The sequence below is a fragment of the Citrus sinensis genome, chromosome 1 (genome assembly GCF_022201045.2).
Source record: "Citrus sinensis cultivar Valencia sweet orange chromosome 1, DVS_A1.0, whole genome shotgun sequence".
NCBI lineage: Eukaryota > Viridiplantae > Streptophyta > Magnoliopsida > Sapindales > Rutaceae > Citrus > Citrus sinensis.
The window spans coordinates 21,357,574-21,418,140 of NC_068556.1; the positions used below are offsets into that span (position 1 = coordinate 21,357,574).

General features: G+C 34.8%; 8 protein-coding genes across 10 annotated transcripts; 5 read left to right on the forward strand and 3 right to left on the reverse strand.

Annotated features, from left to right (window-relative positions):
• Positions 1 to 7,652: 7,652 nt before the first annotated feature.
• On the forward strand, positions 7,653 to 11,425 carry LOC102625571 (hypothetical protein). Its single transcript, XM_006489313.3, has 7 exons — positions 7,653 to 8,003; positions 8,137 to 8,254; positions 8,586 to 8,674; positions 8,770 to 8,816; positions 8,941 to 9,029; positions 9,490 to 9,623; positions 10,238 to 11,425. The coding sequence occupies exons 1-7, from the start codon at positions 7,905 to 7,907 to the stop codon at positions 10,940 to 10,942; spliced, it is 1,281 nt and encodes a 426-aa protein (XP_006489376.2). The 5' UTR covers positions 7,653 to 7,904; the 3' UTR covers positions 10,943 to 11,425.
• Positions 11,426 to 12,653: 1,228 nt separating this feature from the next.
• On the reverse strand, positions 12,654 to 14,130 carry LOC102612311 (putative glucan endo-1,3-beta-glucosidase GVI). Its single transcript, XM_006489524.3, has 3 exons — positions 14,014 to 14,130; positions 13,831 to 13,906; positions 12,654 to 13,728 (listed from the first exon to the last, which is right to left on the reverse strand). Exons 1-3 carry the CDS (start codon positions 14,086 to 14,088, stop codon positions 12,752 to 12,754), a joined length of 1,128 nt encoding a protein of 375 aa, XP_006489587.3. The 5' UTR covers positions 14,089 to 14,130; the 3' UTR covers positions 12,654 to 12,751.
• Positions 14,131 to 14,723: 593 nt separating this feature from the next.
• On the reverse strand, positions 14,724 to 16,216 carry LOC102612015 (glucan endo-1,3-beta-glucosidase). The gene is made up of 2 exons (XM_025102734.2): positions 15,916 to 16,216; positions 14,724 to 15,828 (listed from the first exon to the last, which is right to left on the reverse strand). The coding sequence occupies exons 1-2, from the start codon at positions 15,980 to 15,982 to the stop codon at positions 14,870 to 14,872; spliced, it is 1,026 nt and encodes a 341-aa protein (XP_024958502.1). The 5' UTR covers positions 15,983 to 16,216; the 3' UTR covers positions 14,724 to 14,869.
• A 149-nt stretch (positions 16,217 to 16,365) lies between these two features.
• Positions 16,366 to 19,936, reverse strand: LOC102624827 (heat shock 70 kDa protein 8). Of its 2 annotated transcripts, none has more exons than XM_006489311.4 (2): positions 19,755 to 19,936; positions 16,366 to 18,247 (listed from the first exon to the last, which is right to left on the reverse strand). In XM_006489311.4, the coding sequence occupies exon 2, from the start codon at positions 18,221 to 18,223 to the stop codon at positions 16,502 to 16,504; it is 1,722 nt and encodes a 573-aa protein (XP_006489374.1). In that variant the 5' UTR covers positions 18,224 to 18,247; positions 19,755 to 19,936; the 3' UTR covers positions 16,366 to 16,501. The 2 variants fall into 2 exon arrangements, with proteins under 2 accessions (XP_006489374.1, XP_006489373.1); XM_006489310.4 differs by having other exon boundaries at positions 16,366 to 18,225; positions 19,755 to 19,935.
• Positions 19,937 to 22,311: 2,375 nt separating this feature from the next.
• Positions 22,312 to 26,687, forward strand: LOC102625302 (amine oxidase [copper-containing] alpha 3, peroxisomal-like). Of its 2 annotated transcripts, XM_006489312.4 has the most exons (6): positions 22,312 to 23,186; positions 23,391 to 23,775; positions 23,877 to 23,990; positions 24,604 to 25,142; positions 25,217 to 25,452; positions 26,241 to 26,687. In XM_006489312.4, exons 1-5 carry the CDS (start codon positions 22,375 to 22,377, stop codon positions 25,401 to 25,403), a joined length of 2,037 nt encoding a protein of 678 aa, XP_006489375.2. In that variant the 5' UTR covers positions 22,312 to 22,374; the 3' UTR covers positions 25,404 to 25,452; positions 26,241 to 26,687. The 2 variants fall into 2 exon arrangements, with proteins under 2 accessions (XP_006489375.2, XP_024958501.2); XM_025102733.2 differs by lacking the exon at positions 26,241 to 26,687 and having other exon boundaries at positions 25,217 to 25,565.
• Positions 26,688 to 36,491: 9,804 nt separating this feature from the next.
• Positions 36,492 to 37,268, forward strand: LOC107178412 (amine oxidase [copper-containing] alpha 3, peroxisomal-like). Its single transcript, XM_015533598.2, has one exon. The coding sequence runs from the start codon at positions 36,492 to 36,494 to the stop codon at positions 37,266 to 37,268; it is 777 nt and encodes a 258-aa protein (XP_015389084.2).
• Positions 37,269 to 46,761: 9,493 nt separating this feature from the next.
• On the forward strand, positions 46,762 to 51,089 carry LOC102611727 (amine oxidase [copper-containing] alpha 2, peroxisomal-like). The gene is made up of 5 exons (XM_006489522.4): positions 46,762 to 47,666; positions 49,144 to 49,528; positions 49,632 to 49,745; positions 49,905 to 50,443; positions 50,581 to 51,089. The coding sequence occupies exons 1-5, from the start codon at positions 46,894 to 46,896 to the stop codon at positions 50,750 to 50,752; spliced, it is 1,983 nt and encodes a 660-aa protein (XP_006489585.4). The 5' UTR covers positions 46,762 to 46,893; the 3' UTR covers positions 50,753 to 51,089.
• Positions 51,090 to 51,375: 286 nt separating this feature from the next.
• Positions 51,376 to 55,641, forward strand: LOC102624545 (primary amine oxidase 1). The gene is made up of 4 exons (XM_006489309.4): positions 51,376 to 52,600; positions 52,693 to 52,806; positions 54,211 to 54,752; positions 55,114 to 55,641. Exons 1-4 carry the CDS (start codon positions 51,401 to 51,403, stop codon positions 55,289 to 55,291), a joined length of 2,034 nt encoding a protein of 677 aa, XP_006489372.2. The 5' UTR covers positions 51,376 to 51,400; the 3' UTR covers positions 55,292 to 55,641.
• The last annotated feature ends 4,926 nt before the right edge of the window (positions 55,642 to 60,567 follow it).

Consider the following 60,567-nt stretch of genomic DNA (forward strand, 5'->3'; position numbering starts at 1 on the left):
TGTTATTGATGTAGATAATGCATGCTACCTAGACTTTCATAGGTAGCTAGCTTTGAAGACATTATCTTTATTATCAATTGTATTGAGATAATCAAATAAAACATAATAAAAAATTATTTATTTTTCAACTATATATATTTACACAATAAAAAAATATTATATTTATATTTATAAATATGTAAATAAATTTTATTCAACATTATGTCTAATTCGTTCATTTACATTCTTATAACAATTTAATAATAAGATTTAGGAAACACATACATTTGTTTTTAAATCTCACAACGCTTTTAAAAATAAGCTTTACCAAACGTTTAACTGATTATCTTAACAGCCGATTATTTTTACAGTGCATCTAACAATAATTATTTTAAAAACTATAACATTATCAAACTGGCGTTTAGACGAATTTTTCCCATCTTATTTGAAACTCGATGCAAATTCCATCTAGTACTAAAGTGTATTTGAAATGTCTCTTTCTCTTTCTTTCTTTGTTCTTTTTTCATTTTTTTTTCTTTTCAAATAGCCTTTTTCTATTTAAAATTTGAATAATACTAGCTTGCTCCAGTAAAATATCCCCATTTTTTTATCTCTAATGTTTACATGACAGTCATTTATTATTGAATGGTTAATTTTATAAATTGTGAAACTACTTATTATTCTATGATACTATTAATCTTCTCATTGCTTAGGATTGTAAAAATTGGGATACTACTTAAAATCAGTAACATTACTTTTAAAATTTATATTCCGATCACACAGTGATTCTGATGTTACCCAGCTGGTATTTTAGCCAATTGATTGAGAAAAGAAATGGACAAATAATTGCACGGCACGGCAGTAATCTTGACCACAGGTTTGAATGATTGTGGCCAAAAGTCATTGTAGTGGCTGCTGCGAGACATAATTCAAATGAAGCAATGAACATAACCAGTGAACAGCAAAAACCAGAAGGACAATACCGTGACGCCAAACAGGATGTGATCCGTCAGTGTGCCTGGAGTGGGGGTACCGTGTCTTCCGGAGTCAGATGTATGCCTTTAACCCGTCTCGTCTGGCTGAGAGATTACGTTACAACATTGCCGCAAACGGTTCCAAGTGCTAGCAAGCCAACAAATAGTCGAGTCCAGAATCGAGATTCTCCCCTGTTCCAAAGTTGATATGATCTAATATCTTCGTGAAGATTAATTTTATTTTTAGGGGTGGGTGGGTGGGGGTGTGTGTGTAGAGAGAGAGAGAGAGAGTGAGAGTTTTCCCAAGTGAGAATATTACTAATAGCGAAAAAAACACGTATAAAATTTTCAATACACTAAACACACAAATAAATTTCAATCCACTAACATACAAATAATATAATCTCCAATGAATTAAAATTTGTTTTTTTTTTTAGGCACGAAGTGAGAATGTCCTCATTATAGAAAAATTCTCTATATATGATTAGTGTAGTGCCTTTATTTTTTAAAATGTGAATTTTGAATATTGAAAAGATTTTTACAACGTTGTATAACGCAAAATCTGTATTTTATAGGCGTCCTCATTTCTTTTCATACAAATTCACATGGTGTAATAGTATGTTTGCATAAAAAAAAAATGAGGGCGCCACACTATCTAACTTGAAATTTAGTTGATAATTTTAAATAAGTTAATTTTAAGAATGATAAAATTGACCTCATATCCCTAATATTTCCCCATAATGTCTGTCCCATTCCCAGTAAAATTTTGAGTATATTTTGGTATACTAAGGAATCAATTAAGCATTGATCAAACTCTTTATTTTTTTGAATTTAATCTTCAAGTTGGGTCAAGGACAATAATTGCGTTATCTTTGCATTCTTAGAACAAGAGATGAATAGATTTTCTGCAGACCCACACGATCCATCATGTTCAATTTAAAATTGACCTTAGATTTTCTTCTTTGAAAACTCATAGAGTTGGCCGGTTGATATCAAAGTTTACACTTCTCCTGATGTACTTTCTAAGTTGAGTTTAGGATGACAATCCAATTATCATCCCAAATGACCACTCTTTTTTTCTTGCATACGTGGTGCATATGGCATGTTTTTAATTGTTGTGTTTCTATTTAGTTTATAAACTATGAAATAATTAAAGTGAGTGTTTAACACTCACTTTCATCAAGTTAACTAATGCAAATGTAACAATATACCCACTTGCTTAGACTTGTCGACTTGATAGTTAATATAGCTAATTTAATGATTTTTTAAAATAATAATTGTATTGTAAACCATAAGATCCTCAATTTCAAACATAACCTTGAGTCCTTGATAGTTTTACCTTTGATAGTATTCTTGATAACATTTGAAGAAAAGAAAAAAAAAATCATTCATCAGATTTGCACGGGCAAAAAGCTAATCAATTACAATGCTGGCTAAGCACACAATCATTAATTGAGCAGTGCCCGGTACAACGATTAAAGCTAAAAGGGAAGATATGATATTGAGTGCTACTTTTACTTGAATTGTTGTCACATTCGATCGTTACAAAGTTTTTTAGTTTTTATTCGAGTCCTTGCCCTTATCATTAATTTCCCATCATATTTTTCCAGTCTGCCACTTTCTAGTCCCTATGCGTGGTCACTCTCTTGCACTACTTATTTCTTTCAGTCAAAATTGTTCAGTGATTGGAATATCTTAGGTAAATTTCAATATATCTTCACTTAAAATTACAATATTCAATTTATCCTACACCATCGAGAATCGGTTCTCATAAAATTTTATTTATCGACAAAAGAAACTGAAAAAAAAATTGCTACCAATTATAAAAATTGATTAAAAAAAAACTGAATAATGGAATTATGGAGAAATTTCTTTCAAAGTAGATTATGAGTTTGATTCTTCTTACAAAAAAAATTCATTACGAGGTATTATTATTCTGAATTCAAATCCCACATGAATATTCCAATCAAATAAAGCTTAATTCTGCTTGATGATTCAAAGGAAAACATAAATATCTTAATAGTTTCCAAAGTTTCTGAATGATAACTATTTCTTTTTCTCCATTCATTCGTCGCCTAGCCGTTGGTAAACGATTAAAACAACTTAAACACCATTATAAACATACAATCAATTTGCCAACAGCAACAAGTAAAGTCAGAGCCCACCAGCTTTAGGCTTTAGCCATTGAACCAGTAACTTTTGATCACAGCGGGGCCTATTTGCAGCCACAAAGCTAAGGGGTCCCGTGAACCATGTGTAAACTGGAAATCATGAGCTATAAATGGTCAACATGTATAAGCCTACAATCGGGGGAAGACTTGATCATGAAGTTGTCATAAAGCTGCTTACTAATAATATAACGGTTCCCAAAAGATAAAAGGTCACCCACCCGCAACACGAATCCACAATTGTGTCACCAAAGTCATCATCTTGTATGGTGCTTCTTTTCCACTGGCTGCTTGACACGCAGCAGTTAGCTTTTTACAACGTTAACACGTCACTTTACTCTCTTTTTCAATTTTTGTTTTAATTTTTCTAATGGTGAAGAGAGGAAAACTGTCTGGAAGTAAATTATTTAAACATTTCGTGGAAGCTAGCTACTAGCTAGCAGTATGAACAAATAAGCACTTAGAACGTGCTTTTTGAGTTTATTTTCTTTCTCCTGTATAATGTATAGCTTCTGGTCTTCTGGTTAGTTACCAGTGGCTTGAAGTGTAATAGTGAATGATTATGAAAGTGGCGTAAGGTCAACAAACCATTGACCTATTCTTATCAGTTGATAAATACGTAGAGTGAGAACATTTTGAATTTAGTTCATATAGAACTATTTCTACATATATAATTAACGGAAGGGATTATACAAGAGCAAGGCTCGTTCCGAAATTTTGTAAGAGGAAAAAGTGATAAATTATCTCAATTTTATGAGTAAATTGAAAAAAAAAATAAGTGTCAGCTTAAAAAATAACGGTAATTAAGAACCACATCGGTTATAGTATAATTGGAAGATTATGATTGCAATATAATAATTTTTTTTAAAAAATAGGAATCATATCACCATTAATTGGTGGTGGGTAAATCATTTATTTTTTTCTCACACATGTAAAATGAGTATAAATTTTTGATAAATTACTTAATTATTCAGAAAAAAAGTTTTTTTTTTACATATTTAAAATTAGATTGAGATATTTAGTTTTTAGTTTTGTCATAAAGGAAATAGTTTATAATATTGTGATAATTTTTTTATTAAAAAAATGTTTCACATTAATGTGGATGTTATTCAAACAGATTTCTCAGTAAGCGACGTTTTTGCTGAAGGGCAATGCCATAAAACATTCCCCAAGAGACAAGAAATAAAGATTAGTGGACTACACTAGTTTTGGCCATTGAAGACCAATCAAATTCATTGAACATGCATATTTAAAGTTGAAAAGACATCAATGAGAGCAATTTGTTCCCTAAATGGTAAATCATGAGTAATAATCTCAGCACTTTTGCTACCTTTGTCGTTATTATAGTATTATTAGTGTCACGAGAAAGTTGATAACAAACTAATAAATAGAAACACATACAAATTTATCTGCGTGCGTGCGTGCGTGCGTGCGTGCGTGCGTGTTTTTCCATTCAAGAAAATACTTCAATGAAAAGAAGATGAAAATATTATGCGGCCGTAAACTTTAAGTTTGGCCTAATTTCATACTATAATAAGGATTTTCTCTTAGTTTAAAGTTTTTTAGATTAAAATATAAATTTATAATGTCGGCGTAAAAAATTTACTCATAAACTCGAATTCAAATCAAGAAAAGATCTCTAACTCTTCGTACAAATAAGATCGTTTATTATTTTATATAAAATCCATACACAAAAATAGCCAAAATAACCTACTTAAAAAAAAAAAGAAAAAAAGAAAAAAATTGGACATTTGCTAATGTCATCTACTTTAATAATTTAACAAAAAAACACCAACACCCTTTTCACATTGTTATCTAGAGATAGTAAGTACTAGAGAGAGAGAGTGTAAAATATTAGAAGCCCGATGTGAAAGCTAGCAATGAGTTTTGAAATTTAAAAAGCAATCATGATAAAAATGCTTAATAGTCATGGATGTGGTGGATGTGTGGGGCGTGCAATGGCCATGCAAACACATGCATTATGTTGAAGGAGGGAGAGGGTTTGGTGGTTTCAAAATTTGAAATCAAATTTGATCACATAAAAAAAAAAAGGGGTAAATGATCAACAAACAAATAGTAAGAAACTTTAGTACCAATTGGGCCACGTGGAGAGAGATATAAGGCAACAACATCATATCCCAAAGTCCATCCATCTTATAACTAGTTGGCAAAACATATCAAATAATATAATATACGGCTGCTTTAGAGAAAGAGAAATTAAAAAAATAAAAACTTAGGTAAAGAGGAGAATCTATCACATATTTGAATGGAGACAATTGGAAGAAATCAACCCACTAAATACCATCTTTATATTCTTATTTAAATTAGCACGATAAAGCTTACACTTAAGCTTTGGGAAGCTCAATTTACCAGCCTAAATTAAGCTTCCCTTTGGCTATTGTCAAACTATATTTAATAAAAAAAAACACAATTCGTTATAAAATTTATTTATGACCTTATTTTAATATATTTATTTACTTTATAGAGACTTACAAATATAATATCTCAATTCTCACGCACCCTTGAGCGTACGAATTTGCATAATAGTATTACTAGCTATTGGCAATGGCCAGAGAAATTAAAACTGAGCTTGTCAGATAATATTCATTTTGCGCCTTTGAATACTCTTCAAATTCTCTACGAAAGAAAAATACAATTTGCATTAATATTGCTGGGTGTATAAACAGTATTGTTTCCATTCAATGATGATTTTTAAAAATTTTATTTTAAATGGATACAATCAATTATATATGATTGATCTTTATTAAGAATTGAATGTTTTCTATTCTCATATGAATTAGAAATGATTGTTCGAATATAAATCCATATATCTCAATAAAATTGTATGCATGTAATTTTTTTTTTCTAAAAAAAAAATGAGTAGTTAATTTTATGAATCATTTGACTTTTTCTTTTTCCTCTCATTCTCTTTTGAGTTTTGACAGCTGCTGATTTCGATTTACAATTTATGGGAATCATAATATTAAAATTAATTTACACGTGGATAATGTTGGTTTGATTTGGCGAGTGCGTATGTGATAAAAGTCTCCGGCGTAACGACAGCGGAGGCGGACCATAATTTGATAATTTAGGAAAGACAAGTATCAAGGTTTTGACTCACGCAACTAAGTGCTTATGTTAATTATATATAGTTTTGCCCACAAACATATCACAAAGAGTCGGCTTCCCGTTTACTGCTTCAACATGTGTTGCATGTTTATTTATGGATTATGCTTTTTATGCATGGAGTTGCGCCAAACTAGACATGGGGAGCTATAACTATTTTTGTACCTAAGGCTAGAATAGACAATATAAACGATTGTGCTTTTGCAACCGGATTAATTCAATATAGCTCGATCTAACCTATATTTCCTCTGCCCACACATGCTCGTTGTTGACTTTATTAGGCCAATGTTCTATTTTGTCAAAATTATTATTAGGACAATGTTACAATTACTGTGAAAAAAAAAAACTATACTTATGAAACAAAATTAATAATATGTAGTAAATATAAATTTAATTTAAATAATAATTCTGACAAAATTATTAAATATATAATAGATTTTCTATCATATAAGTGAAAAATTATATTAATATAGTTTTTAAGTTACAGCAGTTAGTGTTTACCAAACACTTTAGTGCAGTAAATGTCCACCTTCAATCCCAAACGCACCTAAAAATGAGACAAAAATTTGATAAATATTGAAGCAGAAATGAAATGAGAGGGATTGAGTAGGTGGGAGACTAAAAAAAGGAGAAGTTGAATATGATACAATATTCATGTTATTTAGTAAATTACTATTTATTTACATGTCATCGAATAAAAATAATGGTGACACTGGATAGGTGTTGTGATGACGTAGCAGTATTTAACAATACCTAAGATTTTCTCTTTTCGGTTTAGACGCTATAAATACATAATTAAGTTGTTTAAGTTAAGTACAAATTAAATCTTAGTCACTCTCATCATCATTTAACCCGTTTACTTGGAAGTAGCCAAAATTATTTGCATTATTAATCTGAATGCCGAATCAAAATCATACATTCACGGGTTAATTTGATCCTTACGGCCCCATTAGTACGCAGAATATCTCTGTCAATTTTGCCATAATATCACAAAGCAAATACCAAAATCATACATGCAGTCTCTGTTCTTTTCATTAGTCTCTGTTCTTTTCATAACAAAGCCAAGACATGTACTTGTTTCGTTTCATTAAATTTTGTACGCATGCCATTGCAGCATTTTTGTGGTTTTCACTCCATTTTCCATAAAACAAACGACCCCAGTAGGACATTTTGATAATTTCCAGATCTCAATATTTTGATATTTTAAAGGAAAAAAAATAGTAGAAAGAGGGAAAATAACAATGAGGGATTTGTAAATTGTAATGAGAGAGTGTGTGTTTAAGTTGTAATCTCAGCCGACGTTTACCGTTAAGAATCGCTATGAAAAATATTTAAATATTTCTGTCAGACTGTCACCTATATAACGGCGTTATCGCCGTCAATTAGCTATATATAAATATAGGTACCCTTACCCTATTGATGCTATTAAGAGCATTAAGCCCTCAGTTGCACTCTCTTTATTCGCAAAACTGTTTGCCATTTTCAAAACGCAAATTACACACACTCTCTCTCTGTTTCTCTCTCTCATATCTCAGTTCGCAACTTGCAGCGAGTGCAAGTTTTTAATGGTTGCGTGACCAAGAAGTTTGGTATATTTGCTCTGTTCAGATTATTCTCACAATCAGTTCATCGCTTGGAGTATTATCTCTTTCTCGAAATGGGGAAGAAAGAAGTGCAAGATCAAAAAGTAAACTACGAAAGAGCTGAAGCTGTTCTCAAACTTCTCACAAAAAAATCCCCTCTTTCAGTGAAACAGGTCGGTTCTTCTTTTTGTTCTTCACTGTACAAGTACAGCCATATATATATATATACACACACACACATACAGTGCTTAAATGAAAACTGTAGTTGAATTTTCATGTTTCGTTTTTGTTTTACTTCTCGAACAGGAGAAGTTCTGCGGCAGAGGTTGTGTAGATCGGTTCTTGAGATCAAAAGGTGATAACGTGAAGAAGGCTGCGAAGCAGTTAAGGGCTTGCCTTTCTTGGAGAGAGAGCATTGGCATTGGTATGGTACCACATCCCATGTTCATCATTTGATCATTTCCTTGTTCTTGTTCTTGTTCTTTTTCTTAGTCACTATCTGTCTGCTACTGCTACTACCGAGCTACTATCTTTTTGTAACATGCATCTTCTTTTCTTTTTGTTTCTTTTGTATATACACCGAATCTTGCTTTTTTGGCTCTTTGAATTATGCGTTAAAGTGAACCCAAGTGATGATTACTATCTCACTCACTTAACATATTCAAAATAAAGATATAAAAAACTTTCCTTTCTTTTCTATTTCATTTTTCTTTTTCAGATTTCTCAGTTTAAATTAATTTGTTTTCTTGTATTAGATAATTTGACAGCAGACGAGTTCTCAGCTGAACTAGCTGAAGGGGTTGCTTATGTTGCTGGTCATGATGATGAATCCAGACCCGTTGTGGTAATTTAATTTCATTCTCTTTCTTTCAAGTTTTGTTTCTTGAAACCAATCAATTTTTAACAAAAAAAAGAGTTTTTTTTTTTTTCTCTCAACAGGTTTTCAGGATTAAGCAAGACTACCAGAAGTTCCATTCTCAAAAACTGTGAGTAAACAGACGTAACACAAAGAAACAATTTTTTGTTTGTTTGTAATTTTCCAATTTTATCCTCTGATTTCAAGAACAAAGAATCTCAGTCAGTCACTCTGTTGCTTTCTGTAACGTTCAGGTTCACTCGTTTGCTTGTTTTTACCCTTGAGGTGGCCGTTGCTACAATGTCCAAAAACGTTGAACAATTTGTTCTCCTCTTTGATGCAAGTAAGTTTTTTTTTTAATTAAAGTAATTTCTTATTTGCAAAATTTTGGGTTTCAATTGGTTCATTTGAAGTTAATTTTTGCACGCTGGTAAAGCGGAGCGGCATAGAATTTGAGGGACAAAGCTTGCAACCCTCTGTCGGAGCACCGGCAAGGTTCTGAGATACTGTTCAGACAATGTCCGGAGTGCCCTTTAAATGTCAATGTCGTTGCTTAATTACTGGCCAGGGCATGCGGGGGTATTATCGGGAATTGGAGTCTCTCTAATTATACTCGCCTAGAATTGGTCAATATCAATAGCCTGAGCCTTCCTTAAATTTTTTGATTCTCGCCCACAACCACTCAGGATTCTCCTTTTCGCTTAGACAAATTAAATAATTAACTGGGAACTAGTCAGGCTTTAAACTTGTTTAATTAAATTAAAAAGGTACTAATTTGAATTATTTTCTGCTTAATTAAACAGGCTTTTTCAGATCCGCCTCAGCTTTTATGAATTTATTGCTGACAACACTGAAAATTGTGGCCGAGTATTACCCAGGAAGGCTTTACAAAGCTTTTGTCATCGATCCACCTTCTCTTTTTGCTTATTTGTGGAAGGTAATTTCAAATTCTGTTTTTATGTAATTTCTGTACTTATTACATTTACTATTCCTTTTTTTTTATTTATTTACTTTTTAATCCTTCCCGGTTCTAATTCAATTTCGTTTTGTCGTGCATGTTGTAAAAAAGTCTGACTGTTGAACCTGCTGCACTCCGCAGGGTTTGTTACTGTTTTGGCTTGCCAACTTGTACATTTTTCTTTTCTTATCTCATCTCAGTCGCATCAGCCGTGGCACTTTTCCATATTGGTCATGTAGCTCAAGTCAAATCTTGTTAACAATTCTTTTCCCCTGGTGGGGCCTTCACTCACCTTACCCATTTCATGATTTCAAAATTATTTGACTGTTAAACTAACTTCAAAAGCTTTAGCCTATCGATTGATTGGGTCACAGATTGTTAGTGTAACGGATAATTGATCCCGTAAGTCAAAAAAATTGTAACACAATAACGAAAATTTTTGAGTGTCTTGCAAGTAACACTCGATCAGATTCCAAGCTTGTTGATATGCAAAATTGTCTTGAAGACTCAAATTAGAACTTAAGAAGATTTTTGACAGCTTTGGGACGTGAAATTACGTGGTATGGTCTGATAATGAAGGATTTTGGTTGCAGGGTGTCCGTCCATTTGTTGAGCTATCAACGGTCACGATGGTGGTATCGTCGCTAGACTTTGAGGAATCACTCGAGTTTGATGACTTTGCTGCCTACCCAAGAGCCTCATCCCTCCGATTTGACCCTTCGTCAATCAGATCAACGGCGAAGGTTGGCTCTTGCTCTTCCTCCAGATTTGCCTTCACCGTGTCCCACCACTTCGACTCGCTCAAACCGTGGTACCTCTCTTTTACAGACACGTCAGCAACAAAAGTAGGACCAACCAGCCCCTCCCCACTGGGCCCAGCCCTCATCTCTCCACTCAACGCCCGGTCCCTCTCCTTCGCATCACCCGCTGCCAGAGCGCCACGTGGAAGCATCAACGGTGGAAGTAGGGACTTCGGGCCCATGAGGAAAAGCTTGTTCCCATCCACACCGTTGCCACAGCGAAGCACAGGCAGTGAGTCAGTCAAAATAAACCATCCTCGGACCCCACGCCCCTCATTCCTCCAATCACCGGCCATGTTTTTTCGCAACAAGGACTGCCACGTCAGCATCAGGGCCGACAAGTCTCGTGAGTCGTTCATACCGTTTTTGAGGTTCTACAGGAGGCCGTACGACGAGATGATATACAGGTCAAAGATGCGGCCCCCACTCGGTGGCCTAATCTCCATCGTCTCTCCGCACATCAAGCGCCGCCACGTGTCAGTATCACAACGGTTCTGAACTCACTCCCCAAAAAAGGAAAAAATTTCAAGAAAATAGTACATAGGGCTTCTACATTAACAAAGTGTCAATGTGACACTAATTAATGCCAAAAAAAATTATTGATTGATTATTTTGTTTAATAGTTAATATTCTAAATCAAAGCGAGCCCGTGCGGGTGTGATTAAATTAACAAATACCAAGGCAAGAAGAGAGAAATTAATGAAGGAGACTGCGTGCGAGGTGGGATGTGAAAGCTCGTGCATCATGTCTAATTTTGAGCTATGTGAGGGTGGCCAAAAATTTTAATCGCTTTACTACAAAGTCTACGGTTTGGGTTTTTGAACATGGGAGCAAGGTTCATAGCGTGGTCGAAACGGCGAACATTTTGCATTGGAAAAATCATCCTGTTTCAAGAAAACCAAAGCGTTGAAAAACAAATCTATCTTTTATTTCAAAGTTTATATAATAAATATATCATTATTTATTTATTTTTTGCGAAGATTTTCAGTCTGAAACTTTGACTCTTATTGTATTCTTCTGTATGTATTTTTATATGTTGGTTGGTAGGAATATGTGTCGTGTTTTGTTGTTTGAGAAGTCAAAGTGTAACTTCTGATTCGAGCGTTTAGTTTATATATGTGTGTGTTGGGAATTGAAATATAAAAATTTGTACAAAGATACTCAAATATTTGTACGCGGGTATTAAATTTATAATTTGCATGGGGGATGGAGTTTAATTTGTCGCTTATCATGTGTCGTTAAGGCGTCAAGGTTCATTCTATGTGAGAAGTGACGTTTGAAACTCTTGTGGCTTGCGGCAGTTTCTTCTGCTTGGAATCTATTTGCTTCTTTCAGTAAATTTAGGGTTTTGTTGTTTAGCTTTCAGAGGCTGGTAACTGGTTTGGATGTGGACAAAGTGTGTGCTTTTGTACTGCCAGTTTCGCAGTTTTTGGAGTTTATTCTTTGTTGTTTCTAGGGTTCTTGTTAATTCAGAGGGACGCAAATGCAAGCTACACTACTAGGATTTTTGTCCTACTGACAATTATTCAACTTATGGATTAGTTTTATTGATCTAAGTTGATGCCTGTGACAGTACCACTGAATGAATTGAGATTTCTTTTTTCGTTTGGTATGATGGGATGGTTGCTTTTTTGGTTCTCTCAGTTGGAATTATTGTAATTCATAAATGGTCACTGTCTTCATGATGTTACACTACAAGTGTATTGTAGGCTGGCAAATCTAAGAATCTTCCGTAGTAATGTGTATTCTATCCTTTGTTTCGATCGATCGTGTTGAATCATATATAGTGCCAGCTTGAATCGCCAATCCCCTTGTCCAACCAAGATACCCAAGAAAAAAAAAATTATCAGTTTTCTACTTTTGTAATAATTGTTTAGTCCATAAATTTTAGTGATCAGCTCTCTAATTAATACTGGCTTAATATAGATTTTAAATATTTTATACTGTGTGCATATATCATTACTCAAGTATGGTTAACATTTATTCTTTTATTATTTTCAATTTCATGAACAAACTAATTAGCTACCTGAATTTTCCTGGATAAAAGGTTGAATCAAAAGATGAAAAGAGAATCTTGTTCATTTAGAGAAAGCCCCATCAATATACTCCTATTAATTAGGTTTCTCACTTGTACGATGCTGTAGTAGCCCATGATAAACCATGACAAAAAGAAAAAAAGATAGAAAATCAAGAGAATATGAATTTCGACTTCAATAATTAAGCTCCTTATTTTTATTATCATTTGTGTAAGATTTTTACTATTACTGAAGTTTACATAATTACCACTTGAGCAATTAATGATAATAATCAACGCCACAAGGGGTATACTTCCTGAAGATTAGGATAAAAGGACCCAAAATTTTGCTCAGTCCCCTCAGGCTTTTGATTCTCATTGAACAAAGCAAATATAAACGTCTCCAAATTTAGATTCGGCCTCCTCGGTGTCCCTCCTAGAGTCTGTATATGCTTCTTCAAATTACTGTTATACGTCTTTGCATTTTCAACACTCGCATGTGGCAGGTTACTTCCAGCGCTGGGCCACCCGGTTTCTGTCACGACAACCTTGACGTCCTCCTTGCCCACCGCCTTGACCATCGCCGCGATGAACGAGTCCACGATGGAGTCGAAAAGATTGAAGTAGTTCCTATCTCCATCTTGAGCCACAGGTGTTGTTGATCGAAACGATGCATAGTCTAATGTCACCTGTTGAGGGTCAGAAGCTAGGGTAAAATAAGGATACACATTGATCATCAACGGAGCTCCTTTAGAGTACACAAATTTTGATATTTCATTCAAAGTAGTAGCCACTTCAGTAGCAAATGAGCCGTTTGATGGTGGGTACGAGGAACCTAGGGCAGCAGCTGACAGCACAGTTGATACACCGACATTAGGTACATTTTCTTGTTCTAGTACTTGTTGAATGTTCTTCATGGCCGGCAGGACATATACGGCTTCGGTGCCGGGGATAATCTCGTTGCCGGCTGTGATGTACCGGAGTTTTAGGGTTCCGTTTCCGCCTTTAGTGTATGGAGTCACAAATTCTCGAACCCAATTTCGTGTGTAGTCCATGCTTCCGGCCATTTGTGCAAGGTCTTGATTTTTCACCCCTAAGCATACGCTCAAGTTTGATGTGGCCAATGCACTCAAGACTTCGGGTTCCGGATCAAATATCCTTACCGATGGGATTGCATAATTAAGATCTTTCGTCAGGAATTCGACTACGCGTGCTGGCGGTGGGAGATTGTTACCAAGTCTCCCATAATTGATGCCAACAGTGCCAGCTCCTAAAACATATATATATGATGAAATTAGTGTATCTTATTTGTTGCATTAATAAATACATATACGTATTTAATTATATAATTTATCAACTTTCTTCCTTTTACCGAATGCCATGGAATCGTGAGACAGAGCCATAGCAAGCAGCATGACCTTGATCGCCATTGTGGTCTTCATCTTGATCTTGAGTATTGTATAGCAAGAAACATAAACGCAAAACGTCAAAAAAATCAATTAAAAATATTCATGCAAATCAAGTACAAAATCCTAGAGAATGTTGTTGTACTCACATGGTATACAAGCTTGTAATTAATTTCTGTGAATAGCTTGCTTAGAGTAATGCATGTTATTATATATGCCGCCATAGATTGCTTATAAAGATGAGTTTCTGATCAAGACAGCCAAAAAAGCAGTAGACAAATCAAAGTTTCATTCCTTGAAATTTAATTACCTATGTTAAGTATTTAAATGACAGTGCACATCATATGTTCTGATTAGGGGCGACATCAATTGTGGTCCACAGCTATGTGACGTACGATCGATGAAGACTTTTTCAGGACCTCATGAGGCTGTAGTATTTAATTTGTACGATGAACAAGTTCAATTTGATTTCGACTCCAGTAAACTCAATTAGTTGAGTAATTAATTCGAAGATTGATTTTTGCTAAGTTACTTGTTCATTGATAATTTCATTAAAATATGCATTCAGAACGTTAATTGTTAAAAATCCTATAGTTACCTACATAAAGTCCGGGTCTCCGCATTTGCAGCTTTGAATTTTGACAAACGTTACGTTATTTTCAATATATCACACTCTCGGGGACAGTTAATTAGCATATGATGTGTGATCTTTTCATTCCGCTCTAGCTCTTTGCTTCAAAAATCGATATTCGCAAAATGAAGGGGTCCAATAGTTTAATATAACGATACACCACCACCCCCCCTCCCCCCAAACCAACAAGTTAAAAAAGCCAATGCGTTCAAGGGACCACTCTTAAAATGGGCTCGAAAGGAGGCCCATCTCAATTACAATATGCATAATATTACTTATGTTCATGAATGATCGCAAATGTATAATGCCAATCATCCATGTTTTTTCATTATAATTCATAATCAGAAACTACAGAAGCAACCCAAGTGACATAATCAACGCCACAATGGGTACTTTTCAGTGAAATTAGGATAAAAAGTTCCAAAATTCTTCTCTTCTTCAGGAGTTTTAAGGTCCTCATTGAACATTGCAAAAATGTAAACCTCCAAATTGATATCAGCCTTCCGGGGAGTCCTTCCGGATACAATGGCATGCTCCCTCAATTTGTTATTATAAGTCCGGGCATAATCGGTAATCGCGTACCCTATGCGGCCGTCAGTCGGCCAGCCCGTCTCCGACACAACAAGTTTGACGTCCTCCCGTTGCACCACCCTCACCATTGCCGCGACAAAGGCGTCTACCATGGCATCGAAGAGGTTGTAGTATTCTAGATGTCCATCTCTAATTGGAGTTCGAGATGTAAACAGAGCATACTCAAACGGAATGTGTACGGGGTCCTCGACTAAGGCATAGTAAGGGTACACATTAATCAATAGTGGTGACCCTAAACTATACAAACAATGTGTGATGCTACTCATAACATCAGCAACATCCGGAGCAAACTGGCCTTGGGAAGGAGGATAAGATGTGCCTAAAACATTTGCTGCAACCGCAGTTGTGACAAAAATAAAATCATAGCCAGCCTTTCTCACTGAATTGTGAAGATTCATAATGGCTGGCTCAACACAGGTTGCAAGAATACCAGGGATCACCTCGTTGCCAACACAAAGATAACGGAACCTAACGCCTTTTCGGACGTATGTGATTATGTGATCTTGAACCCATTTATCAGCAGCATCTTGGCTTGAAGCTACATAATTAATGGCCTCATTTGGTACGCCAATTGTGACTACAAGATTGGTTCCGCTCAATGCTTCTAAAATCTCAATATTAGCATCGTAGATACGGATTAGTCCAATTTTGTTGCTGAAATTCTTGGTTAGGAAATCGATAACCTGTTTCGGAGAAGGGAGATTGTCTCCCTCCCTTCCATAATTGATCCCGACATCGCCACCTGCAAAGACGTTAATGAATTTTCTCCGCTAACACTGAAATTAACATGGTGAGTGTTATTAAAAAAAAAAAAAATTATTTCACTTACTGAACACCGCAGAGAGGTGAAATACAACAATTGTTAACAGCACAAACCATATTGCGGAAGCCATCATACACGAGTAGATTGCCTATTCCAATTTCCAAATGTGCGAAAAGCAATCAAATTCCGTTGATTCTCTTAACTGGGTAAAAACTAGAATGACAAGAAATACTCAATTACTCACCAGCACTTTAAAGAGCACTTTCTAGCTACTCTGGAGACTCAAAGAGTACAACCGTTACACATATAGAATAGGAATAATTATGAAGCCTAGTTGGATTTTAGCATAAAATCCGGGCAACTATGCTCATTGAATAACGTTCCAATTTTAGCCTTGCACCACACGAGAAAAGCACGTGCAACCAATGCATAACTTTGCCAAAAGTAATACGATAGCTATTCACAACTATGTTTTCACTGACATCAGGCAAACTATGGGCACCCATAAAACCTGTGTACAAAGAACGCATCAAAACAGCCTCTATTATTTCTTTATGATGCAAACTCACAAAGTAAATTTTTCTGAAGGATACAGACTCATATGCATACAACGCTTGAAAATATTAAAAAGCAATCAAATTTCAAGACACCATTACATTTTCTTCGGCTGCACTGTCTCAAGGTCTAGAGTGGATCCATAAGCCCTGTTTAGAGCTTCAGCACACCAGCCATGTCCATCATCAACCGTTGGCAGTCTCACTTCCATTACAGGAATCACTGGATGTGGGTTGCCAGGCATAATGACCCCAACCAAAACTCTCAGCACACTCGAGGCATCAATGTCCATGCACACATTTATTTCTGGTACTCCTTTGGGAGAGGGAGGAATTCCTGTTATCTTGAAATAGCCTAGAAGATGATTCTCTTCTACCTTCTCCCCTTCACCTTCATAAACAATAATCAGCGCCTCAGACTGGTTGTCGCGAACTGTTGTGAAGACCAGATCTTTCCGTGCTGGCATCGTGGTGTTTCTAGGAATGATGGGTACAAAGTTGTTGCCATTAGCTCGTATACCAATGCCAAGTGGTGTGACTTGGATGGTTAACAGGTCCAGGTTCCCAAATGGATCGTTAATGCCTGAAGTCACTGCTCCTTCCAGAGCTGCCCCACTAACTGCTGCTTCCAATGGGTTAATACCCTCATAGAGTTCTACTTTTTTGCATGTACTCTGGACAAGATTCCTTACTTTTGGAATATATGAGCAGCCACCCACGAGTATTACATCATTCAGATCCTCTATCTCCACCTTCGCATCATGCAAGCACTGGGTTATAAGGCTCCCACATTTCTCAAATACCTTTTGGTTTACTTCCTCAAACTCCTCTCGCGTTACATTTTTTGATACTTTTAATCCATTTCCCAAGTCGACATTAATCTGAACACTCGTCTCTGATGATAGTTTATGGATTGCATCCTGGGTAGCAACCCGAAGCAACGCCATTGATTTGATCTCATTCATACCATAGCTTGAGAAAAGAGACTCTGAATTTGGCATAAGATGACGCATCATATTCTGAAGTAAATCCTCTCCTCCAATAGCACTTCCTGATAAAGCTTTAATCTGTGAAACTCCTCCAGCTGTAGCACTCACAGTGACATCACAGTACCCAGCACCCATATTGAAAATGACCGCAATCTTCTCACTTCCACTGCCCAAATTCTCATGCACACTCTGTTGCTGCTGCTGAGCATACAATAGAGCTACAGCAGTTGGTTCAGGCATAAGTCTGAGGACATGAAGGCCAGCCATAGCACATGCTCGTTCAATGCGTGTCAGTTGGAAACGACTGAATGAAACTGGAATGGTTAGAACAACATTTCTTATTGGGCGTTTCAACTGAGTTTCAGCCATGGCTCTTAGTTCCACCAAAAATATTGCCAGGACTTCTTCGGGAGTGGTGGATCTCCACGCATTGTTCACTAAGGCTGCAATAAATGGACGAACACCAATGTCCACGGTTTGGACCAAAAACGGTAAGCTTTTGCTTGCATGGACCACAGGATCGGTGTCAACTCTGCCGATTAAGCGTTTCATGTTGAAAATAGCAGCTCCAGATAACATTTCATGTTCATGGGAGAGTTGAGTGCTGACTCCACCTGCAGGAACTTCATCCTTGAAGGTGACATATGAACGCATCACCTTCTGGTTTCTTGTGTTCTTAATAAGCTCTACTTCAGAGCCATTCCAGAATGCAATACTGCATTGTGAAGTACCTATGTCAATTCCAATTGCAATTTCAGGAAAAGGGGATGAGGTCTTTTCTTCTCCTGTTGTTTCAGTATCAGAAGCCACAGTGTACGCTGGTTCAGCCATTCCTGTGTTTTTACAGATTTGCAACTGATGAAGAAATTGTTCAGAATGATATAATAAAGCAGAGGACAATCCATAAACCAACACAAGTATAGAAATGATAAAAAGCCAAGGGGGGCAGTGCCGCTGATTTCTCAGAGATGAGAAGGATAAAGTTAAGTGTACATTAAAATTTTTACCAGCCGAGCTTCCTTTAGTACTTGAACAAAGTGCTCTCTATCAAACAACATGTTATAGGAAACAAAGTTACATGGCTTTAGGACTCAACATATTTTGATTCCCAAAAGTAGATCCCAAAAGTGCATTCTACAAGGTCGGTCAACTTTACAGATTTTAAGTTTGAGAATCAGATAACATGAAGCTATAATTCTATTACTAATTTAGTTTACACCCTTTTTTTCCCCACTGTTTTTCTCTGCTGCCAAAGAAGCCTAATCTCCTTTTAGCTGTAGTGCAATATGACTCTGATGCCTCACTTTGTTAACCTGTCTTACAATCACCATCTCTGTAAATTGTGAAGCTGGACCTTCTAAAAGGCAGAAGAAGAACCGGAATAACTACTATATCCAGACAGGTGAAAACTAAAGTACTCACGGTATTGAGAGGCCCTATATACATAAGTCCTACTGTATGTTTTGGGTAGCAATGCACTTAAATCACCTTCAAAAGCCAACGCGCTAAACTATATAAAGCTTCTGGAATTTTATGGCAACTAAATAAATGATAGTACATGCAAGTCTTTCAACAAACACCTTCAAGATATTATTGATTCACATCAAAGATTGCAAATAAAACCGAAAAACGGACATCCAATTCAAAAGTAGCACTTGTCTCATATGGTACATATACATAATAGCAAATGAATTAAAATGCACATTGATGTATTAAATTTCCAAGAAAATACAAAACGAAATGATTCACTCATCGTGGCAACAAATCGACAGATCATGGACAGGCAAACATGGACTTTCCATTGCCACCACCTTTTGTGTCGCTAATTCAACTAATCAAGAATAACATGCTACCTGTTTAGCTTCATTGACAGTAATACAAAGAGATATTCCCAGATCAATTAAACTACTTGGCGGGCGGGCGGGCGGGGTGGGGGGGCGGCAAATTCAATGAAATTCACACATTACAATCACCTCAGTTTAATAAATACCAATCATTAAAAGCAGAGCAGAACCTGAAGATCAAGATGACTAAGTACTAACTGTATCCAAATCTTTAACTTGAAAAAAAAATTTCAAGCATAATGTAGAAAGATTCACGATAACAGAAAAATAAAAGCAAGCATGATCTAACATAGTGACACAGAGACAAGACCGTCACAGTTTCAAAAATGATGAGCAACTTCTTGCATATTAATTAACACAGAAAGGAAAAAAAAACGTAAAAAAGATTAAAGAGTCGATGCGATGTTGAAATGAAGAAACAAAAAAGAATCATGCAATTACCAGGGAGGCACGAATACAAATGAATTTGCCGTAGCAAACGCAAAACAAAAATGTGTACAAAATAAAAAGAGACTTACTGTTAGAGATTGTTTAGAGAAAGCGAGCAGAAAGCAAAGAAAGCTGAAGAGTAGCAATCGAGCCTTGGAATGGAAACTGCCAGAGCTTTTCAGTTTTAAGCGAAACGAGAGCACTTCGTTATGTGTATTATTATCAACTAGTACTTCTACGAAAAGGCGGGTTCTGCTTCTAGAGCTTCCTAGAGAGAGGAGTGAGGAGACACTTCTATTTATTTATTTATATTTAATTTGTGAAGGGTGGTATTAAAAAATGTGAATTAGAATTATTGTTTTGTTTTTTTTTTTTTAACTTTATATGAGTTTACGACAGCAACTAGAACGTAAAAATATTATTTTGTACTTCTTCTTTCCTCTCATTTTCCCTTCATTCACTATTTACAGAACAGCGTTTTACTTTTTGTCAAAAAAAAACGGGGGGGGGAAAAAAAAGGCTAACTTTACGGTAAGGATTTAATAAAATATTATTTTATAATTTAGAATTATGGTGCGGTGCTCACAATCTCAAGAAGGGTCCAGAAGAATTGACACACGTTGCAATTTGCACAACCCGAACAGCTCAGGACTCGAGAGTAACAAAACGTGGCGTGTTAAAAAAATTAAAATTAAACAAAGCATTTACATGTTATATGGGCCGATCCAGCCAGATTGTTCATGAACCTGTTGGGCCTTTCATGGGCTTTCATCCAGTTACGGTTGCGTCAGGTCAGGACATGGCTATTTTCGTAACTTAGCTCTATTTCGTTTGTGGTAGTATCACTTATCTGAAAATAGGTAACACAAGTTTTAATCGCCAAAGCATTTTCTCGGGTGGCACTGGATATTAAACCAAAGCTTTCAATGGGATCAGCAACCACTCAAATCCTTTCCAAATGGGCTACCAAGTTTTATTTTGTGGTTTTGACACTTTTCAAAAGTCCTTATGTAAGGATTTTTATTATGCATTCTACACGATAAGTAATTTGTTTGAATAAATAGCTTATATTAATGACCCATTCACTTGTTGACAGAGATATTAATAGAGTTTATTAACTATTCTCATAATAGAAGTGATAAAATGTTATTATTTTCACTTTTGAATTGTAAAGTATTTTAAGATCTTATTTGAAATTAAAGTGCTATACCTTTTAACCTATAATTACTGTAGGAAAAAATTATAATTGTGAAACAAATGTTAATAATTGATAATAAATATAAATCTTAAATGATAATTTTGACAAAATTATTAAAAATATAATAAATTTCCATAACACAAGTGAAAAATCATTTCAACATACATTTTAAGTATTAGCATATAGTGTTTACCAAATACTTTAAACTACAGCTGTCCAACCTCAATCACAGACGCACCCTAAGTTATGAAATACTACTATAAAAAATGTCTAGCCTAGTCAAATTTATTCTTGTTAATTAAGAGCTTGTTTTCCGTCACAAGACAAAGGCTATCAAGTGGAATAGACTAATAAACACCTTATGTCAATTTGCATACATAGAGAACATTTAAAGCTTAAACAATTATTTTACACCATATTTCTAAAAATGCCCCGTTTAAATCATTAGAAATCTAACTAGACCATAATAATTTCAAAACTGCCTTTACCTATATATTTCTTCATTTTTCTTTATTTTTCCTAATAAAACACAAACTCACTTGAGTTAATTTTAAATTCACCAAATTTAAGGAGGAAAAAGAAAAAAAGATATAACAATTCAGCGGTAATAATTTTTAACACGAAACACGTGCATTTGGCCTTTATAGCTATCTGTGTTTCTGAAAGTGCAACTTAAATGCGAAGAATAAAGCGTTGCGGAAAATCCATGGTAACTTTCCCATTTTCCCCTCTACAGGGAGATGTGTCGCGCATTTCACTTTAATTGAATTTCTGCGTTCAATCGGCACAGATGCAAAATGAGGGAACAGTAGGCACAAGATTTGAAGCGGCTGGGTCCCATTGTTGGGGACGCCCGACCAGCTCTTTTATTGCCCGATCGACCACACTGTCAATCATTTAACCATTTAGCGGATAGCGACCCCCCTTTGATGGAAATCATCGTGTGTTTTATAATTGCGATGGAGTTGTTCTAGTTTTAATTAAAATTAAGTTCTCGGTTTAAAATTAGAAACAAAGCTGAGTTAAATATTTATTGAAAATTTTTTATTTTTTAATAATTTTACCAGTTTGAATTTAAATTAATGGGAGTTTAATGTAATTTTTGGATACCAAATAATTTAATATAACAGAAAAAAAAACCATGGAATCGAGCTACACAAATGACTATTACATGCAAAACCATTTTCATCATTCTCCTTCTTCGTAATATTGGTGTTAATCAATAATATTGGTTAACTAAATAGTTCATACTAGGACAAACTTTTTATCAGTAGATGGATGCTGCAAACGCTTGGTGATAATGAAGGGCTCTGTTTTACAAATCATTATTTGTGTTTAAAATAAAAATCACTTTTAATAATTATTTTGAATTACTTAAAAAGAAAAAAAAGGTTAAATTATTTAGCTCAGATCAAATTTTAATTTAAAATATTTTTTTTTCTGAGTGGGTGATTTAAGTTATGAACTCGACGCAGATGAACAACGAACCACACAAAAAAATTTGCTTCTGAATGGAACAAAACAAAAAAATGGCTGCCGCTCCTTCCCAAACCATCCTTTTCATTATCCTTCTTCACATCTTCTACATCTTCGTCCCCAGCCACCAATACCACCCACTGGACTCCTTAACTCCGTCCGAATTCAGTCAAATCAGAAGCATTGTGACAAAAGCTTACCCCGAATCATCAACCCACAAATTAACCTTTCAGTACGTAGGCTTAGAAGAACCGAGCAAGCAAACAGTTATCTCATGGCTCAAAAACGAAACCACCACGAACCCACCTCGCCAAGCCTTTGTTATTGCACGCATAGACCATCAAACACACGAACTCATCGTCGACTTATCGCTGCAAGAGATCGCGTCCAAACGAATTTACAGCGGCTACGGGTACCCTATGTTCACTTTTGAAGATCAAGAAAATGCTGACAAGTTGGCGTTCACGTACCCGCCGTTCGTGGCTTCTATTCGTAGGCGAGGGCTTAAGCTTGAAGAGGTGGTGTGCGAGAGTTTCAGCGTTGGCTGGTACGGAGCGGAGGAGGAGGAGGGGAAGAATAAGAAGAGGATTGTTAAGGTGATGTGTTATTATATGAATGGGACCGTGAATTTGTTCATGAGACCGATTGAGGGAATTAGTATGACCGTTGATCTTGATGAGATGAAGATCATTGGGTTTCAAGATAGAGTTACTGTCCCTGTACCCAAGGCCGATGAGACCGAGTTCAGGGAATCAAAGATAAAGCCTCCTTTTAGGCAGAGCTTAAAGGCGATTACGGTGGTTCAACCGGACGGCCCAAGTTTCACCATTGACGGACACATGATTAGGTAAGAATCTTTTAGTGAGAAGAGTGCGGCGAATTACTTCAACATCAATCACATTCGTATATTTATAAACTAATTACTTGTACAAAAATTTGTATATAACGATCGAGGAGAGTGTAAATCGTGAATGCTGATGTATTACTTGGTTAAAATTGATCATAAAAATCTTCAATTAATTGGGTCTTAATGACAATTATAATAATTAAGGTGGGCTGATTGGGAGTTTCATCTAAGTTTCGACGTTCGAGCTGGAATGATAATATCATTGGCCTCAATATACGATCTGGAGAAGCAACAATCTCGTCGAGTATTATACAAAGGCCATGTATCGGAGATGTTTGTGCCATACATGGATCTAACAGAGGAATGGCAACGCAGAACATTCTTTGACGCGGGCGAATACGGCTACGGATTATGCTCGATGACGCTTGAACCTCTCAGGGACTGCCCACCGAATGCTGTTTTCATGGACGCCTATTTTGCGAAGCAGGATGGGATGTCCCGGAAAATTCCTAAAGCTTTCTGCATTTTCGAACGATATGCCGGAGACATTATGTGGCGCCACACTGAAGCCACTATTCCAGGGAAAACGGTATGTGATTATGTCCTTCTTGGTTCTTCAACATCACACTCTAAGATATTGGCAGTTCAATTTCTTTTTTCCTTAATTATTATGGGATAAATGTGATTCAGGTAAGGGAGGTTAGGCAGGACGTGAGCCTAGTGGTGAGAACGGTATCGACTTTTGGTAATTACGACTATGTTAATGATTGGGAATTTAAGCAGAGTGGCTCCATCAAAGTCACGGTAAGCCTAATTGCTACAGTTTGTGTTCCTTTTATTTTCTGGGAAAATTAACACAGACTTCGACATTTGCCAGGACAGAGTTTGATCCTTGTTGGTTTATAAACGGACATCCAGAGTCCTGAATTTTTTATTTCTATATAATTATATTATCTCTAATGTATTGTATATAGAATTTCTCGTTATTTATGTCAGTGAATTACGTTCATTTAGATGAATTAAAAATATTATAGTACGGTAAACTTGGTGGTCTTTATACATTAATCGTAGTGAATATTATATAGTATGTCAATACCATTATCTCCATTTAGATAGAAAAAATTTACTACATGAAATTTCAACTGTCCATTTTTATAAACAATAAGGAGTCTAACCCTGTCCTCTTAATCAAACTCAGAAACCTAAGATAGTTTGATGATTTTCAAGACAAAAATTTCAGTTTATTAATCTAAAGACCAGTCTATATATATTCAATGTAATTGTTTTTATCAAAATAGTTTCGAAAGAAATACAAACTCAAATTTTCCGGAGCTAATGTCAATTAATTTATTAAAGAAAAAGAAAGTTTAATATATTGAAATTATGTGATGCTGCTAATTGGTTCATTTCAATGCAGGTTGGGCTAACTGGAATGGTGCAAGTGAGGGGAACAACATACACCCACAAAGACCACATGGAGGAGGATGTCTATGGTACGTTGGTAGCAGAAAATAGCATAGCAATACACCACGATCATTTCCTTACCTACCGTCTTGATCTTGACGTGGACGGTGATGCAAACTCCTTTGTCAAGTCGAAGCTACGGACCACCAGAGTCAATGATCGCAGATCATCCAGGAAGAGTTATTGGACGGTTGATAGTAAGACTGCCAAAACGGAATCTGATGCAAGAATTAAGCTTGGATCAGAACCGGCTGAATTGCTGTTTGTGAATCCGAATAAGAAGACCAAGATGGGCAACCTCATTGGTTACCGTCTGATTCCAGAGGGAGTGACGGGTGCCCTTTTATCAAGCGATGATCACCCGCAAATCAGAGCGGCATTCACTAACTACAATGTGTGGGTCACAGCATATAACAAGTCTGAGAAATGGGCTGGTGGGCTTTATGCTGATCAGAGCCACGGGGATGACACCTTGGCTGTATGGAGCAACAGGTAAAAAGCCCACTTGAATTTAGTTTGTACACGGTTGGCTGGCTCTTGTTTTGATTATTGTTAATAACATGCAGGAACAGAAGCATAGAGAATAAGGACATAGTGTTATGGTACACATTGGGATTCCATCATGTGCCTTATCAAGAAGATTTTCCTGTGATGCCAACATTGAATGGTGGGTTTGAGCTGCGGCCATCCAATTTCTTTGAGAGCAATCCTGTGCTCAAAGTTAAACAACCTAAAGAGGAGTATTCTCCATAAACATCGAGTGATGTGTGTGGTGGAGTGAGTGGAGATATATTTTATAAGGGTGAGGTTATTTGAACTCCCTAAATTATTTAGTAAACTCATTTATTAAATAATCCTACACTTAAATTTTAAAATTTTAAATTTTACTTAATAAACTCATTTAAATACTCAATATACCCTTATTAAACTTAATTTTTATAATAAATAGTGTCTTTACTTATAAAACCCATTAAATTCATTTATAAACTCTTAACGAATGTTTTTCCCCCATTAAATTGAAGATTTTCTTTATTAATATAATCTTGAAAAATATAGTTACAGCACATATTCATCCTTGTTATTATTTTTTTTTCAAAAAGAAATTTATTATAGTACCCTTAGTAACTATCAGACCTTTTCATCCCATTTTACCCCATTTAACAATGTCTCAGCCTTGATTTAAGATGTAGATTATTCAAATTCTTCATGGAGGTAACAAACAAACAATATCTATTCCTATCATTGCTTCTGCAGTAATCACCAACATAAAAAAGAATCACTTATATCACCGTCTACAACATTTTTGTCTTTTTTTTAATTACTCTTGTTTTCATACTCTACTTTTTAGAAAATTCGGGAAAAAATCAATGTTGAAAAAATTCTTGATTGCCGACATTTGCTTAAAATGTGTAAATACAATCTCTTCAACAAAAATATCTGACATTTTATGTACTTTAAAATTTTCATTTATTCAAGATCCTTAGGTTCTGAAAAAGGCATATCAAAAGGCAAATGATACTGGCTTCTTCAGAGTTATGTAGGCTTTCTTCTAATTTGGTCTAACAACCAAGGGTCATCTTTTTTTTTCAGCGTTCTTACCTTCTCAATTTTGAGACCACACAATGACTCTAGAACCTTCTTGATCTCAGTCTTTGAAGCAGAGGCCATGGTTCTGAAAGCAATTTCTTTAATATTTTCAAATGAAGACGGCATGAGAAGCTTCATAGAGAAATCGATAAGCATATCTCCACGTTTCTTCGTCGATCAAATCCCTCGTTTGGTTGTCAAGAATATTATATGATTGGCAATTCCCAAACGTTTTTACCTGGGAACTTTCTAAATGCCGCAGCTTTTGATGGCGATCGGGGCTGAAGTGCGAAGAAGTAGTTTAGAGAAGTTTTTCAATAACACTACTTGTCGTTGGTTGTTGCCCACTGTCAAAGGCAAATAAAGATATAACCACCAACTTTATTATCTTGAACCTAATCGCATGTGCCTTACTAACAAAAATATCTAGTTTGAAAGAAAAATCACGCCTCTAGTTGATTAGAATTTAATAAAAATATGATTAGGGTTTAAAAAAATTATGTTGAATGTAAAGATGTGTTCAAAGAGTAAATTTTTTTAACTATATTTTAATGTCCATGATTGTAATTTAATTTAAGAGTATTTTAATCATAAAAAATTAATTTTAAAAATAAATTTAATGAGTAGTTTTGTGGGTTCAAATAACCCATAGTATCTTTAATCATAAATTGATTTAATTGTCTACAACTACAATTGACTTAATAACTCTAGTTGCTCTTATGTATTTAACTAGTAAATAGAATTGCGCTTGCGGCTTTGGAAAACGAATTTAGTATTATATTTTTTTTCTTACTTTGCACTTGATGAAATTGATAAAAAAAATATGAATTGATTTTTTTTTTAAGATGAGGCAGCCTTATAAAACTAATGTTGTTTATGAAAGTTAATTATTTTTTTGTTAACTTTAAAAATATATATTAATGTGCATAGTGTAAGTGTACAAACCTTATACCTTTTGTAGTTGTTGATAAGTTCCAAATTATATTCAACTTGCTAATCTGTTAGAACTTTTACATCTCTTTTTTTCCAACCAGCTCCAACGATCTCAATATCACCCACATCACATAAACTTCCGACAACATCTGTAATATTATAGAAAAATAACATAAACATATTAAAACATAAGGATCAATAATTTCTAATATACACTTAAAGTTTAACAAACATTAATAATTAAAAAAATACCTGAGAGGATTGTGTTATTATTCACATGTATATCAATCAAATTCGGAGATATAAATTGGAATCCATTGATAGGAATCTTAACAATTCTTTCTTCTAATCTCTTAAGCGAAATTATAACCAAGAAAATAATCTTATACTGATTTGAAAGTGGTCTGTACTCGCCTGTAATTGAAACAACTTCCAAATTCTTGATATTGTACAAAGAACTCTCACTTAACATATGCCTAAACCTTGTCACTAAATTTTTCTTGACTGTTGCATGCATTAGATTTTCCTACGAAAAAAAACATGCTACATTAAGTGTAAAACAATTGAGGAAAAAAATTAGAGAAAACAATGGGAGAATGAATTTTTTATACAACATTTTCATCAATAAAAATCTTGTTCACACTAATCAATTCTCCATTCTTCTTGGTATTAACAAACTCCCACATCATACAAAATCTAACCCTTATCATCCAACTATCTTTATCATTGTTCAAATCACGAAGAAAAAAGTACTCTATGAAACACACAATACTAAAAATTCAAATAAGTAAAAAAATAAAAATATAAGAATATTTCTAAAGAGGATGTTGGTTAAATAATTAAAAAAATCCAAACATAACAAATCTTAAATACTTAATGTTTATAGAGTTTGAAGAAGCCAAAAGATACTAAACAAAAGGTTGCATAATTAAATATGAGATTATGACATTAAAATTAGGCCCTAGTGGCATTAGTGAGGGAAGATGAATGCACATTCCTTCCTATATTAATTAGTTGATGTATTTTAAGCTACTAAAGTTTAGTTGTTGGCTTAATAAAATAAATAAATATTTCAAAACTTATAATTAATTATTATTAACGGTTACATATTATTGAATTTAAATAGAAAGAGGAAGAGACATGTAATCTTTTGTAATCTAATAATTATTTTCTATTTTTAATATTTTGTAATGTAATTATTTTTTAATTTCAACCAATATATTAGATAATAGAGAATAGAAGAAGATGAGAAATAGTGATATCACATCGCCTCTTGTAGTCTCAGTTATATATATATATATATATATATATATATATATATAATGAAATTTGTGTTTCTTCAATTAAAAAAAATTATGAATTCTTTATATAGTCTCACAGTTAATTAGTTTTGTAAAGACGAAATTTGTCAGATAGTGATACTATTGGTACCCCTCAAAAGTTATTATAAAACTCCACTACTATGCATTTACACATTTAACCTTGGTTGAAATTACATGATCTCTAATTCAAATCAAAATAAATTATAAGAACTCTTTACACCCCTATATTATTAAGAAACCAATTGTTTTTCCAAATAATAATAATAATAATAATAAATAAAAATAAAAAACTGAGACATAAAACAACAAACCTAAGCAAAAGAGGCATAAATATATTTTTCCCTTACACACGCAGAATAGTAATCAAATGGGTTTTTGATACTTTCATTAAGGAAAAGTGTAAGTTTATTAGTCATGGTGGCTTATTGCTTTTATTGAGTGCTATATCTAACCGAATTTACTATTAGTCATGAGATTTAAAAAAAAAATATTTTAAGGTTCAATGAGAATGAAGAAGATAGGGCGATTTGAGGAATTAAAATGAGTATTATTAGTAAAAAAGTAATTTTAGTACTTTAATTAGTGGGTGCATTCAGAATATAGGTTTTATGAGATTATTGTGGGGGGCTTGTAGCTCCATTCTTTGTCAAATTTTGAATATTTGGTGAAAGAATCCGATATCATTTTACAACACTCATGCAAAATTAACACGATAATAATATTTCATACTTTCATTGATAAATTTTTCTCCGAACAATACATTAAAATTTTCACTGATCGATTGATGTTGAGCCTCAAATATGAGAGTTAGTGAAAATTCATTTTGCTCACATTGTCACAATTTTGTTGGAAGTATTATATGAGTATTACAGACGAGGGACATAGTCATGTGTTAAAGTATGAGCTTAAAACTGATTTCTAGAAGATCAACCGTCATGTCAGTTTGTGGTCATGTTGGTATACGACATGTCAGCCGAAAAGGATACAAGCCTGTATGACAAATTTTGGTCGTCAGCCAAAGCTTTAAGAGAAGCACGTAAATGTCACGTGCTTCCACTTACTCTGAACGGCATGAAAGAATGTCGTTTTGGGGCTTGCTGTTAGTGTGAATTCAACACGTGTCCTAGAAGCTGTTAAAGGTCAGTTACAACAGGCGGGAAAATTCTGGGTTTGTTAGCCAACAAACCCAGGTTACAGCTGGTTGACAGGGGATCTTCTTGAGAGTCTTCTAGCTAGTATAAGTAGTCTTTGAGACTCAGAAATCACGTAGCGTATCACTTGTAACTTTGTCTCTAAGCTTGTAACTTGTTCTTGGTTAATGGCAAAAGGCTGTTGCTCTGTTCTTCAGTGGATGTAGGCTCTCTCAGCCGAACCACTTATATCTGTTGTTCTTTACATATTGTTTCTGGTGATTTGTTTGAGTGATTTGATTAAACCATTCTTAGTTCTTGATTAGAGAGTTCAGCTAATCCTGGAGATTCTTGATTGGGTATGTAAATCTGGTCTAGGTTCAACAAATTGGTATCAGAGCTTATATCTCTGATCTTTGATCCAAGAAATAGGAACCTCTAAATTTGAGGTAGAAAAATTCACTGGAGAAAACGACTTTCATCTATGGCGGCTCAAGATGAGAGCTCTGTTGGTTCATCAGGGGCTGGAGGAGACTTTGGGTGATCCAAGATCTGAAAAGAAACCCAACAAGCTTTATGATGAAGAAATGCGAGATGCTTTAGATAAAGCTCATAGCACACTAATCTTGAGTCTGGGAGATGGAGTTCTCAGGGAAGTGGGAGACCAAACTACTGTTGCAGGCCTCTGGAAAAAACTTGAAGATCTATATACCAAGAAGTCTCTAACCAAAAGACTTTGTACCAAAAAGAGGCTGTATACTTTGCAAATGGAGGAAGGAAACTCCCTGGCAACTCACATTGATAACTTTAACAGAATTATCTTGGATCTTGAAGATATCAATGTGAGTCTTGAGGATGAAGACAATGTAATAATCTTGTTATCATCTCTCCCACCATCATATGAACACTTTGTAGATACACTGCTTTATGGAAGGCAGTCAATATCAATGGCTGATGTAAAGGATTCTCTCAGCTCTAAAGAAGTCACAAAGAAGGCAGAAACAAAAGCTGGGGAAGGTCTGATGGCAAGAGGAAGACCTGAGAAGAAAGATTACAACAAAGGGAAGAAAAGAGACAAGTCAAAGTCCAAGAATAAAAATCTGAAATGCTTTCACTGTCACAAGGAAGGGCATTTCAAGAGGGACTGCCCAGATAGAAAGAACAAGGGAAATGAAGGGCATGGGAAGAATGGTGATGCTGCTATTGCATCAGAAGATGAAGGCTATGACTCAGCTGGTGTCCTTTTGGCTTCTGAAACTCAGACAAACAGTAAGTGGATTCTTGATTCTGGATGTTCATATCACATGTGCCCTGATCAAAATCTTTTTACTACTTATAATGCTTTTAATGGAGGTGAGGTTCTGATGGGGAATAACACAATGTGTAAGGTTGTTGGATTAGGAACCATTAGATTTAAGATGTTTGATGGGATGATTAGGGAGCTAAGAGATGTGAGGCATATTCCTGATCTAAAAAGGAATTTAATATCTCTAGGCACTCTAGATCAAATTGGATGCTCCATTAAGGTTGAATCTGGAGTAATGAAGGTTGTTAGAGGGTCTATAGTAGTTATGAAAGGGAATAAGCAAAATGGCTTATATGTGCTTCAAGGCACTGCTGTAACTGGGGATGTTAGTATCTCAGCAAGTCTGGGTTTGGATAAAACTCTCATATGGCATCTAAGGTTAGGACATATCAGTGAAAATGGGCTAAAAATTCTAGAAAAACAGGGAGTCTTAGGGGATGATAAGTTGGGGTCTTTGGAGTTCTGTGAGGTATGTGTCCTAGGCAAGTCCTCAAGAACTAGTTTCAAAACTGCAGTGCATAACACAAAAGGGACCCTAGATTACATCCATTCAGATCTGTGGGGACCATCACAGACTGTCTCTCTAGGTGGAGCAAAATACTTTCTCTCTTTTATAGATGATTACTCGAGGATGGTATGGGTTTATGTCTTGAAAGGTGAGGATGAAGTCTTCGACAGGTTCAAACAATGGAAAGCATTGGTGGAAACTCAGAGTGGTAGGAAGATTAAGAGACTGAGGACTGATAATGGGCTTGAATTCTGCAACAAACAGTTTGATGATTTCTGCAAACTCAATGGCATAGCAAGACACAAAACAGTGAGTTACACTCCACAGCAGAATGGGCTAGCAGAAAGAATGAATAGGACTTTGATGGATAAAGTCAGATGTTTACTGATCCATTCAAAGCTTCCTCAAACACTGTGGGCTGAAACTTTGATGACAGCATGTTATCTAGTGAATAGAAGTCTATCCAGTGCCCTAAACTTCAAGACACCAGTAGAGATGTGGTCAGGAAGGGCAGCAAATTATTCAAATCTTAAGATTTTTGGTTGTCCAGCTTATGCACATGTCAAGCAAGGGAAGCTGGAGCCAAGAGCACTGAAATGTGTATTCCTGGGTTATCCTGAAGGTTTCAAAGGTTATTAACTCTGGTGCACTGAAATGAAGCCACCAAAGTGCATAGTTAGCCGAGATGTAGTCTTCAATAAGTCAGAGATGTTAATGAAAGGACACCAAAAGGATCCTGCTAAACCAAAAGGAGGACTTGACTCACAGGGACAACATTTGAAGGTGGAGTTTAAAGGAAAATCAGCTATGGACTACCATGATGAAGCTGAAGACATGGAGAGAGAAGATGCTGAAGATATCAGTGAAGCTTCTGGAACTCATACAGATATTCAAGACTATCAACTGGCAAGAGACAGACAAAAGAGAGTTATCAAAACACCTAAGAGGTTTGCATATGCAGATTTGATTTCATATGCACTAACAGCAGCCCATGAACTAGACAATGATGAGCCCAAAACCTACAGAGAAGCTGTTTCAGGAAAGGATGCAGATAAATGGATAAAAGCTATGAAGGATGAAATGGAGTCATTACACAAAAATAACACCTGGAAGCTTGTAAAAAGGCCAGAAAACAAAAGGGTAGTAGGCTGTAAATGGGTTTACAAGGTCAAGCAGGGTATACCAGGGGTTGAATCCATGAGATATAAAGCTAGGCTAGTTGCCAAAGGCTACACACAGAGAGAGGGGATTGATTTCACAGAAGTCTACTCACCTGTAGTTAGACATACCTCAATAAGAATGATCCTAGCTCTGGTTGCAGTTTATAGCATGCATCTTGAACAGATGGATGTTAAGACTGCATTTTTACATGGTGAGCTTGAAGAACAAATAGTAATGTCTCAACCTGAAGGCTTTGAAGACCAGTCAAGTGGTGATTGGGTATGCCTTCTGAAGAAATCACTTTATGGCCTCAAGCAGTCCCCAAGATAGTGGTATCTCAGGTTTGACAGCTTTATGATGAAACTTTGTTTTCAAAGGTGTAATCTAGACTGCTGTGTTTATTACAAAGAAATATCAGGGGATATGGTTTATCTGATTCTGTATGTGGATGACATGCTCATTGCCAGTAAAAGCATGGAACATATAAACTTTCTGAAACAACAACTCAAAGGTGAATTTAAGATGAAGGATCTGGGATCAGCTAAAAAGATACTTGGAATGCAGCTGATCAGAGACTGGAAATCTGACACTTTGTTTCTTACACAGGAGGAATATATCAGGAAAGTACTTGATAAGTTTGACATGACTACTGCCAAACCAGTGCAAACACCATTACCAGCTCACTTCAGATTATCAGAACAGCAGTGCCCAACAGCTGATACTGACAAGTCTGAAATGATAAAGATACCTTATGCAAGTGCTGTAGGCTACTTAATGTATGCCATGGTGCTCACCAGACCTGATATAGCACATGCAGTCAGTGTGGTCAGTAGGTATATGTCCAATCCTGGAAAAGAACATTGGAAGGCTGTAAAATGGATACTCAGGTATCTAAGAGGAACTTCTGGGCATGGTCTGATATATGGGGGACAGAGAAGAGATAACAGTTTAATTGTGGGATATGCGGATGCTGATTATACAGGGGACCTGGATAGAAGGAGGTCTTTAACTGGGTATCTGTTCACATTCAACAACTGCACAATAAACTGGAAATCACAGCTACAGAGTGTAGTGGCTTTGTCCACAACTGAAGCCGAGTACACAGCTGCTGCTGAAGCCATAAAAGAGGCAATATGGCTGAAAGGTATGTTGAAGGAGCTTGGAGTCAATCAGAGGTCTGTGGTGGTACATTGTGATAGCCAAAGTGCTATATGTCTAAGCAAGAACCAAACTCACCATGAAAGAACCAAACACATTGACATTAAGGTATACTTCATCAGGCTGGAAGTGTCAAAAGCAACTGTGATGCTTCAGAAAATCCATACAGATGACAACGTTGCAGATATGTTGACTAAAGCTGTTCCAGGAGCTAAATTCAAATTCTGTTTGGATTTGGCTGGCATCTGTGATAACTAAAATACAGATGGTGGGAGAGAAGAGTAGCAGGTCATGAGAGTTTCAAGCTCAAGGTGGAGAATGTTAAAGCATGAGCTTAAAACTGATTTCCAGAAGATCAATCGTCATGTCAGTTTGTGGTCATGTTGGTATACGACATGTCAGCCGAAAAGGATACAAGCCTGTATGACAAATTTTGGTCGTCAGCCAAAGCTTTAAGAGAAGCATGTAAATGTCACGTGCTTCCACTTACTCTGAACGGCATGAAAGAATGTCGTTTTGGGGCTTGCTGTTAGTGTGAATTCAACACGTGTCCTAAAAGCTGTTAAAGGTCAGTTACAACAGGCGGGAAAATTCTGGGTTTGTTAGCCAACAAACCCAGGTTACAGCTGGTTGACAGGGGATCTTCTTGAGAGTCTTCTAACTAGTATAAGTAGTCTTTGAGACTCAGAAATCACGTAGCGTATCACTTGTAACTTTGTCTCTAAGCTTGTAACTTGTTCTTGGTTAATGGCAAAAGGCTGTTGCTCTGTTCTTCAGTGGATGTAGGCTCTCTCAGCCGAACCACTTATATCTGTTGTTCTTTACATATTGTTTCTGGTGATTTGTTTGAGTGATTTGATTAAACCATTCTTAGTTCTTGATTAGAGAGTTCAGCTAATCCTGGAGATTCTTGATTGGGTATGTAAATCTGGTCTAGGTTCAACATCATGATTTTGATTGAGTTGAGATACATTTAAAATTGAATTAGGTGCGCAATTGCGAGCGTGGAAAGTTCGCATTTCGGGAGCTGTGCTGTGGGCCCCACAATCTCCAAATGGGAGCTTGTTATGTGCCTTATCGTGCTTTATAAGTTGTATAACTGCATGAACATGATCAATACTCCATTTTAAATATAACACAAGTTTAAAATTTTAGATAAAAATATATAACATTGCAACTAAAATATACTTTAATAATAAATTTACTTATTACAATTGTTTTCGTCAAAGATTCTTTAATAGTATTTAATGTGCTAAAAAAGATGTAAAATAAATTTAATTATCAATACAATCAAAAATGTCTTTTTTATTATCACTGAATTTGTTTTTAAAATCTTTTAATAATAACAAAAATATTTATATAATGCAAAAATATTTAAACTCTTAAATAATAAATAAAATATATATTTCCTAATAATCGTAGAAAAACTTTTTCAAAAGCCAGCTCGGGCACGGCCCCAAGCTGATCCTATATTGGATAATTGGATCCGTCCAGTGTTATGGACAGTGCAGCCGGCAGAAAGATTCCAACAGCCAATAACCTGCTACTCTGCTAGGCTGCTACTTTATTTTATTACCAATTAATTTGCATTCGATCAGTCAACAGATAATTATTACTTCAATCACGCGTCCTCTTCTTCCCCACATACCACCAACCGCTGATTGGTATTAAGTGGGTAATTGCTACTCTAGCTCTTGAGGTTTGAGTTAATTATTTTTTTAGTCCACATATTGTTAAAAATTATTTAAAATATCTAAATTATACCTTTATTTTTATTTAAATTTATTTAATTATTCTGTATTTTTCATTAGTTGCATATTATATTTATTTGAATTTTTACATTATAATAGCTAGAAAAACCTTGAAACTTTAATCCAACACCTATAAAAAGTAACAACAAAATTGTTTTGAGTAATTATTTAAAATATAAGGGCTAACCGGGTGATTGATCACAATTTTAGAAACCATAATTTTTTTTTAGCTTGGTGTTTAATCTAATAATTCAGAATGGACTCATTAAGTTATTTTCTAGAAAATATTCTTATCTAATTATTTTATTTAAAACCTATAACATTGATTTTACTTGTATATAAATTTTTTTTATGATTTAAATCATCAAGGATTCAATGGAAGAAATTGGATACATCCTGTCATAATTTAAAGTATCCGAGTTTTAAAGAATTTTTTGACATATATGCATTTCTATTTTGAATAGTCAATATTTATTTATTTATTTCTATTTAATAGCTACCAATCACATAATTTTATTTGCTCAAATAAAAATTCAAATTATAAGGAAACCTGTGAAAATTTTTTAAGTTAAATTTTTAGAAATTTTTTACAATGATTATTGCATATGATTATATAAGTAATTAAATATAGGGATGGATTCACACTTATTTTCTTTTTGGTGTATTAAACTATTTGATATGCGAAGACCGTATTGGGTTTCGACTAATCCATATTCGAGTCGAGTAGAACTACTAAGATAGTAAAACTCTCCCAACAAATATTTAACGCAGCTGTATTCCTAAGTCTCGAATCGAGAATCTTGGTTAAATTAGAATAGCCAAGCTGATCTATGTGATTATCGGTGGATTCACACTTATTTTCAACCGTGAAAATCAATACATGAATGACGTGGCTTCTATCATTAAAAAATAAAATAAAATCAGTATCCAAATTCCTTCTAAAATAGTTAGCCATGCACAAAACCATACCATTTGTTAACTAACAATGGCTGCTACTTCCAAAACCTTCCTTTTCGCCCTTCTTCTTCACATTTCCTTCCTCATTCCCAGCCACCAGTACCACCCACTCGACTCCTTAACTCCATCGGAATTCACTCAAATCCGAAGCATTGTCACAAAGGCTTACCCCAAATCAACCCACAACTTAACCTTTCAATACGTAGGCTTAGAAGAACGAACCAAACAAACAGTTCTCTCATGGCTCAGAAACGAAACCACCACAAACCCACCTCGCCAAGCCTTTGTTGTCGCACGTATAGACCATCAAACGCACGAGATCATCGTGGACTTATCGCTGCAAGAAATTACGTCCAGAAAGACTTACAACGGCTATGGATACCCTTTGCTTACTGAGGAAGAACAAGAGGATGCAAACAAGTTGGCGTCCACTTACCCGCTGTTCGTGGCTTCGATTAGCAAGAGAGGGCTTAAGCTCGAAGAGGTGGAGTGCGGGAGTTTTACTCTGGGGTGGTTTGGGGAGGAGAGGAAGAATAAGAGGATTGTTAAGATGATGTGTTATTATTTGGATGGGACACTGAATGCTGACATGAGGCCGATCGAGGGAATTACTATGACCGTTGATCCCGATGAGATGAAGATCATTCAGTTTCGTGATAGAATTACGGTCCTTGTACCAAAAGGTGACGGGACTGAATATAGAGAATCAAAGCTGAAGCCTCCTTTCAGGCCGAGCTTGAAGAGGACTACGGTGGTTCAACCGGACCGCCCAAGTTTCAATATCGTCGGAAGTCAGATAAGGTAACCAATTATTTTCACTCATGAGCCATATTTCAGACAAAAAGTTTGATAGGATGCTGACAGAAATAAAATAAAATAAAATCGGTGTCAATTTTACTTAATTAATTTAAAAGTAATTAAAAAAATATAAATTTGTTTTATCCTATTTTTACTAGCCCCGTGAATTCTAGGGGTGGTAAAAATACTCCAGTCCGGACCCGTACCTCACTCAGGTATTGTGGGTCGGGTATTAGTTTTGGCATTACTTGATAAATTTGGGACTCGGTCCGAAACTTAGATTTTATTAAAAAAAATTATAAAATATAAATTATTTTAAATATTTATATTTATGTAACTCATCTATTACACATATCTAAAGTTTTAAATACTTAAAGTTTATATTTTCATAATAAATTTTATTGAAATAAATTTGAAACTTATAAAATTACAAAAAAAAAGATACATATATAATATTAAAAAAATACAAAATCCAGGTACCTGGATTAAAACTCGGCCTGGGTATTTAAAAATTACATCCAGGTTTGGTCCCGACATTGTTATACCCGAACCCAAACCCATGTTTTACCAACCCTACCGGTGATTTTTTTTCTTTTACTTTTTTTTTCATTTTAATACATAAATGTGCCTAGTGAAAACTAAGGCAAAACAGAAGGAGGGTGTAAAACCTCGATACAGTCATAATGGAGCCATAAATCAGCCCCGCGATCTTTTTAGCATAACGCTCTCTCTCTTTTCTATTTTTTTTCTTAAGATTTTTTATTTATATAATTTGACTATTTGTACACACTTATTTATTATCCACTGTTTATAAATTAGAACAGTATATATTTTAAAATTTAAATCAAAATTAAGTGTATAATTTCTACATTTCTTATATCCTAGTCACTTTATTTATTTAATTACATGCTGATTTTCCCCCCCTCTTTTGGTCTCAACATAGATGTTCATCACAGGATAATAATTCTCTAATATACAATGAGCAATTATATGCATCAGTGATACATGAGCTAGTGTTAACCAATTCGGATTTTTCACTGTTTATTTCAGTGCTCTGTCTTATTAACATTTTTCATATACAAACGTTCACGGTCTTACGGAATAAGTTTAACGCAATCCGTAGCGACCGATATTTTCTACTAGTTTAAGTTTCTGAGCAGCTCACGGGCGCAACCAATTTCGAGTAACAATAAAAGAAATATTTACTGAATGAGTTGGTATTTTAATCTTATTACAAATGGATAGCTGGTATACTAATTGAAACATTAGAATTCAAAATTTTAATATACGTTAGACTCTATAATTAAATATTTTTTACTTCATTAAAAATTATTTTATATTTATTGAAAAAATTTAGGCTTTGGTTTAAGCACAGTCCAAGCTTGGCCTATCTAAATTTGGATGAACTTTTGAAAAGTCTAACTTATTATCAATAATATAGGCTTGGACCTGAACTTGAAAAAATCCGGCACAAATATTCAATCAGCCAAAAGCCTGCAACTTTATTTTATTACCAATTAATTTGCTTTCGGAAAATGATGCTCACACAACATTAATCACAACTTATAGCACCGAACGGTGCATTTTGAGTTGAATATAAATTCAACTCAAAATCAGTTCCTCACACAAGTCTCACGCACACATTTGACCTTGCTCCTTTCCTCACACAAGTTTCACGCTTAGCCCTCTCATGTTGCTCCCTTTTCACCGTCGATTTGGCTATGTCTTTCTCTCTTTATCTCTTCATAGTTGTCTCACTCTCTCGGCTGCTGTAATCCTTTGCGGAGGTTAGCCGTTTTCGTCCAGAACCTAGACCCCAATTTCACTCGATATTGGCTAGCCGTTTACACACTAACGGCTAACCGTTTGCATCCAGAGAGGTTGTAATGTTGCCTCAATGCTAGCTGAATCTAAGTCATAAAGCTAAACAAATTCACAGCAAAATAATCTAACTCATAAAGCCTGTTGCAACTCATATTTTCTTGTATAATCATCTCAAAATCAGCAATTCATGAACTGTATATATATAAAAGGGTACTTTAATTTGCACTTATATATTGTTAACAAAAATTAACAAAATGCAAGCTAAATCTTCACAAATTCATAACCACCACAACCAAAATTCGAATAAATGAAGCAAATTAACTCAGCAAATTGATTACGGCAGATGACAACGAGTGAAATGAAGCCAAGAGAGTGAAGCCCAGCCGAGAGAATGTAAGAGAGATTGTAACATCTTTCAAGTTTTTTGGTTTGATATTCTGGACGAAAACGGTTTGCCGTTTATTGAGAAAACGGCTAACCGTTTAAGTTCAGAGAGCATGTTTTCTGTTCTGGGTAAAACATCGTACCGTTTATGGAGAAAACGGCTAACCGTTTAACTCCAGAGAGCATGTTTTATGGTCTAGAGAAAACGGCTCACCGTTTATGGAGAAAACGGCTAACCGTTTAAACCCAGAGAGCATGTTTTATGGTCTAGAGAAAACGGCTCACCGGTTATTAAGAAAACGGTTAACCGTTTATGTACAGAGAGCAACGTATTTGACATTCTGGAATAAAACGGCTCACCGTTTATTGAGAAAACGGTTAACTGTTTATTTCCAGAAAGGCGTCAACTAGAAACGGTTGACAAGCTTGAAAATTTCAAGTGTTAATCGCTGCAAATTCAAACCAAAAAAAAGGTTTTTTGAAGAAGTACCATTTCGAATGGTTGCATTCTTTTGAATTAACATCTTCTTCATAAAGGAAACATATACAATTAGATTATCATCAGATTTTGCAGGTTTCATAAATGTTCTGGAAATACAATCTTATTTGCTAGAGATTGTATTCAGGATTTGATATATCTTGGGGGTAATTTGCCATTAATACTCTATAGCAAACCAAGATTGGAGAGGGCAAATAAAACCTTAAAGGAAGAAATTTTCTTTGTTCTTTGCCTCCATATTCTTATTATTCTCTAACATTCTACAATCTTTAAGGTTTTATTGTTGTTCTAAATGGAGGCTGAGAAGAGTTTAACGTCATTTCTTAATCCTAGTGTTCGTTTTAATGGAACTAATTTCACTCGTTGGAAGGAAAAATTGTTCTTTCTTCTTACTGTTCTTAAAGTGGCATATGTTCTTGATCCGAAATTGGAGCCATTTCCAGAACCAAGAGAAGATGATATCGAAGTTGTTAAGGCTGCAAGGAAACGTCGTGAAGATGATGAATTAATGTGCAGGGGTCACATACTCAATACGCTTTCTGACAGATTGTATGATCTCTACAATTCTATGACTTCTCCGGTGGAAATTTGGAATGCTCTTGAATACAAATACAAAACAGAGAAAGAAGGTACTGACAAATTTCTTGTATCTAAATATTTTGAATTTATTATGGTTGACACAAAATCCATTCTTGATCAAATACATGAGTTACAAATTATTGTTGCTAAGCTTCGAGAGTTAAAAGTTGAAATTTCTGAATCATTTTAGGTTGGGGCTATTATTGCTAAATTGCCTCAAAGTTGGAATGATTATAGAAAGAAACTTCTTCATAGTAAAGAGAACACAACTTTAGAAGAATTGCAAAAACACTTGGTAATTGAAGAAGAGACTAGGTCTCGCGAATCCAAGAATAAGTATGATTCTACTAAAGTTAATGTTGTTGAAGCTAGTAAATTCTCAAAGAATTTTAAGGTCAAGAATGACAAGAAATTCAAAAAATCCAGCACACAAAAGTTTTCTGGAAATTGTTTCTTTTGTGGTAAGAAAGGCCATCGCCAAAGTGATTGCAGATTCAAGAAGAAAAAGGAAGAAGTAAATTCCCATAAAGCTAATGTCATTGAAAACAAATCTGAAGAGATTTGTGCTATGGTTTCTGAAATGCAAATTGGCATGATTACCGAAACCAATATGGTTGAAACTAAGTCCTATGATTGGTGGCTCGATTCGGGTGCAACAATTCATGTTTGTAATGATAAAAAAATTTTCTTATCATACAAAGTAGAAACAGAAGGACAAATGGTTCTCATGGGGAATAATAATGCAGCCATAGTAACAAGGAAAGGAGTTGTTGAGATCAACTTCACTTCTAGAAAGAAAGTCACATTGTATAATGTCTTTCATGTACCTTCCGTTAGGAAGAATCTTATTTCTGCTAGTTGTATGTGTAAGCATGGGGCTTAAGATTGTGCTTGAGAGTAATACTTGTATTATCTCAAAGAATGGATTATTTGTTGGGAAAGGGTATTCTTGTGATGGAATGTACAAACTCAGCATTAATAATAATAATAATATCAACTTAGCTTATATTGTTGAGTCTTGTGATGTTTGGCATGCTAGATTAGCACATTTGAACTTTAGATCTTTGAAATACATGTCTAAGCATGGTTTGATTAATTGCAATGATGTTAAAGGTCATAAGTGTGAAATCTGCATCCAAGCTAAATTAACTAAGAAACCTTTTCCTAAAGCTGAACGAAATACTCAAATATTGGATTTAATACATATCGATATTTGTGAGTATAATGGCATGTTAACAAGAGGAGGTAAGAGGTACTTTATCACGTTTATTGATGATTGTTCTAGATACACTTATGTGTATTTACTTAGAACAAAAAATGAAGCTTTTGATAAATTTAAAATTTTCAAAGCTGAAGTTGAGAACCAAAAAGATAAGAAAATCAAAATGGTTCGTAGTGATAGAAGTGGTGAATATTTCTCAATTGAATTTAATAATTATTGTGAAGAATTTGGAATTATTCACCAAAGAATAGCTCCATTTACTCATCAACAAAATGGTTTGGCTGAAAGGAAGAATAGGATTTTCACGGATATGATAAATTCTATGATCCTTAATGCATAACTACCTAATAATTTGTGGGGGGAAGCATTACTCACTGCATGTCATATTCATAACAGAATTACATCTTTGAAAACACATATATCTCCTTATGAAATTTGGAAAGGAAGAAAACCAAACTTGATGTATTTAAGAGTCTGGGGTTGTTTAGCTTTTTATAAAATACATGACCCTAAGTCATCAAAGTTGAGTGCTAGAGGTATAAAAAGTGTTTTCGTAGGATATGCTGAAAATTCCAAGACTTATAGGTTGTTAGATTTAGATTCTAATGTAATTGTAGAATCTAGAGATGTTGAATTTATAGAGAATAAATTTCAACATGATTATAATATTGAATTAGAATCAAGTATTGATCAACCATGTGTTAATACTCCTAGTACCTCCACTAATAATAATAAAAGGAAAGAGTCTATGACATCTTTCGAACCAAGGAGGAGTCAACGTGAAAAGAAAGAAAAGAGTTTAGCTCCGGATTTTATTTCATCACAAGCATTACTCTTCTTGGTTGAAGGGGATAGAAAGAATGTACTTAACAAAGTACCATTGTTGTTAAATATTGAAAAAGATCCAAAGACATTTAGCGAGGCTATGTCTTCTAGAGACGCTTCTTTTTGGAAAGAGGCGGTAAATGATGAAATGGATTCAATTATGTCGAATCAAACATGGGTCTTGGTTGATCTTCCTCCAGGATCTAAACCAATTAGCAGCAAATGGGTATTTAGAAGAAAGTACAATAGTGATGGTTCTTTGCAAACTTTTAAAGCTAGATTAGTAGCCAAAGGGTTTAAGCAAAGAAATGGTATTGATTATTTCGATACATATGCTCCGGTAGCTAGGTTAACTTCTATAAGAGTGCTATTTGCAATTGCTTCATTGAACAATTTGTATGTGTATCAAATGGATGTTAAAACAGCTTTTCTTAATGGTGATCTTGATGAAGAAATCTATATGAAACAACCTGAGGGATTTATTTTGCCTGGAAATGAGAAAAATGTATGCAAGTTAGTCAAATCTCTTTATGGCTTAAAGCAAGCACCAAAACAATGGCATGAGAAGTTTGATTCGGTAATTTTATCACATGGTTTTAAGCATAATAATGCTGATAAATGTATATATTTTAAATTTACGAATGACTTTGGTGTGATTATATGCGTGTATGTTGATGACTTGCTTATCTTTGGAATAAATATGCAAGGAGTAGATGATACAAAGAAGTATTTAACTTCACAATTTAAGATGAAAGATCTTGGTGAAGTAGATACTATCTTAGGTGTCAAAGTGAATAAACATAGTGGGGGTTACTCGTTGTGTCAATCTCATTATATAGAGAAAGTGCTTCTTAAATTCAATTATTTGAAATTTAAAGAAGCTAATACCCCATATGATTCTAGTATTAAATTACTAGAAAATTCAGGCCGAGTAGTAGCACAACTAGAATATGCTAGTGCTATTGGTAGCTTGATGTATGCTATGCATTGTACGAGGCCTGATATAGCATTTGCAGTTTGCAAAATGTCAAGATTCACGAGTAACCCTAGTGTTGAACACTAGAAAGCAATTGGTAGGATACTTGGTTATCTTAAAAGGACCATTAATTTGGGTTTGTTTTATAATGATTATCCTGAAGTATTGAAAGGATATTCATATGCTAGTTGGGTAACCAATACAAAAGATAATAAATCCACTTCTGGTTGGATTTTTACAATTGCTGGAGGAGCGGTTTCTTGGGCTTCAAAGAAACAAACGTGCATAACTCATTCAACAATGGAAAGTGAGTTTATAGCACTTGCGGCTGCAGGCAAAGAAGCAGAATGGCTGAGAAATTTATTGTTTGATATAATGTTGTGGCCACAGCCGATGCCATCTATTTCTTTGTACTGCGACAGTGAAGCTACATTGTCTAGAGCTTATAATAAAGTATATAATGGAAAGTCTAGACATATTAGCTTGAGACATGAATATGTGAAACAATTAATAGCAAATGGTGTTATTAATATTGTTTATGTTAGGACTAATAAGAACCTAGCAGATCCTTTAACAAAAGGTCTTTTAAAAGACTTAGTTAAGGATACATCTTTTGGAATGAGATTGAAATCTTTACACAATAAAGTCACCAACGACGGTAACCCAACTATGTAGTAGTTATACCGCTACTCCATAGTTAAATGGGTAATAACAAGTTGTTGTTATGTGACTGGATTGGCACCGAGTAATAAATAATCATATTCGAGATATTCGGTGCAAATAGCTACGAGGTTGAGGTTGAGTATTTATTCTTAATGAAGTTCAAGTCTTATAGTAGCTAAAGACATGATTTGAAACTTCACCTAAGTGAACATAAGAAATGGTGTCGTTTCTAACAAGGTCCTGGTTTAATCTTGTAAATGTTCATGAATCCAAGATAGAGCACAAGGCCGGAATAATGCTAACTATTGGAACACAACTTTGAAATCTGGGATAACTTATATGTGATGTATCTCCGGTATTTACTTAAGAGACAAAGTTTAATGCTTAGCACACTATTGTCTTGTAAATGCTTTGAAATACACTCACTAATTAAAGGTTAAAATCGAAAGATACCTTTTTGTATGTATAAGTTTATCATTAATAAATCTGAAAAAATATTACAATCTAGTGGGGATTGTAAGAGAGATTGTAACATCTTTTAAGTTTTTTGGTTTGATATTCTGGACGAAAACGGTTTGCCGTTTATTGAGACAACGGCTAACCGTTTAAGTCCAGAGAGCATGTTTTCTGTTCTGGGTAAAACAGCGTACCGTTTATGGAGAAAACGGCTAACCGTTTAACTCCAGAGAGCATGTTTTATGGTCTAGAGAAAACGGTTCACCGGTTATTGAGAAAACGGTTAACCGTTTATGTACAGAGAGCAACGTATTTGACATTTTGGAATAAAACGGCTCACCGTTTATTGAGAAAACGGTTAACCGTTTATTTCCAGAAAGGCGTAAACTAGAAACGCTTGACAAGCTTGAAAATTTCAAGTGTTAATCGCTGCAAATTCAAACAAAAAAAAAGGTTTTTTGAAGAAGTACCATTTCGAATGGTTGCATTCTTTTGAATTAACATCTTCTTCATAAAGGAAACATATACAATTAGATTATCATCAGATTTTGCAGGTTTCATAAATGTTCTGGAAATACAATCTTATTTGCTAGAGATTGTATTCAGGATTTGATATATCTTGGGGGTAATTTGCCATTAATACTTTATAGCAAACCAAGATTGGAGAGGGCAAATAAAACCTTAAAGGAAAGTGTGCAAACACGTTTCAAATCCTAAGAAATTTTCTTTGTTCTTTGCCTCCATATTCTTATTATTCTCTAACATTCTACAGAGAATGAAGTGAGAATTTGCTGGTCGGATTTAGCTTAAGTGAGCTGTGGATTTGGTGAAAATCAGGGGGAGAATGTGCATGTGTTCAGTGAGCTGTGAATTTGGTGGGAATTAGGGGAGAATGCGCGAGTTGTCTGCCTTGTTCTTGTGTTCAATAGTAACATTTTATATGATGCCAAAAACGCACCGTTCGGTGCATAATATTGTGCTATTTGTTGTGAGAATATCGGAACCGCTTTGCTTTCAATCAGTCAACAGCTAATTACTACTTTAATCCACACGTCATTTGGCCAACCCTAGCTGATCCTATATTGGATCCGTCCAGTGCTATGGACAATGCAGTCGGCAGAAATATTCAATTAGCCAAAAGCCTGCTACTTTATTTTATTACCAATTAATTTGCTTCCAATCAGTCAACAGATAATTACTACTTTAATCCACATGTCCTTTTCTTCCGCACAAACCAACAACCGTTGATTGGTATTAAGTGGGTAATCCCTACTTTAGTTCTCGAGTTTTGAGTTAATTATCTTTTTAGTCCACATATTGTTCAAACGTATTTAAAATATCTAAATTATATCTTTATTTTTATTTAAATCTATTTAATTATTCTGTATTTTTCATTAGTTGCATATTACATTTATTTGAACTTTTACATTATAATAGCTAGAAAAACCTTGAAACTTTAATCCAACAACTATAAAAATAACAGCAAATTGTTTTGAGTAATTCTTTAAAATATAAGGGTTAACTAGGCGATTGATCACAATTTTGGGAACCATATAAAATTAATTAAGTATACTTGTTTTTCTAACTTAAAGGAGATTTTTATGTATTTCTAACTTACATAAAGTCAATTTTTTTAAGCTCGGTGCTTAATGTAATAATTCAGAATGGACTCATTAAATTATTTTCTAAAAAATATTCTTATCTAATTATTTTATTTAAATCCTATAACATTGATTTTACTTGTATATAATTTTTTTAATGATTTAAATCATCAAGGATTCAGTGGAAGGAATTGGATACATCCTGTCATAATTTGAAGCTACCCGAGTTTTAAATTTTTTTTTGACATGTATGCATTTCTATTTTGAATAGTCAAGATTTATTTCTTTATTTATTTTTTTTAATAAATACCAATCATATAATTGTATTTTCTCAAATAAAAATTCAGATTATAAGGAAACCTGATTCTCAATGAAAATTTTTTAAGTTAAATTTTTAGAAAATTGTGACAATGATTATTGCATATAATTATATAGGTAATTAAATATAGGGATAGATCCACAATTCTCTAAGATTACACTTATTTTCAATGATAAAGATCAATCAATATATTAATGACATGCTTCTATCATAAAAATAAAAAATCAGACTCCAAATTCCTTCTAAAATAGCTAGCCATACACAAAACCATTTGTTAACTAACAATGGTTCCTGCTTCCAAAACCATCTTTTTCACTCTTCTTCTTCACATTTTCTTCCTCATTCCCAGCCACCAGTACCACCCACTCGACTCCTTAACTCCATCGGAATTCACTCAAATCCAAAGCATTGTCACAAAGGCTTACCCCAAATCAACCTACAACTTAACCTTTCAATACGTAGGCTTAAAAGAACCAACCAAACAAACAGTTCTCTCATGGCTCAGAAACGAAACCACCACAAACCCACCTCGCCAAGCCTTTGTTGTCGCACGTATAGACCATCAAACGCACGAGATCATCGTGGACTTATCGCTGCAAGGAATTACGTCCAAAAAGACTTACAACGGCTATGGCTACCCTTTGCTTACTGGGGAAGAACAAGAGGATGCAAACAAGTTGGCGTCCACTTACCCGCTGTTCGTGGCTTCGATTAGCAAGAGAGGGCTTAAGCTCGAAGAGGTGGTGTGCGGGAGTTTTACTGTGGGGTGGTTTGGGGAGGAGAGGAAGAATAAGAGGATTGTTAAGATGATGTGTTATTATTTGGATGGGACACTGAATGCTGACATGAGGCCGATCGAGGGAATTACTATGACCGTTGATCTCGATGAGATGAAGATCATTCAGTTTCGTGATAGAATTATTGTCCCTGTACCAAAAAGTGACGGGACTGAATATAGAGAATCTAAGCTGAAGCCTCCTTTCAGGCCGAGCTTGAAGAGGACTACGGTGGTTCAACCGGACGGCCCAAGTTTCAATATCGTCGGAAGTCAGATCAGGTAACCAATTATTTTCACTCATGAGCCATATTTTATACAAAAAGTTTTGATAGGATGCTGACAGAAATAAAATAAAATCGGTGTCATTTTTACTTATTTAATTTAAAAGTAATTAAAAAAAGATGAATTTGTTTTATCCTAATTTTACTAGCCCCGTGATCTTTCTTTTTTTTTTTTTTTCCCCCTTTTGATACATAAATGTGCCTGGTGAAAACTAAGGCAAAACAGAAGGAGGGTGTAAAACCTCGATACAGTCATGAAGGAACCATAAATCAGCCCCATGATCTTTTTAGCATAACACTTTCTCTCTTTTCTATTTTTTTTCTTAAGATTTTGTACTTATATAATTTGACTGTTTGTATATTCTTATTTACTAGCCACTCTTTATGAATTAGAATAATATATATTTTAATTTAAATCAAATTTAAGTATATAATTACTACATTTCTTATATCCTAGTCACTTCATTTATTTAATTACATGCATGTTTTTTCCCCCCCCCCCCCCCCCACTCATTTGGTCTCAACATAGATATTCATCATTGGATAATAATTCTCTAATATACAAAGAGCAATTATATGCATTACCAATATATAAGGTGTGTTTGAGATTGATGTTGGACAGCTGTAACTTAAAAGTTACATTAGTAAAATGTTTAGTAAGCACTAACTGCTGTATTTTGGAAGTTATGTTGAAAAGATTTTTCACTTGTATAATAGAAAATTTATTATATTTTTAATAATTTTATCAAAATTATTATTTAAAATTTATATTTACTACATATTATTATTTTTTGTTTCATAGGTACAAATTTTTTTCTATAACAACTATAATTTAAAAGTTACAGTACCTCAATCTCAAACATGACCATAAGCTAGTGTTAACCAATTCGAATTTGTCACTGTTTATTTCAGTGCCTCGTCTTATTAACATTTTTCATATGCAAAGGTTAACGTCTTATGCAATAAGTTTAACGCAATTAGTAGTGACCAATATTTTCTACTAGTTTAAGGGTATGTTTGGGATTGAGGTATTGTAACTTTTAAGCTACAGTTGCTTTGAAAAAAAATCTGTAATTATGAAATAAAAGTTAATAATATATAATAAATATAAATTTAAAGTAATAATTTTGAAAAAATTATTAAAGATATAATAAATCTTTCATCATACAAGTGAAAATTTTTATTAATATAGATTCCAAATTACAACAGTTAGTGTTTACTAAACACTTTAGTGTTGTACCCAGCGTCTATCCCAAACGCACCCTAAATTTATGAGCAGCTCATGGGCGCAGTCGATTTCGAGTAATAATACAAGAAATATTTTCTGAATGGGTGGGTATTTTAATCTTATTGCAAATGGATAACTGGTAGACTAATTGAAACATCAGAATTCACAATTTTAATATACGTCAGACTCTATAATTAATTCAATATTAAATATGTTCATTTGGTACTTACAATTAATTATAAATAAGGTGGGCCGACTGGGAGTTTCATCTAAGTTTCGATGCTAGAGCAGGGATGATAATATCAGTGGCATCAATATACGACCCAGAGAAGCAACAATCTCGTCAAGTGCTATACAAAGGGCATGTATCGGAGCTGTTCGTGCCATACATGGATCTAACAGAGGAATGGTACTACCGAAGCTTCTTTGATGTGGGCGAATACGGCTACGGTTTAAGCTCGCTGCCGCTTGAGCCTCTCAGAGACTGCCCACCGAATGCTGTCTTCATGGACGCGTATTTTGCTAAGAATGATGGGATGCCCCTGAAAATGCCTAACGTTTTTTGCATCTTCGAACGTTATGCCGGAGACGTCATGTGGCGCCACACTGAAGCTACCGATCCGGAGAAACTGGTACGTGAATACATATATACTTTTGTTTCTTGAAAATATATGGTTCTACTTCTAGACTCTAGTTTTAACGATTATTTTTGAAAAAATAAAAATAAAAATGTAGATAAGAGAGGTTAGGCCAGAGGTCAGCTTGGTGGTGCGAACGGTATCGACGGTGGGCAACTATGATTATATCAATGACTGGGAATTTAAGCAGAGTGGCTCCATCAAAGTCACGGTATATAAAAATTCAATTTGCTGCAGATATTTGTAAGATTGTACAATAGGTATATACGTTATATTTCTTGAAAACTAATGTTATTTAGTTTTTAAAATAATAAATTAATTAATGAAATGAAATTATGCGATTATGTTTTATTATTGGATGTTCATGCAGGTTGGGCTAACTGGGATGCTGGAAGTGAGGGGAACAAACTACACCCACAAAGATCAAATAGAGGAGGATGTTTACGGCACATTGATCGCAGAAAATACAATTGGTGTACGCCATGATCACTTCCTAACCTACCGTCTTGATCTTGACGTGGACGGTGATGCTAACTCCTTTGTCAAGTCTAAATTGCGGACAGTCAGAGTCAATGATCATGGATCACCGAGAAAGAGTTATTGGACGGTTGATAGAGAGACTGCCAGAACAGAATCTGCTGCAAGGATTAAGCTTGGATCAGAACCAGTTGATTTGCTATTTGTTAATCCTAATAAGAAGACCAAGATGGGGAACCTCATTGGTTACCGTCTGGTTCCATACGGGGTGGTCGGTCCCCTCTTATCAGACGATGATTACCCACAAATCAGAGCGGCGTTCACTAACTACAATGCGTGGGTCACCGCATATAACATTTCTGAGAAATGGGCTGGTGGGCTTTATGCTGATCAAAGCCGTGGGGATGACACCTTATCTGTATGGAGCAAAAGGTAAAAGCCCACTTAATGCAAATGTAAACACAATGCATCATTTGCCTCGTCAAAAAGACTAATGCATCATGCACCTTTAATTGATCGTGGTCAGATTAATTTATTACAAGGTTGATATTTTTTCAATGTTAATGCAGGAACAGAAGCATAGAGAATAAGGACATAGTGCTATGGTACACATTGGGATTCCATCATGTGCCTTGTCAAGAAGATTTTCCTGTGATGCCTACATTCAATGGTGGGTTTGAGCTGCGGCCATCCAATTTCTTTGAGAGCAATCCAGTGCTCAAAGTTGTACCACCTAGCTAGACAGGGCCATTCCTACTAAGTTCGAACCTGCTGCGTGCACATTGGTTCATGTAATGATGAAGTAGCTGGCTTCAGAGTTGAGGTACTGTCATCTTAAGAATCAAGTGAGATCAGTCAACAGGATACCATGAGGTGGTTGAGCTGTGGCTGCCCAATGCTCAAAGTCAAAACAACCTCAACGTGTAAAGTGGCCTAATTGCTCTATATTAGTAATAGTTTAAAGTTGAATAAGGTGGCTTGTGCTTGAAGAACACTAAAGATAATTGATAATTGCCTTTTTTTTCATCTCCCTTACTCTTCCCTTTATCATGGGACCCGATAAATTTATATTTTTAAATACTGTTTCTATTGAAATGACTTGTTGTCGATAGGATTAACATAACGGGGTTGTTTTTAATTCAACTATTGCTTTAGGCATGGCAAATGATGTGGAAGCTCTGTAACCTTAGTTTAAAGAGGGGCCAAAATCAATCAGAGCTAATTCAATTAATGTTGCTCCCATTGCAAGGCAAGGACTTAAAAATATGAAAAGAAACAAATTCCTGCTTAGAATGAAAGGCTTACAGATTGTAAAATGACCCATTTAAAGACATGACAGCCATTTATATTATAGAATGCTAAGTATAGCTACCATGTGAGAAGTCAGAGATGTGGTACCATTATTTATTATATGTCTCCTGTACTACGACTCCAACCCCTCTGAAAGTAGTGTCCATGACCATGACTATTCCATTGCTAGTTCTTGCTTTTCTCCTACAATGTTGCTGTGCAAATAGCCTTTACCACCCTCTAGATCCTCTAAATCCCTCAGAAATCAACCAAGCAAAGCTCATAGTTCAAAAGTCTAAACTCGGTACCCTTCCTAACTTAACCTTTCATTCTGTTGATCTCGAAGAACCAGACAAAGTTCATGTCCTCGAGTGGTTATCCAAACAAAAACGAGGAAAACTTAATCTTCATCGTCAGGCAAAGGTGGTTCTTCGAGCTGGGGCCGAGACGCATGAACTCATTGTAGACTTGGCCATTGGCTCAATTACATCACATAACATCTACAAAGGTCACGGCTATCCTCCATTCGCCTTTATTGAGTTCTTTCGAGCTAGCAAATTACCTTTGACATATCCCAAATTCCGGGAGTCAATACGCCATAGGGGCTTGAATTTGTCAGAAGTTTCTTGCTTACCATTCACAGTGGGTTGGTATGGCGAACATGTCACAAACAGAGCTCTTAAAGTCGTATGCTTCTATAGAGGGGGATCGCCTAATATATTTGCAAGGCCTATTGAAGGAATTAGTATGTTGGTTGATGTTGATAAAATGCAAATTATTAAATACACAGATAGGCTTAGACTCCCTTTGCCTAGAGCTGAGGGTACAGATTATACATCAGCAAAGACTAATCCAGATTCTGTCATTTGCAATGTGACCAAAGGTGGCTTCACCATTGAAGGCCACAAGGTTAAATGGGCTAATTGGGATTTTCATGTAAGTTTTGATGCTCGTGCAGGCATCGTCATATCAACAGCTTCAATATTTGATGACAAAATCAATAAGTTTCGACGTGTACTATACAAAGGTCATGTGTCCGAAACATTTGTCCCATATATGGATCCCACAAATGAATGGTACTTCAAAACATTCATGGACCTAGGTGAATTCGGATTTGGCAGAGCAGCCGGTAGCCTACAGCCAGTGATCGACTGTCCGAGTAACGCTGAGTATTTAGATGGGTATGTGGCTGGAGCAGATGGGCAGCCACAACAATTCTCTAGAGTAATTTGCATTTTTGAGAGGTTTTCTGGGAATGTAGCATGGCGACATACTGAAATCAATGTTCCAGGAAAAGTGGTAAGGATGTTTAAATTTTAACTATATATCATATGGATTTGATTTTGGAGATTTCTTGATGATACTAATATAAATTGGCTGGTCATTTGCAGATAAGAAGTGGGGAGCCAGAAGTAAGTTTGGTGGTTAGGATGGTGACCACTGTTGGAAATTACGATTATGTTCTTGATTGGGAGTTTGACAAGAGTGGCACCATTAAAATCGGGGTAAGAAAAGATTTTGTATTGTTAAATTTGTGCTCCATTTTCTCTGTTTCACATAATAATCAATTGGAATCTCGATAAATTGCACAATTTTCATCTCTGCTGTTGGTTATTAATTTCATCAGAATTCTGCTAATAATCTTTAAATGCATCACCGTCAAAAAATTACTGTGAAATTGTGAAATTTCTTTGTAAATAGTCAAGATGAACTGGTCATTAGTCCCTAGCAAAATAGTCAAAATGAATAATTTGTAATTCGTCAAAATGACCATTTTCTTTGTAAATAGTCAAAATTGTGTGTTCATAGATGACCACACGAACATTCACACAATTTGAAGTGAAAGATAATTTTTGATAATCAGTCGCTCTCTGTTAGGGGTGTTCAAAATCTAATCCGCTCAATCTATTTAATTCGTAGAAATCTTATTTGTGGATTGATGGATTAGATTGGACTAAAAATTTAAAAATTCGCAGTCGGTGGATTGGATATGAATTTACTTCTGTAAATCTGTAAAATTTCACAAATCTGCAAAAAAATAAAAATATTTATTTAATAAAAAAATTAGACTTATAAATATGACATTATACTTACTAATAAATAAATAAGTTAAAATATAATTACATTAATACTCTATTATATTTTATCCGATAATAATATTAAAAAAATAATTAAGTAAAAAAAATACCTTCCTAAGCAATTAATTTTAATGTACTAATCTAAATAAATGAGATTTTTTTTTCTTTTTGGTATATTATATTTTGAAACTTTGAATGTATTTTCTAACTTTATTTAAACAATTAATTTATTTAAATCTTATTTAATTTTAAATTTGATCGGTAGTAAAATTATTTTTATGTTAATTTTTTTATTTAATTAGTTTGTAGATAGGACATAATTAAAAAATTTTAGTTTGCAAACCAATCCGCAAAATGGTGGATTGAGTTAAATCCGCTTTCGATCTGCAGATATATAAATTGGATTTGGATTGAATTTTACCAATTTGTGGATTGGATTTAATTAAAAATTTATAATCCATAAATTCATTGATCGGATATTAATTGATGTCTAATCTGTAAAATCCGACCCGCGAACACCTCTACTCTCTACTATGAATATACACATTATTTTAACAATTTGAAATTGACTAATGACAAATTCACGTGGACTATTAATAACTAATTCGCTTAGATTGTTTGATAATAAAAAAAGAATTTATATTATTTTATAAAATACTTATTTTGCTCTTGATTATGCTCTTCCCCCATATTCTAAGAGACTCTTAAAATACTGATCGTGGAGCAAGTGGGGAGCTGCCCCAAACGGACCATCATTTATTTGTTAACATTTTGTTGATCTGTTCTATAAAATTTCTTAATCTTTCGTTATTATTTTTTTCCTCTTGCCAGGTGGCTCTAACAGGTATTTTGGAGATGAAAGCCACGTCATACACGAATAACGACCAAATAACAGAAAACGTCTACGGTACCTTAGTGGCAGAAAACGCCGTTGCCGTTAATCACGACCATTTCGTTACGTACTACCTAGATCTCGACGTTGACGGTAACGGCAATTCCTTCGTCAAATCCAAACTGAAAACCGCGAGGGTATCGAACGTTCGCGCCTCTCCAAGGAAAAGTTACTGGACGGTCGTTAAAGAAACTGCCAAAACAGAGGCGGAAGCTAGGATTCGTCTGGGCGTAGAGCCAGCCGAGCTGTTAGTTGTAAACGCCAATCAAAAGACAAAGCTGGGAAACCATGTGGGTTACCGGCTGATTACCGGGCAGCCGGTCACTTCCCTCTTGTCTGATGACGATTACCCACAGATCAGGGCTTCTTATACTAAGTATCAAGTGTGGGTAACCGCCTATAACAAGTCAGAGAGGTGGGCCGGAGGATTTTACACCGACCAGAGCCGTGGGGATGATGGCTTAGCTGTTTGGAGCAGCAGGTACTATATGAGCGATTCAATTTTATCAATAAATATTTGTTGTTATTATTATTATTATTATTATTGTTATTATTATTATTATTATTATTAATTTTTTTTTTGGTTACTTTTTGTGATTTGCAGTTGGATTTTTGTTTTTAGTTTAAGGGAATCTGTTCATATTTAAATGTGCAAACAACTAACGGCATCTTCTAGGGGATTTTCTTCTAAATATTTATAACTTTAGCCTCATGCCTTATATTTTTTATGATTCTATTTAGTCCATGGTATTTCAATTTTCAAACATAGCTGTGGTAGGATTTAAAAGTTTTTGAGTTGTTTGTTATATTATCTAAAAGGAGATGATTTTATGTATGTGCAGGAACAGGGAGATTGAAAACAAAGATATAGTTCTATGGTACACTGTAGGGTTCCACCACATTCCATACCAAGAAGATTTCCCATTGATGCCAACTATTCACGGTGGCTTCGAGCTTCGGCCCTCAAATTTTTTCGAGAGTAACCCATTATTGCTACGGCAAGAGAATGCCGAAAAATGACAGCGAAGACAAAGCACAAGGAATGTGCTACGGCAGTGGAATTATGTCACCAGGACATGGTCTCGCAGAGATTAACTTCATCAGAAAAATGGGATATTGTCATAATTCGAAGAAAAATGACTCGAACGGTCGAACTGCTTGGTTACTTTACAATGCAGGTAGCTTTCAAGAATTTTCTTTGAAGAGAATTCTTTTTCTTACGTCTCTCTTAATTTGTAGTAATATGTAATTTTCGGCTATTTTGTTGATTGATAGTTTTGAGATTTTGTTATAGAAAGGAACTCTTGTAATCACGTTTTGTAATAACGTCTTATTAATATTGTTAAGTTGAATCTTGTTTCTCTTGGTTATTATTGATTTTTATTTTTTAATTCTTTTAATGAATAATAGGAGTTTTCCACTGTAAATCACACTAGAGCCTCGAGTTGAAATTTCTAACCTGCAAAAATTTTAACATAAGTTTGGGTAATTTGCCTCTTCTGTAGGCATCAACTATTTAGTCAAGTGTTGATATTTTTCTCCATGTTCAATTACCAAGAGGAGAAAAACAGTTTGTTCTTTCGTATCAAACTCATTAAGTTGTCCAAGTTAGGATTACAATCACTTTCTCAGTTCCGTCCTGCAATTGAAGTTGATTTTTTCTTTCTTTAGTTTTGTCCCTTATTCATATGGTTTCGTGTAACCTTACTCTTTTTGTGGATATTTGGTTGCATTCTGATTTAACTCTTTTGTCTTGACAGCAATAGTCAAGCTTGAGAAGTCCTAACTAGGGATGGCAATTTTCGAGTCCGGGTCCGGGTTTGGTTGTTCCGGATCCGGACCCGGACACAAAATTCTCATAACCGGACCCGCATTAAACCCGGATTTTTTAAATCCGGGTCCGGTCTGGGTTCAACCCGGAAAATCCGGATTTCCGGATTCCGGGTTTTGAACCCGGATTGCTTAATTTTTTTTTTTTAGAGACATATATGGCTTACTTTAACAAGACACAGGGGATGGTTAATGTTTTCCCCAACAACACATTACAGAATTCTTCCTAAAATTTGTTCAATAAAATTTGATGGATAAAAGGCAAAAAAAAAAGAACATATAACACATCACCATTCACCAGACCATTAGAACCAAATTGTTTAACTTTGGTTCATCAAAATTTGCCGGACACAAGGCAAAAAAACAGAACATATAAACACATCCAGAACCACTAGACCACTAGAACCAAATTGTTTAGCTTTGGTTCATCAAAATTTGCTGGACACAAGGCCAAAAAACAGAACATATAACACATCCAGGTTCTAAAACAAATACACAATATAAAATCTAAAATTCAAAGTTTTAAATAATAAACATCCACAAATACAAATCCATAACATAATTCTACAATTTAAAGCTCAAATTTCCAACCATTGTCCACTAGTGCTAAAGACTAAACTGGATATGCTGAAATTTCCAGTCACTGCCCACCAGTGCTGAAATTTCCAGCCACTGCCCACCAGTGCTGAAATTTCCAGCCACTGCCCACCAGTGCTGAAATTTCCAGCCACTGCCCACCAGTACTAAAGACTAAACTCTGAATCGTGCACTTCATTGGACTGTTGTTCACTTATCAAACTTTCATCGATCAAATGCTCTGCAGAAAGTATTGCTTCCTCTGGAATTCCATCTACAAAAAATGTGTAAATCATAAACATAATGAACAAGAAAACCAATTAGTGATAAATTTATAATAAGAACAATACAACAAATAATTTGATTCTAATAAATAAAATTTTCATACCTTTTAAGTTTTGTTCAAGCCAAAACCAATTTTAAGTGCACACCAATGCCTCTACTGTGGATGGGTGAAGTCTACTACGATGAGGGCTCAAATGTCTACCTCTAGTGCTAAAAGCGGACTCCGAAGCAACTGTTGATACAGGAATGACCAAAAAGTCCCTTGCAATCTTTGCAAGTATATGATATTTGCCTTGATTATTCTTCCACCACGATAAAATGTCAAATTGACTAGTTGAAGGCAAAGTACACTTCTCAAGATAAAACTCTAATTCTGATTTGGAATGAGTATTTTGTGTGTTTTCATTTCTAAATAATGCCCACTCATCAGTCATTTCATCCAAATCTAAATCTAACATATTAAAGTCCCCTCCTGCAACAGCTTGAGAATTGGCACCATTAACCCCCCCACTTGAATTTGATAGATGATTTACTTCATACTCATGTACTAAATCAACAAATAACTTACGCACTCTTTCAATTTCAGATTCAGCTCTTTCCCCATATATTTTAGGAAATAAAAAGTTAATCAGTAACATTTTACGCCTAGGATCTAACATAGTCCCCACTGCAAGAACTCCATGAATAACATCCCAATACTTTTCATACTTTGCAATCATCCTAGTAGCCATATTTTTTATCCCCTCAATTGGTGATTGCAACCAAGCATTCATTGACAATCTAATTTCACAAATCTTGGCAAAAAATAAATTAGATGTCGGATATCGTGTCCCCGAAAAAAGTTCTGTCAACTTATAAAAGCTTTTTAAATACTCACACATAAGCTTTGACAAATTCCACTCTGACTCACTAGGTAAAGATGTATAATTTCTCTCACGTTCCTTTAAACAATCAAATACATTTTTATACAGCAATGCAGTACTAAGCATCAAGTAAGTAGAGTTCCATCTAGTTTTACAATCAAGTACTAAGTTTTTGGTTTCCTTAATACCTAATTGTTTTTTTGCATTCTCAAATTTTTCAACTCTAGCTGGTGTTGCTGTCCAATAATGAACACTATCTCTAATTTTCTCAACTCCCTTTTGTATCACTGACAAACCATCTCTAACTATCAAGTTCAATATATGAGCACAACAACGCATGTGAAAGAATTTGCCACCCATAATCATTGAACTAGTAGAAAATTTCCCCAACAAGGCAATCATAGAATCATTTGCAGCACAATTATCAGCAGTTACAGAAGACAATTTTCTATCTATATTCCAATCCATCAAACAATCATATAACTCATTACACATTACCTCAGCACTATGTGGAGCTGGCACATATATAAACCTAACAATGTGAAAAAATAATTAAAATATTAGACAGGACATTAATTTATGCTTAAACCAGAAAAAAAAGTTTCAAGAATATTACCTCATAATACGACTTCGCAACACCCATGAACTATCAATGTAATGTGCCGTAATAACCATGTATCCTTTTTTTTGGTTACTAACAGTCCACATATCAGTAGTAATTGCAATTCTACTCTCACAAGCTTCCAAAATACCCATTGTCTTTTTCTTTTCAACATCATAAAGTCTCAAAATTTCAGCTTTGATGGTGTTTCTACTAATAGTCTCAATAGAAGGTTGGAGTAGCTTTAACAAGTCATAAAACCCAACATACTCAACAAATGCCAAGGGGAGCTCATGTAGTACAATCATTCTAGCTACAAAAAGCTTTACTGTAGCCATATCCCATTTTGACTCAGAGCTACAATTACTAAGTGAAGTGCTTCCATCAACTTTAGAAGAAAAAGATAGGTGCATTTGCTGTACATTCTTAAATGACCTTCTAGGACAACGTTTAGCATGGTTTATTAAGTGATTAATACCCCTGGAATAATGCCCTTGCATAACTAACCCATAGTAATTGCAAATTGCCTGAACTTCCTCACCCAACTTAACTTTTTTGAAATGATTTCAAGCATCAGAGACTACTCTACCACCACCATATTGTTTTTGTGAAGTGACAGGATTAGTATTACCCCTACGGCCACGACTACTCCCCTGAACTGCTGCTGTTGAATTTGGTTCTAATTCAACAGCTGTATCGTTATTTTTTTCTGATTCTGTCCTAACTCTCACACAAACACTTTCATCACTTTTTTCAGAGGCATCCAAGTCGATTCTTTGTTCATTTTCCATATCAATTTTTCACTCTACAAAAATTATGTCAAGATATAATTAATTCCAGCAACTTCTTCCAATTTATATGTTATGTTTAACCGTAAAAGTTATAAATAATATTTTAGAGATACCATTTCTATTCTATTAACAGCAGCAATAAAAATAATTCAAAAAATAAACTATAAATAATAAAATTGAAGCATAACAAAGTATAGATACGAAAAATCACAGAGTTTAGCTATTAAAGTCACAAAGTATAGATATTAAAGTTACAAAGAGAGCAAAACAGAACACAGAACACAGTCAATAGGACACATCTAGCATGGTTTATTATTATTTTTTATTTTTTTCACCCCACTCCCATAATTACACATATAATATCTGTAAAATATTAAATATTTTCTCCTGAAGCAAAGTTTATTGAGGGTTTAATTGTCTTTTCGCATTTGGGTATGTAATCCTAGGGTTATGTGATATGTCATCACCCTCCAAAAATAACAAAAACAATACACCATATTTTTTTTTAATAACAGTGTTTAGCCATAAGCTTCAAATTCATGGTTAATGTCCTTTCATTTTCCATGCTCAATCCTCCTTCTCACTGGTGGTAAGTTATTATTTTTATTATTATTATATATGCTTACTTTAGGGTTATTTTGTTTGTTGGTTCTTCTTTATCTGGGTTTCTATATCATAATAATACCAATACTTTTTTTTAAAGGGAATAATACCATTACTTATAATAATAATATCACCAACAAAACAAACTTTATAAGTAAAAATATATAATGAATAGTATTTGTATATTATTTTATTATATCTACTGCGGATAATTGTTATTTCATTATTCATAATCTTTTAAATATAATTTTCTATCTTGGCCTCCATGAAAGAGGAAGGACAAACAACAAGTGCTTCTTTTTCATTATTTGATTTGAAAACTCAATGTTAATGGTCTTTTAAGCAAAGGTATGTTATCAAGTTTTTATACAACCTTAGAGATAGCTAGTATATTTAATCTGTCTCTACAGAATTCTGATACAGATTAGTATGATTTAGTGTGTTAACCGATATTAGACTTCTTTTGTAGACTCAAAAAAGTGCCTGCGACAAATTTGATCCTACATTTCGAACAAGACCTGCTTGTAGCTTGGACAATATTATATTACTATGTCTGTATTTACAATGGTGCCTACCAGGAAGGAGTCTTAATTATTCTTAAATTTGACGTTATATCTCCTAAACAATTCTTAGACCGGGAGTGAAGATATTTGCACATATTTGCATATATCCTAAACAATTCTTACTGCATTGTGTTGAGTGTTAGAAAATGCATATTTATAAAGGAGAAAACCGTCATTTTACATT

Excerpts from the sequence above, each read along its gene's own strand:
- LOC102625571 (XM_006489313.3), top strand. The coding sequence starts at position 7,905 with ATGGGGAAGAAAGAAGTGCAAGATCAAAAAGTAAACTACGAAAGAGCT. Across the intron at positions 8,675-8,769 it reads ATGAATCCAGACCCGTTGTG|GTTTTCAGGATTAAGCAAGA; the intron begins GTAATTTAATTT and ends TTCTCTCAACAG. Across the intron at positions 8,817-8,940 it reads AAGTTCCATTCTCAAAAACT|GTTCACTCGTTTGCTTGTTT; the intron begins GTGAGTAAACAG and ends TGTAACGTTCAG.
- LOC102625302 (XM_006489312.4), top strand. The coding sequence starts at position 22,375 with ATGGAACAAAACAAAAAAATGGCTGCCGCTCCTTCCCAAACCATCCTT. Across the intron at positions 23,776-23,876 it reads CCACTATTCCAGGGAAAACG|GTAAGGGAGGTTAGGCAGGA; the intron begins GTATGTGATTAT and ends AATGTGATTCAG. Across the intron at positions 25,143-25,216 it reads TTGGCTGTATGGAGCAACAG|GAACAGAAGCATAGAGAATA; the intron begins GTAAAAAGCCCA and ends AATAACATGCAG.
- LOC107178412 (XM_015533598.2), top strand. The coding sequence starts at position 36,492 with ATGGCTGCTACTTCCAAAACCTTCCTTTTCGCCCTTCTTCTTCACATT.
- LOC102624827 (XM_006489311.4), bottom strand. The coding sequence starts at position 18,223 with ATGGCTGAACCAGCGTACACTGTGGCTTCTGATACTGAAACAACAGGA.
- LOC102612015 (XM_025102734.2), bottom strand. The coding sequence starts at position 15,982 with ATGATGGCTTCCGCAATATGGTTTGTGCTGTTAACAATTGTTGTATTT. Across the intron at positions 15,829-15,915 it reads TCACCTCTCTGCGGTGTTCA|GTGGCGATGTCGGGATCAAT; the intron begins GTAAGTGAAATA and ends ACGTCTTTGCAG.
- LOC102612311 (XM_006489524.3), bottom strand. The coding sequence starts at position 14,088 with ATGGCGGCATATATAATAACATGCATTACTCTAAGCAAGCTATTCACA. Across the intron at positions 13,907-14,013 it reads ATTACAAGCTTGTATACCAT|ATCAAGATGAAGACCACAAT; the intron begins GTGAGTACAACA and ends ACAATACTCAAG. Across the intron at positions 13,729-13,830 it reads TCACGATTCCATGGCATTCG|GAGCTGGCACTGTTGGCATC; the intron begins GTAAAAGGAAGA and ends TATATGTTTTAG.
- LOC102624545 (XM_006489309.4), top strand. The coding sequence starts at position 51,401 with ATGTGGTACCATTATTTATTATATGTCTCCTGTACTACGACTCCAACC. Across the intron at positions 52,601-52,692 it reads TCAATGTTCCAGGAAAAGTG|ATAAGAAGTGGGGAGCCAGA; the intron begins GTAAGGATGTTT and ends GGTCATTTGCAG. Across the intron at positions 52,807-54,210 it reads GTGGCACCATTAAAATCGGG|GTGGCTCTAACAGGTATTTT; the intron begins GTAAGAAAAGAT and ends TCCTCTTGCCAG.
- LOC102611727 (XM_006489522.4), top strand. The coding sequence starts at position 46,894 with ATGGTTCCTGCTTCCAAAACCATCTTTTTCACTCTTCTTCTTCACATT. Across the intron at positions 47,667-49,143 it reads ATCGTCGGAAGTCAGATCAG|GTGGGCCGACTGGGAGTTTC; the intron begins GTAACCAATTAT and ends ATTATAAATAAG. Across the intron at positions 50,444-50,580 it reads TTATCTGTATGGAGCAAAAG|GAACAGAAGCATAGAGAATA; the intron begins GTAAAAGCCCAC and ends ATGTTAATGCAG.